This window comes from Piliocolobus tephrosceles, chromosome 4, assembly GCF_002776525.5.
Source record: "Piliocolobus tephrosceles isolate RC106 chromosome 4, ASM277652v3, whole genome shotgun sequence".
NCBI classification, from domain to species: domain Eukaryota; kingdom Metazoa; phylum Chordata; class Mammalia; order Primates; family Cercopithecidae; genus Piliocolobus; species Piliocolobus tephrosceles.
The window spans coordinates 32,404,868-32,476,956 of NC_045437.1; positions in this window are offsets into that span (position 1 = coordinate 32,404,868).

The window sequence follows — 72,089 nt, forward strand, 5'->3', positions numbered from 1 at the left end:
TCTCCAGCCATAGTAGTTATTATTAATTTTATTTTACATATGGTGTTCCACCGATGATTTCATTTTACAAAGGTATGTGCTGTTTAAAAATCTTGCAAACCATCAGAGAAGATGGTTTCTTAAGTCAATTCTGGTGTTATTCTTTTCAGATCTGGCAGAATTCCATCTTTATGCTGTGAGTAGCTCTGTTTAATGAAATTCTGGTACTCAGAAGGCCCAGAGGAACCACATGTGAAAGAACAGCAGTAAACATGATGGTTACTACCAAGTCTGTGACTTGGGCAGGGGAAAAAATTGATATGTGGAGAGACAGAAAATACAATATTTAAACCAGAAGAAAACAAAAAAATACTCGCAGCCTTGAGATGTAAGATATTGGAGTGTTTTCCAGGAGTGAATGTTGTTCACAGCATTGTAAAAGAGAAAAAAAAACCCTGGCCTCCGAGGGTCTTCTAAATGCTGACACTCCTCAAATCAGATTTTACTTTCAGTGGAGCATTAATTTTATGAGTTACTTGCCGAAAACCTGAGTCTCTTAGGAGAGGGAAGAAGGCTGACTTCATTTCTGAGCATTTTAAGACCTCTGGCATAATTCCAGACAAAGAGTGCACCCTTCTTTCGCCATCCTCTTCTATAGAAAGGCAGTTGATAATTTAGAAGTATTTTCCCAGACATGATCTCATTTTGTCTCTCAACAATGACCTGAGGGACACAAGGACATACAAAACATTTTTATCCTCATTTCCCACATGATAGAATTAAAAATCAGAAACATTAAGTGACCAGCCCAAATCATACTGCTACTAAGTAGAGGGGCCAGGATGAAATCTGCATCTTTTTCCTAAGTCTAAAGCTCTTCTGCAGTATCTTCAGCACATGATTGCTTCAACTTAAGAGCTCTGATAAGGCTCGGGGTTTCCTTAAACATTGTGTTCCTTTTTATAATTTATTTGTGTTTGACATACAACTAACTGCTATTCGACACAGCCTTAGACTTGAATATATATGTGAACAAAAGAAACCCCACTTGGATTTAAATAGTAACATCTCTATTAAAAATCAACAGTCCTCTAGAAATAAACAGATCTATTAAAAAAAAAAAAAAACCTTAATTCAGTGACTCAGCAAAATGTACTGTGATAGCTTTTAGTAATTATTTTTCATTTTTTTGTTTTTTTGAATGTCTATTGTAAGAGAAGTATGTAGGAAAACAGGCTTTGCATGCCTTTTAATTTTCATTACCTCTTCTACTTCTTGAGAATGTCTGGCCTTTGCCAGCCTGCTGAATGTCTGGCAGGTGAACTAGTCTTGGCAAAGCACTTGGAGTTTTATCAGATGAAAAACAAGTGTAAAGGGTCCAACTGGAAGCTAGATTCCCCCCAAGTGGTGCCCTTGAAGTAGATCCATTTTTCTTGACTTTTTAGTCAAGATTTTTTTTCTTTTGGTTTAAATGTTGACTTTCCTGTCTTTCTGCATATCAAACTCTGGTTTGAGTCTTCAAAGTACAGACTGTCAGGTTCTCGGGTGCAAGAATTCCTTACCAAAAAAAAAAAAAAAAAAAAATCCAGAATGGCAGTAAATAGGAGAATTTAATCCATCTATATTCAAGGTAATTATTGACAAATAAAGACTTAATATTGGCATTTTATTAGTTGTTTTCTGGCTGTTTTTCAGATTCTTTGCTCCTTTATTCCTGCCTTGCTGTCTTCCTTTGTGATATGATGATTTTCTGTTGTATCTTTTGAATCCTTTCTGTTTTCTTTTGTGTATCCACTATAGATTTTTACTTTGTAATTACCATGAGGCTTACGTAAAACATCTTGGCTTATAATAGTCTATTTTAAGTTGATAACAGCTTAACTTCAATAATGTATTGAATATTATGTATAAAACTCTACACTTTTACTCTCCTTTATATTTTTAATGTCTCAATTTATATCCTCTTATTTCTGTATCTACAAATGAATGATTGCAGCTGTACTTTTAATATTTTTTTGTTTTTTAACCTTTATACTAGAGTTATAAATAATTTACAAATCATCATTACAGCACAGGTTGTGTATTCCTAAACATCTGAATTCCAAAATGCTCAAACTCCAAAACTTTTGAGCACCAACTTGACCCCAGAAGTGGAAAATTCCACAGCTGACCTCATGTAATGTGTCACAAGCAAACTGCAGATGCACAACACACTTTATTTAGGGTCCCCAAGGCAGTTAACCTTTTAATTAAAACACAGCATTGTAGTGGAGAAAAAAAAAGCCTCCCATTGTTTGTTATTGCTATGTTGAACAGGTGATGTAGATATTCTGGTGATTATATTCTGTAGATATTCTGTGCTGCTTAACTACCCAGAACATACTATTATTTTTTTACTATATTAATTGTATGTCATTTTTTTTACTGTTAAGTACTGATGTGTGAATAAACACAAGAAAATGATTACTTATTGGTAGCATATAAATTCAGAGTCAGGAATGATGTTGACAACAAACAACTACAGATTCTCTACATGGGTGGCTGAGGTAGTGACACCTTTACTTTCTGATTGGTTCAATGTATACAAGCTTTGTTTCATGCACAAAATTATTTAAAATGTATAAAATTACCTTTAGGCTACATGTAAAGATATATGTGAAACATAAATGAATTTTGTGTTTAGACTTGGGTCCTATCGCTAAGTTATCTCATTCTGTATATACAAGTATTCCAAAATCTGAAATCTTCAGCACTTTGTTCCCAAGCATTTTGGATAAGGGATACTCAATCTGTATTAGAATATTCTATATTCGACTATATACTTACTTTTACCAGTGAGTTTTATACTCTTATATTGTAATTAGTATCCTTTTATTTCAGCTTGAAAACCTTCCTTTAGCATTTCTTGTTAGGTTTAGTGATGATGAACTCTCTCAGCTTTGTCTAGGAAAGTCTTTTTCTTTCCTTCATTTAAAAAAAAAAAAGATTCGCTGGGTAAAGTTTTCTTGGTTGACAGTTCATTTATTTTTTTTTTTCTTTCAGCACATAGGCTATATCATCTCATGCCCTCCAGACTTGCAAAGTTTCTACTGAGAAATCTGGTCATAGTCTTATGGTGGTTCTCTTGTGTGTGAGAAACCTCTTTTTTCTTGCTGCTTTCACAATTTTCTCTTTGTCTTTGATTTTGACTGTTTGGTTATAATATGTCTTGGTTAAGTCTTTCTTGGGTTGTATCTGATTGTAGACTTTTGAACTTCATATACCTAAATGTCTGTATTTCCCTCCAGATTTAGAAAGTTTTCAGCCATTGTTTCTTTAAATAAGCTTGTGCTCCTTTTTCTCTCTCCCTTCCTTCTGGTATATTATGATGCAAATATTAGCTCTCCTGATAATACCATCAATAAATCCCATAGATTTTCTTTATTCCTTTTCATTCTTTTTTCTCCCCTGATTGGATATTTTCAAATGATCTTTCTTTAATTTCACAGATTCTTTCTTCTGCTTGATGAAGTCTGCTGTTGACATACTCTATTGCCTTCTTTAATTCGTTCATTGTATTCTCAGCTTCAGAATTTTTTAAAAAAATAATTTCTCTGAATTGAACTTATAATTTTGTTCATGGTTTGTTTTTCAGATTTCATTGAGTTGTCTATCTGTGTTCTCTTGCTGTTTGTTGAACTTCCTCAAAATTATTATTTTAAATTTTTTGTCAGGCAATTCATAGTTGGTCATTTATTCAGGGTTGGTTACTAGCATATTATTGTGCTCCCTTGTTGGTTTCATGTTTACTTGATTTTTCAAATGTGTTCCTTGAAGTTTTGCATTGTTGTCTTTGATTTGAAGAAACAGTCATCTCCTTCAGTCTTTACTATCTTCAGGAGAGAAAGTTTTTCACCGAACAGCATGGCTAATGATTCTGAGGCTCTCTCTGACCTTTTCTGTGGCTGCATCTGTTCCACATCTCTTGTTCCCTCTAATGTAGACATTCTTGAGATATTTTGCCTTCTTTCAATCCTGCGAAGCCAGGCTGGATGCTAACAGCCTCCTGCTTGTTTTCCCTATGATAGTGCTCTGAAATGTTTAAGTTTGAGTGCCTTCTTCTGATCCTGCAGAGTCCAGATGGCTGTCTGCTCAAGATGCTTGAATTGCTATCTGTGAAGATGTGCTGGGGAGCTAGCCTGGTATGGATGGTGAGCCATGGAGTGTCTAGAGTGTCTGTGGATCAGTTGGGAGGTGTTTAAAAGTCAAACATTCCCAAGTGGCTCATGGGAAGGCTTCCTGATAGAGTCTGCAGAGTCATTAGTGGAATCTGTGGCCTCTTCTCTATGCTTCTGGTGTCTTCCAACCACTCAGTTGTGCCAGTCACTTCAGTATTCTGGGTGGAATGATAGTGGACCTCTTGGACAGTGTCCTGCATAGCTAGGGGAGCAGGACACTAATTCACTATGCTCTTATTTTCCTGTTGGAAAAATTGTGTGCTGAGGATGGTGTCTTTCAGCACTGAACTGTGCTGCCTTGGGGGAGGGGTGACATGGGTAAAGTAAAACTCTTCTTCTTATCCTCCTCAGTGTGACTATCCTCAGATATTTTTTCTCTAATGGTGTGCTGGAACATCTTCACTGTATTCCCTGACTCCCACAAATGTACACTCATTTGTGCTAGTTGTCAAAATCAATGCTTCCATGGGGGATGATGGTAGAAAGCTCCTATGCTGCCATCTTTCTGATATCACCCCTCATTTCCAGCTCTTCATGTTCCTTCTTATACTTTTTCTCTGAGCTCTGCTTGTCAGTCTTGTTCCCTGCACTCCAATGTATTCTGAGGGTACATTTCTGTTCTTCACCTTTGTAGTTAGTTTCACAAAAGCAAGAACTCAGATGGATCCTAGAGTTAGTAGTAGAGTCAAAAGTCAAAGTGTGGTTCTTGAAGATGAGTTTTATGAAATATTCTGGTATAAAGGGGTTCCATATTCAACCAAATCCTAAATCCCATCTGTGAAGAATCATAGTGCATATGGGATATCCTATGATTAAGAAATGAATTGTTCTTTGTTTAACCCAGCAATTCTCAAAGTTAGCCATGTGCTTATCCCTTGCTTACCTTCTCCCTTCTCTCCTCTGAATTGAAGACAGGAGTGGAAGGGAGGAGGCATCCTGGCAAGCTGCATTTTTCAGGCTTCCATGTCAACTAGCTTTCTGACCCTGATGTGAGACTCTGGTGAGAGATTGGAGGATAGAAAGCAAGAAAATGTCAGGGTATTCTTCCTGCCCTGATCCACCCAGGGCTTCAGTGGAGTCCTCTGCAACAGCAGTGCTTCTTCCATAGGAAGAACAGACAAACAGATTCTCAGTGGTTCCAAGTTCTCCTGGGTAGCTTCAGATCCATTTTGTTCTTTTGTACTAAGAGCAGTAAGGGTTTCCTGTTACTGCTAATCTAATCTATGAGTGAGTTGTTTTGCAAGTGGTAGGCCAGGTGGTTTTCTGAAAGTATTTAGCATTTTGCATGCCAGGACTCATGAAACATGCTCACTGTCTTTGTAGCACAGCACTATTTGCATAAATGTCAGTAGAGTGAGATTATTGGTTATTAGCTTCATGAAATCTGCCTCTGCATCATGCTTCTAGATTTTCAGAGATCTATTAATCCAGATAAGTACCGTGGCCAGTTTGTTGGTAAGCAGCATGTTCTATCCTAAGGCTTTTGAGCAACTGGGTTCCTAGATCTGGATCTGTCCCTACTGCCCGGTGAAAAGTTTTTGTATCACCACTGACACCTTCTCACATATGTGAGGTTGTTGATAAGTGTCCATATTCTCTACAGCGACAGAAAAATGATGAGTAGTCCATGCCAGATCCTGAGCTCTGCCCACAAGCATACCCCATTTGGAGATGAAGATGGGGTTCCTCCAAACAAGTCTGAGACAATATATTAAGTCACTGATTCCTGAGTAGCATTGATTGCTACACCTTTTCTGGCAAAGATCAGTATCAAGTATGGTATGTTAATATTGGTACCCAAAGATATTTATGTTCTAATCTCTAGAACCTGTGAATATGCCGCCTTACATGGCAAAAGGACTCTGCATATATGATTAAATTTAGGATTTTGAGATGTGAGATTACCTTGGACTATCAGGTGGACCTAACATAATCACAAGGGTTCCTGCACAGATGCAGGAGCATCTGAATCAGAAGAGATGTGACGACAGAAGCAAAGTCGGAATGATGCAGGCCATAAGCCAAGGAATGCAGGTAGTCTTTAGAAGCTGGAAAAGGCCAGGAAACAGATACTCCCTACTCCCCTAGAGTTGTCAGAAAGAACATGGTGCTACCATCCCATTTTATATTTCTTATCTCTAGATCTATATATATATATATTTCATTTTAAGCCATTAAGTTTGTGGTAATTCGTTATAGCAGTAATAGGAAACAAATATACCAAGAGTCTGCAGGGAAAACACAACTTGGGTAACTGAAAATTTGGAAGTTCCTTCAGCTTCTCATACAGTCTAAGTTTTTCTAAGTGGATTACATGGAGCCGGTCTCCTCATCCACTTGCTTAGTTGAGGCTGGTTTGTCATTCTCAATTCAATCACACCTTCTGTTCTTTGAAATAATAGTTTCTATAATAATAATACATGCTAGGTGATTTTTTTTCTCCTTCCTTACACATTGATATACGATTTGGTGGAAGGTTAAAATTTAACATCAATTCCAAATGATTCTCCACATTATCAAACTTGCATATCTTCCAAATGCAGTGCCACAGAGACTTTGAAGAGGCTCTAACATTATTAGCAACCTTCTGAATGCAAGGATACCCAACTAGAACAGCAGAGCGGAATTTTTTGGAAGGTTAACAAATATCTCACAGAACAGGAGCAAAGGCTTAAAAGTCAAGCCTTGGAAGGCAGGACTAGGGCAGGAATCAGAGCCAAAAATATAGTCAGGACAATCACATTAATACAATGTCAATGTCTCCCTCCCTCCAGCCTTCCTTTCTCTTTTTCTGTCTCTGATTTAGTCTTTTTCTCTTCTCAGTTTTCTCTCTCTTTTTCTGTCTCTTGCTCTGTCTCTATTTTCTCTCTCTTAACATACAGCCTTCTTTCTGAACATCAGTTTTGTGCTCCCCTTCAAAAACAGGAGATCTTCTATACAAGCAGACACAGCAGCTAGCAATAGCTCTTGCTCTTTCAGGTTCACAGAAGGAAGAAAGTTTTCCCCAGGGAAACACACTGATTGGCCAGGCTAGAGTCATGTGCCAGGGCCGTGGGAGTGTGCAAGAAAATGGAAGATACTGTTTGGACTCCATGTTACTTCAGTGAGAAAAGGAAAGGGGTGGTAGGCGGTGGTGGGGGCAATGTTCAAAAGAAGAATATGGAAGGCAGGATGTAGATAAATGTCCATTTGAGGCTTTCTGGTTTTGTTTTGGTTTTTTTTTTTTTTTTTTTTTTTTTTGATAAAGTCTTGCTCCATTGCCTAGGCTGGAGTACAGGGCATGATCATGGCTTACTGTGGCCTCAAACTCCAGGCCTTAAGCTATCCTCTCACTTCAGCCTTCTGAATAGCTGGGATTACAGGCATACACCACCAGGCCTGGCTAATTTTTAAATATATTTTTATAGAGATGGTGTCTTGCTATGTTGCCTAGGCTGGTCTCAAACTCCTGGCCTCATGTGATCCTCCCACCCTGGCCTCTCAAAGTGCTGGGATTACAGGCATGAGCCACGATGCTTGCTCACTGGGTATTTTTAAAGACTAGAGTGAACCTATGACCGATGACACAGAACATTTCCCGTCATATAGAAAATGCTTAAGTTTGGGCTCTCAGAAAACATCACACAGTAAGACCACACAAATTTAAAATTTAAATTGCATAGATGTTATAGAAATATTCTAGTGGCTTCTTCGTATCTTCTCAAATTTATAAACATATATGTTTGTGTATATATATGTACAGAGACTTTTACATTTTCATTTGTAATTCTCATTTGTAAAAGAGATTTATTCAGAACCATTCAAATTCAGCACTACAAAGAAAATTGCTTGTCTAATCTTCTAGGACTTTAATAACATGAGTTTACTAAACATGACATAGGTAGATAAACATATTGTAGAACTAAAATTAATAATTGTTGATTTATTCACCAGTTTTATAAATGCTCCTAGATTTAAAACTTCAGTACTACCTGTTTTCTTTGACACATATTCCTGAGACAACTGGTCTTAAAATATTTTAAAATCTGTAGTGGGAAGCAAATAGTGTCAGCCTATTAGGAAGTACCTCCTAGTAGAAATTCTCTGTGGACCTGGTTTAAGAAACAAATCTCATAACTATGTATAATCATTTATATTGTTAGTAAGAGTTAAAATTTAAAAATATATGTTCCCTTGAAACATTTAAATAAGCTTCCTTTAACATTGTTTATATTGTTATTTGCCTAGGAAGATTCCTTTTTAATAGACGGTACAGAGAGATGTTTGTATCAAGTCTTTATCCAAATAATGTGATTCTATGAGGGCAGTCTTGGTCTGAATTAACAAGCTTCCCATAATTTGATATCTCTGTGTAGGCAGTGATGAAGAAGCTTGCATCAAGGAAGAGCTAAAAATCAACAGCAAGATGAATGAGTGTTACAAAGATCTAATCTTACTTTATACAGATAGGGTTATATGCAGTTTCATTTCTTGAAATTACTGAAGGCTCACTGAGCATCACAGAAATACTACTCCGGTTTGGCTGCAGAAATTCTCTCTGGCTTAGAATTGCTTGTATTTTAAGGGAATAGTCCTCTTCTTAAGCCTGGATCTAGGAAAGGGTGCTGCAGAAATGGTAGTTTTGACGTACTGTGACACCTAAGGTGCTCAGTTTGAGCATGCCATGACTTTGGCAATGATAAATGGCAAACACTTATATAACAGTTACTACATGCCAAGCAGGCCGGCAAACAAATTAGACATCCCACAAGTAGTCAGCATAAGCCCAATCACTTAAAATATCTACAAAGTCAGTGATCACACGATCGGCCATTAGCTCAAAATCGTTTTTTTGTATGTGAAATATAGGATAGTGAAATATGAGCTATGCAGTCTGTTTGGTTCCATCATTTACTATCTGGATTCAGAAAAATATGAGCCTTTTAGAACCTCATTTTCCTTATCTTGAAACTGGAGAGAACATATGCTTACTCCCCTTCCCATGAATAGGGGCCAAGGAAAGTATGAATGGGATGACCAGAACAATGGTGCTAGAGCTGAAGTTCAGGTCTTCAGCAGACACTTTGGCAGAGAGTATCAGCCTTTAGATGGCTAGTACACCCAGAGGAGTGTAAGTCAGCATCCTTATCAAAGATAGTTACCAAGGTGAGATATACATCTGATGATATCACCTTGATGATATCCCAGGGCTCATCCAAACTTTGGGAAACTGAAACCATCAATTTAGCATTTGCTGATTTTCCTGATCACTATACTTGGGTAAGAAAATTGTAGGAATTCTAAAATTTGATATAAGCATTAGAGAAAGAGATTGAATTTCTTCATTAACTCAACATATTAGGTTACAAGGAAAAGGCTTACCGGATTTGCTAGCATGCACATTCTCTAAATCATCTTAGTTATCTAAGATGAATTTACACTAGAATGGGAGAATTTATAAATTGGGGAAATATCCTAGAAGGCCTTTGAAAAGGGGTATTACAGTTTGGTTTGGGGTTGACATTCACTGAGTAACAACAAAAATGATTTATTTGCATTTAGTTCTTGTTTTGAAACTATTGCAAATACATTTAAATACAAAAATTGCTCTCCTCCATGGAAACCTGTGTGTTCCTACAATAGTTTTTTAATGCATACAAATTCTGTTCATGGCCATTTTGTTTTTATTTGCATTCTAATTTTAATAGTGAGGACAGAGACAATTGTATAAATAAAATAAAATTAAAAACATTTTAAACTCATAACAGTGAGTACATTTTGATGAAAAATGAAGGAGGTTAGGTATCCTGAAAAAAACTTCCCAGTAAAAACAGAGTGCTGAATGAAATATTGTATATGCCTTTTAAAATGTAAAACTCTTTTATACTCACAAAGAAAGTAGAATGGAAAACTGCAGCTAATTCTTTAGCTACCTTCAGGGAATTTGACAATTTTTATGCCCAGAGTTTTGGGTATTAAAGGTATAAGTATTAAAAAGGGTAACAAGATGTGGAATTGGACGAGATTAAAGCTGAGTTCCCTAAAGATGCTTAACCTCAGGAAAAGTTTGCTGTATTATTCTTTACACATTTTTGTATATTTAAATATTATACAATAAGCTCTAAAAGGTGTTAAAAGAGTGGAAAACTATACTTTTGTTCTTGAGGGTCATCTAAACTAATTCCTATTCACTTAGCTAATATTAAAATGAATTTTTGCTTTAAAAATTTAAAAAGTTTTGTTCCAAAATTTTTTTTGAGTTGGGGTCTTGCTCTGTTGCCCAGGTTGGAGTGCATTGGTGTGATCATAGCTCACTGCAGCCTCAAACTCCTGGGCTCAAGCAATCCAATCCTCCCACCTCAGACTCCTGAATAGCTGGGACTACAGGTATTTGTCACCACCTTGCCTGGCTACTTTTTTTAGAGATCGTGTCTTGCTATGTTGTCCAGGTTGGTCTCAAACTCCTGGCCTCAACAAATGCTTCTGGCTCAGCCTTCCAAGTAACTACGATGACAAGTGCAAGCCACCATGCCCAGCTACAACCATTTTTAATTTAATAATGTTGACACATAGTGGTATAATCAACACTAGATAATTGGTTCTGAAGGATGAGAGGTATGACATGAATAAGCCCATACACTAGCTATCTAAAAGCAATTTCCATTTTTTGTCGGTTTTACAGTCTGCTTATTCAACCAAAATAAGTGGAGTACAGGGTCTTCTGAGTAATTGAATACATATAATGCGTGGGTTGAAGCCACTGCCTACATACCCCAGCTTCTCCAGTTTGTACTGCACTTCCTGGTGCTGATATTCAAGAAGATTCCTTTGGTTTTCCCTTCAATGAGATAAACCTCACACCAGTGCAGACAGCCCACCCAGGGAGCACACAGGCTCCTAAATGACTAGATTCTAGTTGTAAATGATCTTCCTTGGGTCTGTCATAGGTGGAGACTGGCCTTGGTAGTGAAACCACTTGGCAAAACTGGATGCATCTTTTCAGATTCAGTGTCTCAGAGCATAATCTGAAACAAGTAAAAGTGAGAATCAAAATGTTAGCATTCCTGATGAGATGGAATATAGATTTTTTTTCTTAATAAGAACAACAGCCTTCATTCTGTGCCAAAAATGTTCTAAAACCTTCTTTATCTTGTTTGATCCTCAAAACATTCCAGAAGAAAGATATAACAATTTCTCTTTTATAGGTGAGGAAATTGAGGCTCAGAGATATTAAATATGTTGCCAACATATTAAGATGTTGGCAGAGTTAGTTGTGGAGCCAGGATTTAGACCAAGGCAGTTCATTTCCCCAAATAGGGTTCTAGGCCTTTTATTTTTTTCAGCCATCAAGGAAGATGGCTTTGCCAGGCCAATAGGGGTATACTGGCTTTTTTAAATCTCAGCTAACCTTGGGGTAAGTGCTAGGGAAATACCTAGCTTATACAAAAAGAATCTTTTTGTCCTGGTTTTGATCTAGTTCCCTGGCAGGCTGGTTAAGACTTGTCTTAACACATACATTTCTCTTGCCAAAGCACACGTGGTATGTTTGGACATATGGTCTCATTTTTATGATCTTTTAACCTTTACATATTTTAAATATTTCATGGTGGGATTAATTATTTGTGGTGACCAAGACTAGCAGCTGGTCCAATGGGGCCATGTTTGGAATCCCTAAGGAATGAGAGGGTTGATACTCTGTGGAACATAACTTTTAAAGATAAATATATAAATATGAATATAAAGGAGAAATTTCTGACATACTCATTAATGATCAGAGCCTAGTGATGTCTTATGGTAAATTGGTACATTTACTCTGAGACCTATCACTATAAATGGTTTTGAAATTAGCCTTATTGTGCTTCTAGCCTTTAAAAAATGTATACCTATTGGGTAATCTGAATTGCTTAGAAAGTGACCATCTAACTCATCCTTGCTTTTTATGCTCCGAATGAATAGTTGAACTGGAAGCATTAAAATATTGAAAACAGTTAAGACTGGCTTAAGGACTTCAACTTTATTGAGCCTTAAAAATATGCCTCAGGTAAACTTGATGGTGAGATCTCTAACCTCATAGTATTCAAATAACTTTAATGCAATTTTAACTACAGAATGGGATGGTAAACCAAATTCTTATCCATGTTACCCAAAGTAGCCCTCGACAAGTTAGCTAAAATAAAATTAACAACGTTTGTGAAACACCAAGTAGAGTCCAAATCAGAAGAGGTGTGCTCTCCGAAGACCTTATATAATATAAAACTCATATGTAGACCATATGTTTACCATTGCTTCAACTGATTAACTTCCACAAACCATGTTGGTGGACTCATATGGGTTTGCTTGTAGAAGTAGTAAAGAGTCTAGACTCTGTGGCACAGTTTCCTTAGGTTTGATTCCACTGAATAAACTTGTGGGCCTAAATCCTGAATATTTGGAAAGCCTTTTTCCCTACCCTATAAACATGGGTCAATTTTGTCCTCCAGAGAACATTTGGCAACGTCTGGAGACACTTTTGTTTGTTAAACTGGGGAAGAGGATGTCACTGTTATCTAGGGGATAGAGGCCAAGGATGCTGTTAAACATTCAGCAATGCACAGGAGAGTGTCCCACAACAAAGAATTATTTGACCCAAAATACAGTAATTGTTGAGGTTGAGAAACCCTGCTATAAACCAAGATCACCTAAGTTAGTTTTTGTAGATCCCAGCTATTTTCTGATTAGATCTCAGAAAAGTTTCTTGCACTGTACAGTTCAATTAAAAAATGGAACTGAATAAAGCACCTGGGGAGAGTTTAATCTCCAGGTTGATTAATAATTGTTTTGAAATATAAGCTTTGAAATCTTTCTAGATTTGTTATTAACTGTTTTAGCAAGGTCCTCTTTGACTATATCTAATGTATATTTATTCCATACTCAAAAAGATGACTTTTTTGACAGCTTAATATAAACTTTACTGCCAAAAAGTACTCACTTACTGAATAGCAATTCTGGGTTTTTCAGACAAAGGGTCTTAATCCATTTTCTGTCATTTTAACAGAATATGTGAGACACAATAAATTATAATGAGCAAAAATTTACTTGTTACCGTTCTTGCAGGTTGCAAAGTCCAAGATCAAGGGAATGGGATCTTATGGGGGCCTTCTGCCATGAGGGTCACATGGCAAAAGGGCAAGAGAAGACAAGAGAGAATGCAAGAGGAGGCCAAACTCATCCTTTTATGATGGCATTAATTCCACTCATGAGGGTATAGCCCTTATGGCCTCATCACCTCTTAAAGGACTTACTTCTTTCTTCCATTACACTGACAAATTGCAACATGAGTTTTGGAGAGGACAAACATTCAAACCATAGAATTATGCTCCTGCCCACCCCCACCTAAATTCATGTCTTCACACACAAAATACATTCATTGCTTCCCAGTAGCCCCAAAAGTCTTAACTCATTCTAGCCCCAGCTCAGAAGTCTAAAGCCCAGAGTTTCAATTAAATCAAATATGGGTGAAGCCCAAGGCACAATTCATCTTGAGGGAAATTCTTCTCCAGCTGTGACTCTGTGAAATCAAAACAAATGATGGGCTTTCAAGATACAATGGTAGGACAGACATAGACTAGACATTCCCATATCAAAAGGGGTAAATAGTCAAGAAAAAAAAGGGGTAACTGGTCCCAAGCAAGTCCAAAATCCAACAGGGAAAACAACATTAAATCTTAAAGTTGGAGACTAATCTTTCTTGAGTTCGTGTCCCTGGGCACACTGGGGTGGGGTTGGTCCCCCAGCATCTTAGGCAACCCTGCTATATAGCTTTACTGGACTCAGCCCATGCAGGAGCTGTCACAGGTTGGAGTCTCATTCCTGCAGCTCTCCCACGCTGTCATTGCTCACTGGTAGCTCTACAGTTTTGGGGTCTTGGGGGTAGCCCCATCCCCATAGCTCTACTAGGCCTCATGGAGATTCTCCACAATGGCTTTTACCTCTTAAAACAGTTACAATGGCAATTAAATTTCAACATGAGTTTTGGAGTGGACAGACAGTCAAACCACAGCACCAATGTTTTACATGAGGAATGGGTAGACTGTAGGTAAGGCTATTTCAGCAAATATTATTTTTAGAGATTTTACTATTTCAATAAAAATGAAACCAGAGACTATATCATTCATGGCTTTATTACTTATCGTCAGAAATCCTTTATCAGCTCACTGGCACAAGCTGGACACAGAGTCCTACTTAAAACTGACATTTAGACAATGATGGCTGCATAAAAGAGTCAGGATTAGTAGTAATCCTCCTATTAAATTTTGTACTAGGTTAAAATGGAAAGGCTGGACACTGCCCTCCAGTCCATTTCTATCTCCACCCTTTCACTTGTTTCTCAATTATCTGATAGTTCTCTTAAAGGGTTGGATGCATTTATCCTTTCTCAGTGGATGAAAAAAAATCCTTTATGTGATTTAAAAAATGTTATTATTTGAAAGAAAAGTGGCTGAAATAAACAACTGGCCCTGTTAACCAAGTACATCAGATGGAATTCTTAATATTAATTACACTAAACCAAATCTATTTTTGGCTCTATCCTCTAACCCTACTTGTTTACTCTTAATTAATATATAATTTATCCTGTCAAGTATACCAGGAAGTAGTATTACTGAAATAAGGTGTATGGGAGATTTAATGAATGTTCTTTTCCTTTGCTGTTGTTGTTACTTAGGGGTTATATGTGTTTTAAGCTTTTTTCAGCCTAAAATCATTACAGTCATGCTGTATGGAACAAAGAGAGGGTAGACAGGTATATAGCTTTGCTGAGCAGTGATGTTTAAGCTGATACCTGAATGACAGCAAGGATACAGTCATATCAATGCAGGAAAGGTGTTTTAAGTACAGGACCAGGTTCACCGGCAGAGTTGACCTTAGGAGGAGATTTCTGTGTCTGTGCCGAAGTTGTTCTTTATTCATTCACTCCTTCCCAATGGAGCTCAAATACAGCCTCAGAAACTTGCTCTATGTAGACTTCAGGCAGCAATTATCAAAAAGTCAGACTTTTATTTGAGAAATAAAACCAACCCCTGCCCTAGTAATAATGGGATTTCAGGGGCAATGGAAAACACCTTTTGTTCCTACTTTTACTTTCTTCTGCCCTCTCCCAGTAAAGATTACACTATCCAATCTTGTCACTGGTATGTGATATTATTTTTGACTGACAACACTATCATCTCTTCAGCAATTAGAAAGTGGAAATTGATGCTTATACGTCCTTTCTAGCTTTCTTCTTATCTTTCTCTCTTCATGTCCCCTCTATGTCATCCTCTTATGATCTTACCTTATCTTACAGAAACTTACCTTAAGATAACTCCTTCCTAACATATCTTAATGTAATAAAAGCCATCTGTGACAAACCCATAGATAGCATAATACTGCATGAGGAAAAGTTGAAAGTATTACTTCTGAGAACTGGAACAAGACAAGGATGCCCACTCTCACCACTTCTATTCGACACAGTACTGGAAGTTCTAGACAGAGCAATCAGACAAGAGAAAGAAATAAAAGGCATCCAAATCAGTAAAGAGGAAGTCAAACTATTGCTGTCTGCTGATGATGTGATTGTATAACTAGAAAACTCTAAAGACTCCTTCAAAAAGCTCATAGAACTGATAAATGAATTCAGTAAAGTTTCAGGATACAAAATTAACGTACACAAATCAGTAGCTCTGTTATACACTAACAGTGACCAAGCTAAGAATCAAATCAAGAACTCAACCTGTTTTACAATAGCTGTAAAAAACTCCTTAGGAATATATCTAACCAAAGAGGTGAAAGACATCTACAAGAAAAACTACAAAACACTGCTGAAAGAAATCATAGACAACACAAACAAGTGGAAACCCATCCCATGTTTGTGGATGGGTAGAACCAGTATTGTGAAAATAGCGATACTGCCAAAAGTTATCTACAAATTTAATGCAATTCCCATCAAAATACCACCATCGTTCTTCACAGAACTAGAAAAAACAATTATAAAACTCATATGGAACCAAAAAAGAGCCCACATAGCCAAAGCAAGACTATGCAAAAATAACAAATCTGTAGGCATCACATTACCTGACTTCAAACTATTCTATAAGATCATAGTCACCAAAACAGCATGGTACTGGTATAAAAATAGGCATACAGTCCAATGGAACAAAATAGAGAACCCAGAAATAAAGCCAAATACTTAACAGCCAACTGATCCTTGACAAAGCAAACAAAAACATAAAGTGGAGACAGGAAACCCTATTCAACAAATGGTGCTGGGATAATTGACAAGCCACTGTAGAAGAATGAAACTGCATCCTCATCTCTCACTTTATACAGAAATCAACTCAAGATGGATGAAGAACTTAAATCTAAAACCTGAAACCATAAAAATTCTAGAAGATAATGTTGGAAAAACCCTTCTAGACATTGGCTTAGGCAAAGACTTTATGACCAAGAACCCAAAAGCAAATACAACAAATACAAAGATAAATAGATGGGACTTAATAAAACTACAAAGCTTCTGCACAGTAAAAGAAACAGCAGAGTAAACAAACAACCAACAGAGTGGGAGAAAACGTTTGTAATGTATATATCCGACAAAGGACTAATATCCAGAATCTACAAGGAACCCAAACAAATTAGCAAGAAAGAAACAATCTCATCAAAAAGTGGGCTAAGGACATGAATAGACAATTCTCAAAAGAAGAGGTACCAAATGGCCAACAAACATATGAAAAAGTACTCAGCATCACTAGTGATCATGGAAATGCAAATCAAAACCACAGTGTGATGCCACCTTACTCCTGCAGGAATGACCATAATAAAAAAATCAAAAAATAATAAATGTTGGTGGGGAGGTGGTAAAAAGGGAACACTTTTACACTACTGATCAGAATGTAAACTAGTACAACCACTATGGAAAACAGTGTGGAGATTCCTCAAAGAACTAAAAGTAGAACTACCATTTGATCCAGCAATGCCACTGCTCGGTATCTACCCAGAGGAAAAGAAATCATTATACGAGAAAGATACTTGGACGCATATGTTCACAGCAGCACAATTCGCAATTGCAAAAATATGAAACCAGCCCAAATGCCCATCAATCAATGAGCAGATAAAGAAATTGTGGTATATACATACCGTGGAATACTACTAAGGCATAAAAAAGGAATGAAATAATGGCATTCACAGCAACCTGGTTGAAACTGGAGACAATTATTCTAAGTGAAATAACTCAGGAATGGAAAACTAAACATCACATGTTCTCACTCATAAGTGGGAGCTATGCTATGAGGATGCAAAGGCATAAGAATGATACAGTGGATTCTGGGGACTCAAGGGAAAGGGTGGGAGGTGGTTGAGAGGTAAAAGACTACAAATTGGGTACAGTCTATACTGCTTGGGTAATGGGTGCACCAAAATCTCAGAAATCACCACTAAAGAACTTATTCACATAACCAAACACCACCTGCTCCCCCCAAACCTATAGAAATAAAAAATAAAAATAAATTTAAAAACAAACAAACAAAAACTCCTCCTAAAACTGTTACTTGTAAAATCTGCCCTTCTATCTTTCCGACCTATTAAGGCACGGCCTAGGCCTTGTGCATACATATTATGCATGCACATACTGACCATCTATTTGAATCTTAATCCTTAGCAGAGTGGCTTTCATCCGCTTTACATTCTATTGGTATTGCTGCTATTTTCCCTTAATTGAGGACTAGCAGTTGTCTAGAATTTGTGGCAAAATACATAATACATATGTATACATACCTCCGTAGGTGATTAAATGGATACATATATTCATCCAGTTTCTGTGCCAGAAACTAGGTATAAAGAGATTAATTAATTTATAGATGAACACAGAGATAATAAGTGGAAGAGCAAAGAATCAATCCTGATCTAATCTTAAAGCCAATGCCCTTTACTGCCTTGAAAGACTTCCTTCATGCTGACTTTTCTTCCAGCCCTTATGTTTCTCAATCCAACAGTGTCTAAAAGAACTTTCTGCACAGTAAAAGTTCTGCACAGTAAAAGTATAGCATGAAAAATTTGTTCTATAACTGCACGATTTTTTTTCTGGAAGCCACTTGCCATATAAGAGCAAGAGAACAGGTCCTGGGGGCAGGGCACAGTTGTGAGTTCGAGAGGCTGCAGGAGTATTGCAATGGCTACAGCACAGGGAGTGGTGGGAGATCACATCAAATCGTGAGCAAGGCCCTCACTGTAAGGCTGTGTGGGTGAAATTTGGATTTCATTCTAAGTGCCACAGTGAAGCAGTAACAAAACCCTTTTCCGAGGCGCCTCTTGACTTTCGCTCCTATTGAAACCATCATGCCCTTTATAGGTTCTTCAGCTTGTGAGAAAGGATATTGCCTGAATTAAAAAAACTGGCAACAAGTGAAAATTATTTACAGAGAACAGACAGATAAAAGAAAATTCTCAGAATCAGTTCAGTACTTCATGAACAGGGCAGCCAGTTACATATACAATTGTGAAAGACTGGCCATTCCCAAGGTTTTGACTCCAAATTATTTCAGGCCTGGTAGAACTTGGTTATATCAGTGGGATCTTTCAAAGAGGTTGTAAAAACTTGTCTCTGTTTTGGGGCTAGAATCTTTAGGTGTTCCACAGAGTGTTGATGGTGGAGTAAGTTGCTCAGGTTCAAATTTCAGCTTTTCATTTACTAGATAAATATATTGAACAGTTGTTTTATGCTTCAGTTTCCTCACTGATAAAGTAGGGATAATAGTATTTAATTTACAGGTTGATGGGGGATTAACTGAGTAAATATATGTCATTTAGGACAGGTTGCTAGAGCAGTGCTAGTAATAAATGTCAGCTATTGTTATTATTATCATTATTAATATTTCTCTCTCCTATTCTTCTCTCTGTTTAATAGGGTTTTGAACTTTTGGGTTCACTGTTTTTGACATAAACATTTATTTAGGAACTAAATATCAAACTTGCCTCTTTCCCTTAGCACACTAAGATAAATGGATCTTCCTGAGTCTGAGGGAAGTTAAGGACAGAGTTTGAACATAAGTTTTATTCTTATAATAGCAATTTTTTGGGAAGGAACCAGGGAGCAGTCTTTTCTTTCCAATGAGATGTCAAACTCTTGGATGATATGGAGCTTGTGTTGTAGAGAGATGATTAGTATTTTTGGAACCTCACCCTTTTGTCTAACACTTTGTACAGAGTGACAATAACGAAAGGAAGACTTAACATAGAGTTGGGATTACAGGGTTCAAATCTAAATTCTGTTCCCAACTAGCTCTGTGACCTTGGACAACGGAGCACAATTATAAAACTGGAGGTGGGATTAATTACATAATCTCCAAAGCACCTTCTGGTATTAACATTATATAGTTCAGAGTACATTTCCTACAAACCCTTGCTTTAGGCAAAGCTTCTACATAAGGAGAAGTCTCGGAGAAAGGGTAATAGAAAAAAAGAGCAATATAAGGGGAAACAAAAACAAAGGAGAACTAGATTATTAGGAAAGAAGTATAATGAGAAAAGGAAACTAAAGAAAAGCAGGTTTAGTCAGATAACTTGCTAACCTTTTAAATTGAACACTCTCCTTACACCATCCCTTGGGGATGTGACGGTGAACAGGCCCTTGTAGAATTTACAGAGTGTTGGGGAATATGCAAACAGATGGCCAGAAAGACAACATAAAACTCTACCATCACTTGTAGGATAAAGGGAGGCTTCCCTGAAAAGAATGGTGGAGTTTGAGGGCAAAGCATTATGGGTAGAGAAGGTATCTACAAAGGTCCTGGGATAGGAGAGAGCTGGTATTTTCAAAAACGGAGGGAATTTATGCATGGATGCAATCAGGAAAAAAAATGAAGCAAGAATAAATGAGCATATTCTCCAAGGACCAACTAACAGGGTTGAGATAACTATTATCCATTTTATCCCCTCCTGCATCTGCTATAATGTAGCATGGCCTGAAATGAAGCACCCATGTGGTTTGACCCTCCCCAGTTGCTATTGCTCATCCTATAATAAGCAATAACACAAATCCTAGCCCAGTAATTCCCCAGTGAATCCTTTCCTGGCCATCTTAAGGCAAAAAAAGAGCCTTGTGTTTTGACGGGGAAATTCTTTAGTAGAGAAAAGAAGTGAGGAGAGAAAGTTCAATATGCTTCCATCTGTTTCCCTCCTACTCTCATATCTGCATCCCATGCGAAACAGTCCCCTTTTTCTTAGATTCTATCTTCCTCCCTCAAGAACAGCTTTTACCTCCCCGTTTTTTTTTTTTCCTTTTTCTACTTTTGGCCCAAATCATGGTACTGAAAATGTAAAACCTGCAGTTTTGGGTATGTTACCAAAGGAAACAGTTTTACTTAAAATCTTGTTTTTGCCAAAATATTTTCAAAGTAGCTGGAGAGCTGTCAAACCACAGTGGCTCTCAGCTGCGTTTCCTTCTAGCATTTCCCCAGGTTCTCCCAGCACAGCACTCAGTAATTGGATATTATTTGAGGAGAAGGGAAAAAAAAAATGCTGCACGAGACAGTTTGTAGATTTAAGAATTATTCTCCGGGTGCTGAAGGCCAGAGATCCAGAGGTGCTCAGCTGCCAAACTCCAGGGCTGCGTGACTGTGTATCATTCCTAGATGTAGCTTTCAGTGGGGAGACCTGGAGGAAACATGCTGGTAACAGTCAATATTTGGACTGCCATTCCAAAGTCTTTAGATTTGTTTTCTGCCCCTCCTCATGTGACTTTGACCAAAAGAATTTATTCTGAGAAAAAAAATACTGAAAACTGTTTAAAATGGCATGCTTTTTGACATTGCAGGTACTGACAGCCCTCCCCTTCTCCTAATCATCTCTTCTAACCCTGGCTAGCATTAGTGGGTTGTAGGTACCAGGATTGTACCTTTAGACAAATTTAAAAGTAGGCAGTTAACCTTTGTGCTCCTCTAACAACTTCCTTCAAGGACCTGGGAGGAGGTTTAATATTTAAGGACTTGTTGTTTATTAAGAGGCAGTAATTACCATGCTCACTTATCCAGAAACTTAAGTTCAGGAAGTGATACGACTTTCCCAAGATCATACAACAAGCCTAAACTGCTTCTTCCTTACATCATGCTTCTAATACATGTTGTAAGATAGAACAAAATTAACTAAATTAAATAATAAAAATAATAATTTCAATAACCATATAGGAATCATGATAATTATCAGTTATCAAAATGATAATCACAAATCGACAATAGATTTGGCCTCAGGACTCAAGTGCCACTGCTTGCCAACTATTTTTTACCAGATCTGCTAATTTCGTTAGGGTCCTGGTAGGAAAAAGATGTTATACTCTGAAGCAGTAACTGAAGAGAGTTAAATGGAGTGGACAGGGTCAAGGGAGCCAATAAGAGATGATACAGCAGCCAGGCCTGGTAACAGTGAGAAGCAACTGACACTCCATCAGCCCTAGGCCTGGAGGGACTGGGAAGAAGCAGTAACCAGAAGCCAGTGAAACCTCTCACTACAGCAGAGGGGCTGCCTAACATGAGCTGATGGGGAAAAAACACAGACCTTGCTTTTCTCTTCTTTCTTCTCTCCTGAAAGGGCCACCCATTGACAAAATCCAACAACAAGCCAGAGGACAAAGAAGCCTGAGTAATGATGTCTGGAGGGCTTAGACTTCTTCTCTTAAATACCATCTATGTGCTGATGAGAGCCAGGTTTTTTAAATCTCCAGTCTTGAATTTCAATTCTCTACTAGGCATCTCCTAACTGAACTCCTGATTATTCATCAAAGTTCATTCCTCCAACAATCCTCTCCATCTCAATTGTTACCATCTCCTAACAAATGCGAGCCAAAACTCTTGGGGACACCCCTAAGTGCTCTTTTCCCCTCCTGACCACCATCCTATACTTTAGTAAATCTTGTTGACTTTCCTTCCACATACATCCAGAATCCCACCCCTTCTCCCTGCCACCACAATTCTAATAACCAATTGCCTGGAATGTTATACTAGATATGCTGCTTCCACCCCTGCCCTCTTATGGTTTAATCTCAGGATAGAAACTAAAGTGATCCTTTGAACAACCTAAGTTAGATCATGTCAGACTTCTATTCAGAATGTCTAATAGCCTCCCACTTCACTCTAACTAGAGTAAATCAAATTCTTACAATTGGTCTATAAGACCCCACAAGATCTCCCATCCATTCTCTCACCTCTATGGCTTCATTTCCCATTACTCCCCTCCTTCTCTTATCCTTTCTGCTAACACTAAACTCCTTTCTGTGCTTAAAATAAACTAGGTACACCCTTAATTGAAAAAGTGTTTGCACTTGCTATTCACTGTGCCTGGTACACTCTTCCCCCAAATATCTGAATGGCTCAGTCCTAAATCTCCTTTGAATTTTTGTCAACTGTCACCTCAATGAGGCCTTCCCTAACTACCTTAGATTAAAATGCAACTCTCCCCCAACCTTAGAATTCCCAACCTCATTTTACTTTTTTCCGTAATACTTAAGACCATCTGACACATTGTATATTTTACTTTTTGTTTGTTTATGATCTGCCTTTCCCTCCTTGCACTCTATCTCCACTGTGATAAAAGATCTGTAACCATGACATGCTCATGGGACCATAAGGAGACATGAGCAATTATCAAGGTTTCGTTGCATGAAATAAATCTATTTCCTCATAGCGCTTGATAGTACTTGCACAGGGTTGCGTAAATGCTTCCTGGGTTGAACCAGAAGTTTCAAATACACTTAGACTAGGGTTCAGGTATGATTTGGGCATTGTTTGAGTCCTTTCTTTCTTGATAAAATGAGAGAAGACTCCAAAGTGGTTGAGCTATGGAAGGATTCTAGATATTGTGCCTAGTCGTGGCAAATGTTCAGTCAAAGAAAGCCCTTGGACTTAAACATTAGTCCCAGCCGAATATTTAAGATTTTAGTGTATGAGACCTTAAAAGGTAGTAAGGTATTGTAAGGCCTCACATAACCTGAAGGTGAAAACTTTTAATAGATCAAATTGTTGAAAAATATTTCTAACCTTTTTCCCTTTGCTGTATTAAACAAATATCAATAAGTTGATATTTGCTGAATGAGTACAAAAAGCTTTGCTAACTTTCAGGAGAGTGGAGAACTCAAAAAGAAGTTAATAACCTCTGAGAGTTTTCCTTATGCAGAGAACAGAATAGGTACTAGCCATATAATGTGTATTCAGGGACCCAAGAGGCCCCAGAGTAAAAAGAAATCCTTCCTTATAAGCTTGCTGATACATAAAATTCCACATTCCACAATCCAACTCTTTTACTTAATCATTAAATCCTGATTAAATGCAAATATCCCCTGTGTGGGGTCCACCATCAGTTATTTATTCCTCACAGTAAAAACAATTGAGAACAGGTTTTGCCAAGGGGCATATGAATAGTTATGAGCAGCTCGAGGAAGCTGTGATCCAGGAAACAAAAGATTAAGTGGTTCAGAAGGCAAACTTCACCAACCTCATAGTTTTGCCTATATTTAATCTCACTATATTGGTTTTGAAGATTCTTTATCTCCAAGATTGATATGGTTTGGCTGTGTCCCCACTCAAATCTCATGTTAAACTATAATCCCCATGTGTTGAAGGAGGGCCTGGTGGGAGGTAATTGAGTCATGGGGGTGGACTTCGCTCTTGCTGTTCTCGTGATAGTGAATGAGTTCTCATGAGACCGATTTGTTTAAAAGTGTGTAGCGCTTCCCACTTTGCACTCTCTCTCTCCTGCTCCACTATGGTAAAGACATGCTTGCTTCCCCTTCACCTTCTGCCATGATTGTAAGTTTCCTGAGGCCTCCCAGCCATGCTTCCTGCTAAAACTGCAGAACTGTGAGTCAATTAAACCTCTTTTCTTCATAATCCAGTCTCAGGTAGTTCTTCATAGGATTGTGAGAATGGACTAATACAAAATGTAATGTCTTGTGGGATAAGTTGTCATTTCTGAGACACAGGTCAGCTTTCATATATCTGGACATGGGACTGGGGGGTGTAGAGGAGTGGTAACTATCAGACACGTGAATTATACAGTCCTTCTTTTATTTCCTACCTGACCCTTGTACTTCTCATTCTGTCTTTATAATTAATTTAGCAGAATCAATGAGACTAGTAGCAAATTTAGTCAGAGAAGAAGTTGATAGTAATGACTAAAATCCTTTCAGTACCCGTAATGCATGGATGGATTTCAATTACTCAGCCTCTTTTTCCCATTATCTAAATTCTTACTCTAGAAGATAAATCACATTGTGATGTGGGTTCATTAGGCTAATCTTCATAACAATTCTCCTCTAAGAAACACTGCGTCACTTGATCACCACCAAATATTGAATTATATTAAAGGGCTTACGAAGAAATATAGTAGAGTAAATATATAATTACAGAAATTTCCTTGTCTAAACCTAAACTAATGAAAGTAAGAAGTAAAATGAATGCAAAATTATAGAAATAATACTATTACAAGAAATGGGACAGACCATGAATCCTAAATTTTAAAAAGTATGTTTATATACTGAAGATTTTAAGAATAATGCAAGATTTCTCTACTGACCCCTCTGCCTCCCAAATGCACACACACACACACACAGACCACACATACACACACACCTCAAGCAGAAGCTGTACCATGAATAAAAAAGTGAGTGGATAAAATCCTGAAAAGTCTCTTGATGGCCCAGGAAAGACTACTGAAAGGCAGGTGAATGAAAGCCAGAAAAACTAAAGAGAGTCACAATTTTGTTTTTTCCTGGCTTAAAGGAACATGAGAGAAATACCTCAGGAAGATTTATCTGGAACTGACTGTCTCTAATAGAAAAAAGTTTGGCAGAAGAAAATATTATAATAAAAGGGAACTATCACTCCCCAAACCACTGGATACTTTTTCATAGTAGCTAAAAAGCATCACATTGTATAGAAAACCTCCAAATTTTGAGTTTATCTCCAACATTTCCTCAAATGAGAGGAGAAATGGCTGGAAAATGGTGAGTTAAGCAATCGTTGTTTTCATATATCCAAAGACTCAGTGCAGCGAAATTGGTGGACTCACCCTAAAATGGAGAAAATGATCCGAAGTTCCCCCACAATAGACAGTATAAAATCTAGTACAAAAGGTTTAGCAAACTTCCAAAGAAAGAGATTAAAGACAAAATCCTTGAATAGAACTGATGCGTAGCTCTAGTCTCTCTCTCCTCCATGCCACCACTTCCCTTCTCTAAGTAACTAAAAATCCAAACATAAAATCCAGCCAATAAGATCAAGGGGGGATTTACAAGAAGGACCAGAGATAAAGTGGAAAGGTTGAGAAGGAGAATCTACCCATATATTTGGGAAATGAGTAGGGGGAGTAGAAAAGGCAAAGCAGCTACAACAAAACAATACAGCAAAGGAAAACAAAATTTTGACAATAAAAAACAAATAATATGTAAGCATATATTCTGCAACCTACAAAAATTATCCAGTCTGGATGAAAGACATTGGTAATAAAAAGACTTTATTAATTAAATAAAATTAAAGAAAAGATAAAATGTTTGAAAGAAGAAATTCAAGGTGAAATGATGACAATACAATGAGGTAAAAATGTGACTGGAGAATGAACTGGGGACAAAATAAAACTAAGAACTTAATTATTTTTAAGTAACAACAAATAAGTGATTGTAGCAAAAGACCAAGTTGATGACAATCTCAAGAAAATACTAACAGAATGCCCAATGTAGATAAATGGTAAAAGGAAGTAAAGAGAAGCTATGGTGGGCCAGGCACGGTAGCTCACGCCTGTAATCCCAGTACTTTGGGAGGCTGAGGCGGGTGGATCACGAGGTCAGGAGATAGAGGCCATCCTGGCTAACATGGTGAAATTCCATCTCTACTAAAAATACAAAAAATTAGCTGGGCACGGTGGCGGGCGCCTGTAATCCCAGCTACTCGGGAGGCTGAGGCAGGAGAATGGTGTGAACCTTGGAGGCAGAGCTGGCAGTGAATCGAGACCACGCCACTGCACTCCAGCCTGGGTGAGGGAGCAAGATTCCGTCTCAAACAAAACAAACAAACAAACAAAAAAAGTGAAGCTATGGTGAACTAATAAAGGAGATGAGGTGACATATGGATAAATTGTTTCCCTAACTAAGTACGTAGAAATGATGGGGAAAAAAATGCAAAGATAAAAAGAAAAAAACCTAAATTTTCCAATTGCAAATGCACTGTATTGTTTGAGGATAATTTGAAGAAAACGATCACTACTGAGACATAGTCTATTGAAAATATTGGTTTTAAAGGATTTTTTTTTTTAAAAAAAGACACCAACTTCCAGTTTCAACTCCAATTCATAAAGAGCTTGGAAGTTGACACTCTTGTCCGTACGACAAGAAAAAAATTGAACAAAATGCAGGTCAATGACTCTTCTTGGATCTATCAATGAGGTTTCAAGGCAAACTGACATCCTACAATCTGAAGAGACAGACAAACACAGACAATTACAACTGAGATTAGTTTACCTGGAGTAGAAGTCACTGAAGCCTTAAACTAGTAGGAAAAACTAAATAGTGATTGGGCAAATTGCTGGAGGCTGAGTGTGGAAGAGAGAAACTCTTGGGGGTTACAGTGTCAAGGGGCCCCCTCACTTTCATGGCTTTTACCTCCAGAAACACTGCCAGGTTCCCACAGTGAGGAGTCCAGAAGGAAGGTAAAAATAACCATCTGAAACACACTCAGAACATTCTTCATCACAAAGTACTCATAGAAAAAGACTTTACCAGAGCCCCGTCCCACCTAGGGGAAGGGCAACTGCCCAACTTCAGTCCTCTCTAGACTTTCTGTCTCATCAAAGTAAGACAAAAGCTAAGAAACACCTGTGAAGTTTCCAGCCCAGGGACACAGACCCACAAAAAGACAGATTTGATAATAATATTATAGAACTCTTCTCCACCCCCTCCGCCACCCCACCTCATGAAAACGTTTCAAAAGAAATTAAGGCTGGAGAATGCCTACTTTACCTCTCTCCAATCACACACACACATACACACTCATCCTGGTGGTTCTGTTTCTCTGACTGAAACCTGAATGATACAGAATTTAGAACTATCACCAAAAAAAAAAAAAAAAAAAAAAAAAAAAGTGAAGTAATGCATATGTTAATTAGCTCAATTTAGGCATTCCACCATGTACACATATTCCAAAATGACACGTACACAATAAATACATATGCTTTTCATTTCTCAATTAAAAAATAAAAGTTTGAAATTAAAAAATAATATTGAAAGCAGTTTCTAAGAAACACAGGCTTAAATATTAGTTGCTAAACTGCCTCTGGGTTTTCTCAGTACTCTGATCTGCTCGGCTTTAAAGGCATTGATGACTGTTTCCAGTGGTATAGGCAGCATTAATAGTCTATTAAATGCAGTGGCAAAACAGTTACTCAAATTATCACCTGGAAATACCTATAATAATATGTCTATAGAAAGAGAAAGCAAAGATTGTGGGTGACAAAATATTTTCTGCTATAGAGCATTTAAATAAAAAGTGTGCTGGAGCATTTAGGAAAACAAAATTATGAATGAAGGGCTTTAAGTTCCCAGCTCACAGTACTACTTCAATGACTACTCCTAAGGAAACTTTTCTCCTGGAGCTGCAAGGCTGAGATTTCTGAAAACCAAATGCAAAGTCTAATACCATGTGTACCTCAATTACAGAATAAGTGTCTTTGGCAGTAGAAGCAGCCCTCCACTCCTGTCTGAAGAGCTGTCCCCCTTGCATGAAGAACTGGAGGAGGCTCTGATTCTCCTCAGAACATTTCCCTACCACCTATCATTGCTTCTGCTACTGTAACTAGATACAAGTCTCAGTGTCCCACAATCCTTTGCACGTCACTTCACCAACCTCTGTTGCCAGCAGTGCCTCTGCTTGAGTTTTGCTCCTGCCTGCTGGGCTTGTCCCGCCCACTCAACCTGTCAGATGTGCTTGGCTTGCGCTACAGACCTGGATCCCACACCCACTGAGGGCGAGGCAGGAGTGAAGAGGTGAGGGGTATGTGAGGGAGAAAGTGCAGGGTCCAGCCACTGCACACAGCCAGGTACACTGGCTGCTGCGGTGGGGCAGGCAGCTCCAGGCACTGGTTCTGTGTGAGGCTGTGGCTAGACCAGGCGTACCACAAGCAGCTTCTGCTGTGGACACTGCCATCTGGATGAGGAGAATGCAGTGGTGCCTGAAAACTTGGAGGCATCAGCAACAGTGGAACCCCAAGGGGTGGGGGTGGGCATGTTACAGCTCTCTTGTTCCCACCACCTGCAGCACGGTGAATGACGAGGTGGGTGTGTTTTAGCCAGTTTGTGTTACAGCTCGTTCAGTCCCACTGACTCACTCTGGCCCATGGTTCCTGGGCTGGGCCCGGTTTTGCTGCTGCTTCCCATCACATGGGGCAGCTTCCCAACACCAGTGAAAGGTGGGAGGGCTATAGTATTACAGCACTGGCTCAGGAAGTCCCAAGGTCTGGACCCCTAGAAGGGTCGCAACACTTCACTCCCACAGTCCCACAAATGGGAGCATGTTACTGCCTGCAGCTCAGCAAACCGGCCAGGAAAGTGTTACAGACATTTTAATGCCTGCCATTTGGCAGGTCCCGAGTTCTTGCCCCATGTTCAGGAAGAATGAGGTTACAGAGACAACTGGAGGGTGAGCAAGGCAGAGAAGTGCTTTACTGAGTGACAGAACAGCTCTCAGCAGAGAGGAGACCTGAAGTGAGTAGCTCCTATACACAGGCAGATAGGTAGTCCTACATGTGGCTGAGTCTGGGCTCAGAAAGGGCTCAGAATCGAGGAAGTGCATGCTCATTGGTCCATGGGTGGGCCCAGGAAAAGCACTATCTGACTGACCGAAAGGCATCAAGGAAGTTATCACACTGGGCCATGGAATCCACCCAGAATTGGCAGCCCAGCTCCCAGGCTTCAGGCCATCTCTGGCTTCAGGTTTGGGCCTCACCGGGGACCCACTCCTTCCTGCCTAGGAACCTGTCTGCCTCCTGCTACCTTTGTCAGCAAGTCTAAGGATGAGATACAGAGGATGATCTGAGAGGAGCCATAATATACACCAAAAAGTATTGCATGATTTTGCCAATTTCTATCAATAGAAACCTGGAGAATGTGTGTAGGAATGGATCTTAAGGTTATCCTAGTCACTTTGTGCTGCTACAACAGAATACCACAGAAATGATAATACATGAAGAAGTTTAGAGTCTGGCAGAAAGTATGGTGAGAAGTCAAGCAGGGAAGCTCCCTCATAGGCAGGTAAGCTAGGGACCTGGCACAGGCACAGCCTCTGCCCTGCAGACACCTGGAGCTCTCGCTGTGACACCTACTGGCCAAGCCCAGGCCTTGAAGCAGCTGCGAACCTCTCTCCACCCCACTTTGGTGATCTGATGGCGCCAGTGGCCTCTCTGAGCCTGGCCCCGCCAGTGGCCAGTGTCTCCTTGTCCAACCCTGCTGTGCTTGGACGCAGCACCTTTGGGTGGCAGCGAGTGTGGCAGGGTGGGAAGGTGCCCCACATGCGCTGAGGGCCATCATGGCGTGGGACAGAAGGAGGCAGGTGTTTGCACCAAGCTCGGCCACCTCCTCGGGCCTGGAGCCATGTAGTTTTGGGTCCTGGCATGACCGCTGTGTCCTAAGAGCAAATCCAACCTGGTCCTGACAATGAGGGACAAAGGGCTGAACACCTGAAAGGTAAATGGAGCCCTACATGACAATGAGTGGAACAGTTAACAGTTTGCAGTCATCCAGTGACTGCGGTTGGTCTTCATTCCACCAGATCTTAATGTGGGAAGTAAGAAATGGTAGGATGACATGCCACAGTTGGTCCATTGGAAAGGCCCACCACCCTTTGGGAAGATTGGCCATTCATAGACAGCCTGTGTATATAATATGAAAAAGATGCTCTCAACAATCCTGCCAACCATTTAAAAGAAAAATTTGGTACATCTAGCCTTTCTAGGTGAAAAGAGGTTGCTGACATATTACAGAGTTAGAAAATTACATATCCTGTAAAAGCCCACTTGTTTACAAAATCATAGAAATTAAATGTAGTCTGAAAGTGACTTTTTGAAATAGAGTTGTTAGACCACCTCTGGAAGGGACACAAGGAACCACACATGTCCATGTTGGTTCAGTGGGTTAGAGGATGTGGAGCAGAAGACTTCATGCCAGACTAGTCACATTTAGAAGATATTTTTGTATTATAACCATTGTTTTGTGTTTTACTCCCCACTACCATATGTATAATTGACAGTGATAAGAACTTTTTGAAGTATCTTCATAGATGTTCAGGAGTGCCTGATATATGTTAAAAGTAGAGGAGATAAAAGAACACATTTTATAAATATCTTTAAAAAATTCATATAAAATGCTTTTTGCCAGTGGGGGCAGGGATGGCCAAACCTTTTGAGTAATACACATTGTGTTTGTGCACTGGTTCAAGGGAGAAGGGAGGAAAAATGCAATGAGCTCTGTGCCAGTGCACCTGTAGCGAGGCACGATTAACCATTGTCTCTTATGTCTATGCATTTTGTTTTACTTATCTGTGTATGTAGTGTATATAAAGGACAAACAAGTCCTAATTTACAATATTTAGTCTTTCTAGATGTTAAAGAGGTTGCTAGTGTATAAAAAGAGTTAGTAAACTAATACATTGAATATATTTTGTCTTAAAATTTATAGAAAAGACTTCTCTTAAAAACACTTAGGAAATGAAATGTTAAAATCCCTCCTAAACATTACAGATGTTTATGACTGGCCACGGGGTTGAGAGAGGTGGAAGCGGGGGAGGGCTGTTGGCCAAATGTTCCTATTTAGAAGACACTTTCAAATTATATTCTTTGTTATGTATGTGCATCATTTATTTAATGCTGACTCAGCTTATAGTGGAAAACTGAAGTCCTGTTTGAAACATCCAGTGTTTATAGATGTTTTAAAGTGCGTTAAAAGTAAAGGGCTGAAGTCACATCCTTCACTAATTTTTTTGTCATTTCATAGGAATGGTTGCATGTGGGGAGTGGCTGCATTTAGAAATGGGATTGTTAAACTTGATGTTTTGGAAAGTGTGCTGACTGTTCACTGGGGGGTGGCAGGTGGAGGGAGGAGGAAGTATGAGGAGAGGATTATGTGCCCATGAGTTAGATTAGTCCAGAGGGTCGAACCATTGTTTTTGATGTGCATTTTAGTTAATACTGCTGTGTTTAAAGGAAAAACAAGTCCTAAGGCTCAAAGTATGTTATAAGTAGAGGTAGTAAAATAATGCCTTTATAAATGTATCTTTGTTAGTTTTTAGGAAGCACTGTCTTCTGGGAGTGACTTTTGTTAATCCATCTCTTAGAGCTAGGTGTAGCTCTTTACTTAGTCACTGGAATGCTGGAAGATAGAGAAGAGGAAGGGTGAATGGAAGGGATCTTTGCTAGTTATCTCCATATCTGGAATGTGGTTTTAGATTATAACCGTAGGTCTATATGTACATATTTAGTAAGTGCCTGTGTTTACTGGGAACAAAGTTCATTATCATTTTACAACATCTAGACTTTATAGATGTCTTGAGGTGACAGTACATGACAAAAAGTAGAGTTAGAGAATTAGCCAGTTTGTAAACATCTTTTTGTTATAATTGGTAGAAAAGATGCATCTTGGACATGGGATTGTTAAACCACTTCTGAGCAGTGTATGCCAGAACTTGTGGATTAGGTTGGCAGTAGAGGGGCAAAAGGAAGCACACAGGGAGAGAAGTATGAGATATGTTCTTATTTACATTCTGACAAAAGCTTAATACATTAAGTAATCAATGAAAGAATACCTTCTTGCTAATATTTTAAGGGTAAGGTCTCATAATAAATTTTCTTAAAAACATTATATGTAGTGTATCCTGTTGCTTTGTGTTTCATTTTAAATTGAGCTTTAAGGGAATGCAGTATTTTAATCAGAACTCTGCCAATGCTTTTATCTAGAGGCCTGTTGCCATTTTGTCTTCTATGAAGTCTTTGTTTCAAGAAAGGTAGGATTACATTTTTTTTCTAACAGATTGAGTTAGTGTAGTATATTCTTGATTATCAAAATGCACATGTAGCTTTGGGATTTTGAATTGGTAAGTATTTATGACGTATGAAAAAAACATGATAGATTTTGTATTATGTTAATCCCAAAAAACTGGATGTTTTGTCTAAACACATACAGGACCTAGAAGGACATTTGAAAACTGTAAACACCTTCTGATTGTGGATGAGTTTGTTCTTTGCTTCTTGTGTTTTTCAGTTTTCTATAGTGCATGCGTTAACGTTAAAAAGTAAATATTAAGTTTTAAAAACCAAAAAAGGAAGTTTACACGGTTCTAGAGGCTGGGAAGTTCAAGAGCATGGCACTGGTATCTGACGAGAATCTTCATGCTGTGTTATCCCTTCTTTTCTCTTCTTTATCCTTCTCTTGTAGAAGGACAAGAGAGGGTAAAAGTGAGAGATAATGAGGGCTGGGCGCACTTTTATAACAACCCACTTTTGTGAAAACAAACCCACTCCTGTGATAAAAACATTAACCCATTGATGAGGGTGGAATCTTCATGGCCTTATCATCTCTTAATGGTCCCACTTATTAATACAACCACAATGGTGATTAGATTTCAACTTTAGTTTGGAGAGGACATTTAAATCATGGAATCAAGGTGGAAGAAATGTAGAATTGCATAAAGACAATTCTACTGATATGGGTTCATTGGGAGAGATTCCAGTTTCAAGGTGTTAGTTCAAAGGGCTGTAAATGGCTCTACAAGTTTGCTTGTTTGCTTGAATAAAACATGGCCACAAAGTAACCTAGAATAATGAAGTTGGAATGCCAAAACAAGTAGTGCAAGTAGAGAGAAGAGACTGATAAATGGTAGAGAAAAGAGATTGGAGTGCTAGAGTGGATTATTGCAAGTCCTGCCCACCTACCCCTTCCTGTGTCCTCCAAGAGAGTCAACAGAATGTGCCCTTTATCAAAGATGTGCAAATAAATTCATGAAGGAAGCACTCAGCATCCTTGAAGCATTCCATGGTGGTTCTTTATTGCTCAACAGTTAGGGTGAAAACTGCTATCATCAAATTGGGATTCCTCAATTCAATGCAGATGTGGCACTCTGGGATGGTAGTGGTGGCATTTGTTTGCCAGAGACAGGGTGAATTTGGTTACTGTAATGAAGTAAAGCCAAAGCAGTAATCAGAACAGTCTGACTTGCAGAGATCTTTAGCATTGGCTAGTTGATAATGGCATTCCTAAAACTGAATAGATAGATACACTACTAAACTCTTACTTACCCTGTATAAGCAGAAAAGTTCTATGTCTAGTGAAGAGAGGTCTGATTTGAATCATTTAAACAGAAAGTTAGGTCTCAATCAATTCCAAGTTATGAACCTTTCACAGACTTAGAGCCACTTTAATGTTGGTGAGCCTTAGTTCCCTTGAAGAACTTGCAAGGTTCTTTTGAAGGGCTCTTCCATACTGCCAAAAATCTATATGGTTAATCTTCCTCCCAGCCTTCCCTGCAGCTGTGCACTGAGGAAGTTAAAATAATCAGAATTACTGGAGGATCACTGGACATTGGCTCTGAACTGATACTAATTCCCAGAGACCCGAGCATCACTGTGGCCTACCAGTCAGAGCAGGGGCTTATGGAGAATCAGGGGACCAGTGAAATTTTGGCTCAGGTCTATTGCAGTGTGCCCAGTGGTCCCTGAATTGATCTTGTGGTTATTTCCCAAGTTCTGGAATGAATAATAGGAAAGCATTACTCCACAGTTGGTAGAATCCTTATATTAGTTCCCTGACTCATGAAGTGAGGGCCATTATTACAGAAAAGGTCAAATGCAGGCCACCAGGACTGCCTCTATCTCCAGAAATAGTAAGCCAAAAGCAATACTGCTTCCTGAAAGATTGCAGAGATTAGTACCCACCACATCTCTATTGAACTTAACTAGCTGACATGTCCAGAATACAGATGGATCTTAATAATGAAAGAGAATATATAATTACCTTAAACTTAATCAGACAATGACTCGAATTGCAGCAAAGAAAATTGCCATTAGGTAACCCAGTATTATCAAAATTCAGATATCATCTGGTTGGCAGCTGCTCTAGCTCCCTCTCAAGACCCCATTCTCAAATGACTAAAAGTTCTTATCTTCTCAGGTCAAGGGACATGGAGTGGAAGGATAAACATGTGTATGGCAGAAAGCCCTATCTAAAGATACAGAGAAAGCAAAGTGAGTTCCTATGTCCTAATATTTCTCCTGGGCCAATATTCTCAGATCTGGCTAATAAAACAGGTACCAAATAAGAGATTTAGAATCACTGCTGCTATGCTGTAAGTTCCAACCAGCCGCCAGGTCCAAAATGGTCCCCATTGATATGTAAATGAGAATGGTTGGCATGAAGACTTGGGATACATTTGGATTTTACAAGTGGACATTAGAACTCCTATATATAGACTTGGGCCAGATAGTTCATTAACCTTTCAATAATATAATCCCACATTGTATGGAGTTAAAATTTTTGAAACCATTTATCATGTTGTGGCAGAGTTTAACTATAATACTATAATTCAGGAAAATTTGTCATTTATAAAATTAATCCAAAATTAATAGTTCTGTATTTTAACACTAACAGAAAATATACTGGAAATACACCCTTCACAATCGCAACTATAAGAGACAAAATACCCAGTAATAAATTTCTTCTATCAGAAGAAAACTTTATAACACTTCTGTTTTCTTCCTCAATGAATAAAAGCGTTTCCACCACGGAATGCTTCAAGGATGCTGGGTGCTTCCTTCATGAATTTATTTCTGACATCTTTGATAAAAGGCTCATTCTGTTGACCCTCCTGGAGGACACAGGAAGGGAGTAGGTTGGGAGGACTTGCAATATCCTTCACAATATTTCTTCACAATGTTTCTTCACAATACTAAGAAAGAAAAGTCTTAATATTGTGAAGATGTCAATTCATATAAAATCATCTATCAGTTGAATGTATCTAGTTAAATACTGCTAAATAACTTTAGTTTTATATTTTGTACATGGTAAGGGGTGGAATTTGACTAAATGATTTGAAACCTAGATATCAGTTGTAGCTTTCTATACCTTTTGGCTATGTTTAGAATTGCCTCAATCTTTAATTTTATAATCTAAGAAAACACTAAACCCTTTCCAAGATTTCTGTAAATTCCTTGGGTCTATACTCCCATGACATTATTGTTTTTGGGCCTTATATGTTTCATTAATGTCTTCTTTTTCTACAGCACATTGATCTCACTTTGATACTCAGCTCCTCTTTAGTTTCTACAACTAAAATCAGTCACATGAAGAATTTGTATGGATATTCTTAAAAAAATAAAAATAGAACTATTATAAGATACAACAATCTCACTGGTGGGTATATATCTAAAAGAAATAAAATCAGTATATCCAAGAGATATCTGCACTCCAATATATTTACAGCATTATTCACAATAGCCAAGATATGGAGCACATCTAAGTGTCCACCCACATAAAGAAAATGTGGTGTGTGTGGGCATATAGATATATACACACAATGGAATACTGTTTAGACATTAACAAATGAGATTCTGCCATTTGCAGCAGCATAGATAGAACTGGATGACATTTTGCTTAGTGAAATAAGCTAGGCACACAAAGACAAAGATTGTACGTTCTCACTCACATGTGGGAACTAAAAAAGTGGATCTCACAGAGGTAGAGAGTAGGATTGTGGTTACCAGAGGCTGGGAAGGCAGAGCGGGGGATGAAGGCAAGTTGGTTAATGTAGCGGTCCCCAACCTTTTTGGCACCAGGGACCAGTTTCATGGAAGACAATTTTTCCATGGATGGGGTGGTGAGGGGAAGGGGGATGGTTTCGGGATGACACTGTTCCACCTCAGATTATCAGGCGTTAGTTCGATTCTCATAAAGAGTGCTCAACCTAGATCCCTCATATGTGCAGTTCACAATAGGGTTCATGATCCTATGAGAATCTAATGCCACCACTGATCTGACAGGAGGTGAGGCTCAGGCAGTGATGCTTGCTCACCAGGTGCTCACCTCCTGCTGTGCAGCCCAGTTTCTAACAGGCCACGGACCAGTACCAGACTGCAACCTGGAGGGTGGGGTCCCCTGGGTTAATGGGTACAAAAATGCAGTCAGATAAAAGGAATAAGTTCTAGTATTTGATAGTACAGCAGGAAAATTATAATTAATAGTAATTTATTATATATTTCAAAATAGTCAAGAAGAAAAGAATTGTAATGTTTCTGACACAAAAAAAGATAAAAGTTTGAGGTGACAGATATTCCAAATACCCTGATTTGATTTTTACACATTGTGTACATGGATCAGAATGACACATGTACCTCAAAAATATGTACAATTATGATGTCTCAATAAAAAGACAGCAACAACAACAACAATTTGTATATTCAGCTGACTTTAAAAATCAGAATAGCATGCAGAAGGGCTTTTATCACATCAATGTAATGCTTCTTATTCAATCCCTTCAGATTGCTTCCCCATTCCAAAGTCCCAAATTGGAGACGCAAAGTCAACAAGATGGCTGTTTAGACCCTCCTAGTGTCCCTTCCTTACCACAAAAAGCCCCAAACAATGAATATACAACCACATTGTGACAAAAAAATAAATAAATAAAGGAGAGCACTGGAGAACAACAAAGAAACAGCCAAAATCGGGCAAAGCACAGAAACTCAGGATGATCACATAGAGAAAGGAAGGAGACACCTCGCCTCTGCCACACCCCTGCCGCCCACAATCAAACCCCACAATCCCCTAGGAGCTAGGAGGGACTTCTTCCTGTGAAGAAACGCAAGGAGGAGGACCCAGAAGCCCCTTCATGGCTGTGGACAACTTCAGTCTTCACTGCTGGACACTGCTGTCATCCTCGCAGGTTCTGAGCCCAATTGAGGGAGCTCCTTGGAGTCTAAATCCTGGGCTACACCCAGAGAAAAAGCAGACACCATGCCCCACCCCTCTGTGGCCTGTGCTGCTACTACTCTGTGCCCTCTCAGAACCTGAGCCACTGCTAGAGTGTGGCTTGCTCTGGGAGTGAGTAGCCACTGAATCTGTCCATCCTGGAGGTTTAGCCAGCACTGTACCACACTAAGGAGCGAGCCATCATGGGGGCAAAGCTGCTGCCATAACCTGACCACTAGGGCCAAGCTACCACAGAACCACTTTGTCCCCTATCCTAGTCACTGGTTTACCCTCTCCTTAGGGTTAAGCAGAAGTGGTGTCCCACCTCCGGTGACTTGAAGCCTAGAAATATCAGAGCATTCGTACCCCTGGTGCCACAGCTGAGGCAGCATCCCACCCCCAGGACAATCCAGCCTCCTTCACGTTGGAGCAGTCACACCCCCTTGGTGCCACAGCTGAGGCAGCACTTTGCTCCTAGGTACCCCAGGTCTCCTGCACACCACAGCAGTTGTGCCCCTTAGCACCACAGCTAAGGCAGTGACCCACTCCCTGTGATCCAGGGACTCCACTGACTCATGTAGCCAGGCTTTCCAGGGCCAAGCAGACATGGTGACTCACGTCCTAGGAAATCAGAGCCTTGGCTGAACTGTGGCACTCCACAGTCCAGGACAAACAGTCATAGTCTCCTGCCCACCTGGAGCTGGACCCATAGCCTGAACTGCTGAACACCCTGCCTCTACGGGAAGTGGAGTCATTGCTGCACTGCTCCCCATCACCCCCCTTCCCCCTTGGGCACAGCCACAGTGACATCTTCACATTCCTGGGTACTTACTGCTGTTGCACTTGACCTTACAGAGCCTGGGCTACTGTCGGGTCCCATCATCTTAGGGCCCAGAGTCACCACAGCATGGTACTTTATCACCCAGAGTCTGAGCTGACACTGCTCTCTTGGGTCCTCAGTACCGAACTGCAGCTGTGCCTTGCTACTGGGGATCAAATCCTGCTACAGTGTGTACTGCTCTGAGAGTGAGTAGCCACTGCACCTCTCTGTCCTGGAGGTTTAGCCAGTACTGTACCACAGTAGCGAGCCATCTTGGGGCCCTCCAGAGCACCCATTCTTTCCCAGAGCTATGCCAGTATTGTGCCCCTCCCCACCAGGCTCAGAACCACAGAACCACAGCTAAATCACAGCCCCTTGAGCCCAAGCTCCTGGGGTATGCCTCAGAGCAGCAGACCCCAGGTTAGTGGGAGAACAGCATTCACTCATGCTTTGGAGGGTAAACTGGCACCTCAAGTCCCTGGTGCTACATTAGTTTTATAAGACGTCAAGCCCAGGAAACCAGCTTTGCAGCTGCTCTGAACATCTATGACCTGGATTCTAGTGCCACTGTCATCCGTATGGCTACAATAGCTGCCTGTGACCCATGTCAGTCCCAATACTAAGAGAGATCCTCTTATGGCTGTGATTCCCCACTGAGAAAGATAAGAATAGGAGGATCCCTAAAGCCCTTGCCCTAATAACCTAAGCAGCCACCATCACTGCCATAATCCCTGCAGCCTAGACCACTGAGACACCTACAGTCATCACTAACATTGATGACAAATGAAGAAGCTGCATGGTAATTATACCACTGCACCCATATGGAATCAGAACCATTGCACTCTGTTGAGCTGGCACCCTCAGGCCCATATGCTGGTGAAAGTCTTTTATAAAAGCCACTCTGTAAAGTTTGGAAGAAATGACTATACCACCAGATGCAGAACATCAATGCTGGTACAGAAGAAACAGACAAAGGCAATGTGACACCACCTGGGGAACACAATAATTCTCCAGTAACTGACCCTAAAGAAACAAAAATTTACATCAAGTAGAAGAAAGAATTTATAAACTTGAAGATAGTTCTTTTGAAATGACTCTTAGAGAAAAAAATGAAAACAGAATGAAAAGAGTGAAGACAGTCTTCAGGACTTATGGGACATCATTAAGTGAACAAATTTTCACATTATGGGAGTTCCAGAAAGAGAAAAGAAAGAGAAAGGGATAAAAAGCATATTTAATGACATAATTGCTGAAAAATCTTCAAATCTTAGGATAAATATGGACATTCAGATCCAGAAAACTCAAAAGTTTCCAAATAGATTCAACCCAAAGAGGTTCTCTCTGAGGCACAATATAATCAAACTGTCGAGAGTCAAAGACAAAGAAAGCAGCAAGAGAAAAGCATCCAATCACATATAAGGAAATTCCCATTAGACTATCAGTCGATTTCTCAACAGAAATCTTGCAGGCCAGGAGAGAATGGGATAATATATTCACAGTGCCAAAAGAAAAATATTTCAAGCCTAGAACACTGTACGCAAAGAAATTGTCCCCCAGAAATGAAGGAGGAATAAAGTCCTTCACAGATAAGCAAAAGCTGAGAGAATTCATTATTCCTAGACCTGTCTTACAAGAAATGCTTAACAGAGTTCTTTAAATGCAAATGAAAGGATGATAATTGCTACAATGAATAGCTATAAAAGTGTAAAACTCACTGGTGAAGGCAAATACATAGTCCAGAATACTCTAATACTGTAATGGTAGTGTGTAAATTATTTGTATCTTTAGTATAAAGGTTAAAAGTCAAAATAATAAAAAATAACTAAAACTAAAATAAGTTGTTAAGTGATATTCAATATAAAAAGATGTAAATTGTGACATCAAAAACATTAATTTCGGCAGAGGATAACAGTTGAAAGTTTTTCTTTGCAACAGACAGTACGTTGTTATCAGCTTTAAAAAGTAGATTCTAAATATAAGATGTTTGATGTAAGTCTCATGGTAAACACAAAATGCAAAACTACACCAGTTATACAAGTGATAAAGAGAAAGGAATGAAAGCTTTACACTACAGAAAATTATCAAATCACAAAGTTAGACAACAAGAGAGGAAGAAATGAACAAAGGAGCTACAAGAAAACAAGTAAAATGGCAGTAGTAAGTCCTTAGCTCTCAAGAATAATCATAAATGTAAACAGATTAAATTCTAAAATAAAAAATACATGCTGTGGCTGAATGGCTAAAAAAAAAACCCCAATATCCAACTATGTCTTACCCACAAGAGACCCATTTAAACTTTAAGATACACATAGGTTGAAAGTGAAGGAATTAAAGAAGATAGTCCACACAAATTTCAACCAAAAAAGAACAGGGGTGCCTATACTCACAACCTGTCACAAGAGAAAAGGAAGGTCTCTATTTAATGATAAAGGGGTCAATTAATTAAGAGGATATAGCCATTATAAACATATATGCACCCAATATTGGAAGACTTAAATAAATAAACAAATATTAATAGATCTGAAGGAAGAGATAGATACCAATACAATAATAGTAGGAGATATCAACAACCCATGTTCAACACTGGATATATCAACCAGGCAGAAAATTAATAAGGAAATATTGGATTTCAATTGCAGTTTTGAACAAAATGACCTAACAGATATACACAGAACTCTCCATCCAACAGCAGGAGGACACACATTTTTGTCCTGCATGCATGGAACATACTCCAGGATAGATCATATACTAGGCCACAAAACAAGTCTTAACAAATTTAAGAAGATCGGAATCATATCTAGTGTAATTTTTGGACCACAATGGTATAAAACTAGAAATCAATAACAAGAGGAATCTAAGAAAATTTAAAAATATGTGGAAATTTAACAATATGCTCCTGAACAACTAGTGAATCAAAGAAAACAAAAGGGATATTAAAAATATCCTGAGACAAATGACAATGAAAATATAACATAGGAAAACTTATGAGATTCAGAAAAGCAGTTATAACAGGGAAATTTCTAGCAATAAATGCTTTATGCTAAAAAAGAAAAAAAAAGGTCTCAAATAAACAGTCTAACAATATGCCTAAAGGATCTAGAAAAAGAAGAACAAACTCAACCTAATATTAACAGAAGGAAGGAAATAACAAAAATTGGAGCATAATTAAATCAAATAGAAAACAGAAAAGCCATAAAAAAGAATCAATAAAACTAACAGTTGGTTTAAAAAAGCAAACAAAATTGGTAAACCTTTAGCTTCTCTAACTAAGGAAAAAGAGAGAAGACATGACATAAATAAATACAATCAAAACTTAAAAGTGAAGAAATGACAACAGATGTCTCAGAAATAAAAAGAATCATAAGGGACTATCATGTACAATTATGTGCCAACAAATTGGACAACCTAAAGGAAAGGGATAAATTCCTAGAAAAATACAACTTACCAAGATAAGAAAGGACTACAAAGTTTAAAGAGAAAAATAACAAATAAAGATATTGAAGAAATAATAAAAAACCTCCCAACAAAGAATAGCCCAGGACCAGATGGCTTCACAGCTGAATTCTACCAAATGTTCAAAGAAGAAAAACAATACTTTTTTAACTCTTCCAAAAATAGAACTGGAGGGAGTACTTCCAAACACATTTTATGAGGCCAGCATCACCTTGATACCTAACCCAGACAGAGAGATCACAAGAAAAAAAAAAAAAAAAGCCAATCTCTGATGAACATTAATGCAAAAATCCTCAATAAAACATTATTAGACTGAATCTGACAACACATAAAAAAGATTACACATCATGACCAAGTAAGATTTATCCCTGGCATGCAAGGCTGGTTTAACATATGCAAATTAATCAATATGATACATCACATTAACAGAATGAAGGACAAAAGCTACATGATCATCTCAATTGACAAGAGAAAAGCATTTGATAAAGTCCAACATCCTTTCTTGTTAAAAATCCTCAACAGTTTAGGCATAGAAGAAAACTTTCTCAATGTAACAAAGACTGTGTATGAAAAACGCACAGCTAACATAATTAACTGGAAAAAACTGAAAGCTTTTCCAGTAAGATCAAGGCAAAGATTTCTACTCTCAACACTTCTGTTAAACATAGTACTGGATGTACCAACAAAAGCAATCAGAAAAGAAAAAGAAATAAAAGACATAGAAATCAGAAAGGAAAAAATAAAATTATCTTGATTTTCAGGTGACATGATTCTGTATGTAAAAAAAAATAACACAGGTTCCACAAAAATCTGTTAAAACTAATAAATGAATTCAGTAAAGTTGCAGGATATGAAATCAACACACAAAACTCAATATCATCATCACACACAAAACAATAGCCTATCTGAAAAAGAAGTCAAGAAAACAATCTCACTTATGGTACCATAAAAATAACTAGGAATAAATTTAACCACAGAAGTGAAAGATCTGCACATTGAAAATCATAAAAACATTGATGAAAAAATTTGATGAAGACTCAAATAAATGAAAAGCTATCCTGTGCTCAAGAATTATAAAAATTAATTTTGCTAAAATGTCTGTACTATCCAAAGCAATATACATATTCAATGCACCCCTATCAAAATTCCCAATTAGCCAAAACAAGTCTATAAAAGAAAAACAAAGTTGGAGGCTTTACACATCTTGATATTAAATTATATTACAAAGCTATAGTAATCAAAACAGTATGTTACTGGCATAAAAACAGACCAGTGGAAAATAATTGAGTCTAGAAATAAATCAAAACATATATGATCCCCTAATTTTTGACAAGGGCATGAAGAGGACACAATGAGGAAAGGGTAATCTCTTCAATAAATGGTGTCGGGAAAACTAGATTTCCACATGCAAAATAATAAAATTGGTTCCATTCTGTGAAAAAGGCCTTCCCTATGTCAACTCTCAGGCACTTCTGGCTCTCTATGCTTGTGGCTTAGGAACAAAGTGGCTCTTCTTGAGGGCAGTCCTTCAAGAAAGAATCAGAGGAACAGACTCTTGCAAGCAAAAGCACTCCAACACTGAGGAGGGGCAGTATGGTATTTTTAAAACATCTCTATAAATTCTTCAATGCTTTTCCCACAAAAGGTGACCTAATTCTCTTTCCCTTAAATATGGACATGTCTTAGTGATCACTTCTAATGAATACAATGCAGCAGAAGAGACACTGCATGAATTCCAAAGGCTCAAAAAGTATCCTACTGCCTAATTCTGACTCTCTCTCAGACAGTTCTTGCCCTTAGAACTCAGGTACCATGTAATGAGGAAGCCTTATCCACATGCAGATGTCTAGCTAGCAACTCCAACTAAGGTCTCTAAGCCCATAGCCAGTATCAACTACAGACATGGGAACGAGTTAGTCTTCCAATGATACCATCTCTCAGCTTCCTGGATGATGCCCCAGAAATCATAGGCTAGGGCCATTCTGCCCATGCTGTTCCTGGTCCAAACTCTACCTACAAAATCCATAAGCATAATGAATGGTTGTTTCACGCCACTGAGTTGTGAGATACTTTTTTACAAGCCATAGAATCTAGAACAGGCACTGAAATTATAAGAATTTCTTTGGCAAGTTTCTGAAGGAATATTGGGGAAGCACTGGCATTTGTGACAGTCCCTAATGATATCTGTTGGCCAAGGGATTGTGAATACCATTCCTGCCCCAGAGATGACTGGATAGACTTACGAGATATAATAATTTATTAGAAAGAACACTGGCCATGGAGTCATGACCTGGGTTCAAATTCTAGCGTGGCTATAAATCCTTTAATCTCTTGTAATCAAAATTTTCCTGGACATCCAAAGATAACTACACCTATCTGATAGGGCTGTTTTTGAGGACCGAATAAGATAATATATCCAAAAGTATCTGAGACTGTGTGGAGTTTCAACGAGGGCTCTACTTTCTCCATTAAGTGTGTGTCCACTTCACATAGACCAATGTCATTTCATACAATTGTTGGTCAAGTAAACACTTCTCTTTGTTAATAGGGGAGAGATTCAGACTTTTTCTTTCAAATTAGAGCATTTTCTCTGTTAGAAAACCTTTTTCTACCCTGTTAATCTCAGAGGACACTTGTATGAACTTAAAGGATTTTTCCAATACTAAATAGATGGTCTGTGCAGTTAAAGTCTTAAAGTGCACTTACGGTTCTTTGTTAGGGTGCCATTATTACTAAATAATGTGGCTTTCTCCATTATAGAAACCATCTTGACTATTGGAAATACTGTGAAAACCATATTTGGTAAACCAGGAATGAAATGCATCCTTATTAAGTTATTCAACAATTTTGTAGTTCGCATTTGGAACCATTCACAAAGTTCTTTTTAAGTTATTAATTTCACATGAGGGAAGGAAGAGATGTCTGGACAAATATTCCTTAAAAGAAGTATTTTGAAATAAAACCATTTCTGAAATGAATATACAGTATTGTACCCTAACATTTTACTTTGAACTTACTGTGATATTTGCTTTCTTGAAAACAAGAAAATGTTCTGTGAGTTAACCAGACTTGAAAGTTTTGAGTTTTACAAAGAATATATTTTTAGGAATATGAAAAAACTAGTTTTGTTCACAGAAAGGCTTTAATTTTTTTTTTACAAAACATTTTAATGAAGACCTTTTTTCAGTGGGATTTATGAGCCTATAGACATAAAAATAACAAGGAGACCATATTCTGGTCTTAAGAAGAGTTCAATATGAATACATTGAAAAGCTCAAATAAGAACCCCTGTGATTTGTAGTGCCATATCATTTGATTATCGGCAAAATGACCTATCAAAACCATGGAATTTTAAAATCTTACTTGGCTCTTCCACCTACTGACCTTGTCGATGAGCTGTGTTTGGCCATGTCAGTATGATACAATGAATTGTTGATGACAATTAGCAATTAATTAATTCAGTTGAATTCAAGATGATTGTGAATCTTATGTATGACTACTTTTTCTCACCTGAGAAGGGTTTTCTAGGCAAAAGCACTGGGGTCAGATTCAGGTCTACATTCTGCCGATTCTTCCATCTTTCCCAGCACCATCTCCAGAGAAGAAACTGGGAGAACTGCCTTAATAAATCACTGCCACACAAATTCTCATATTATAATCTGAAAGATGACTTGAGAATATGCCTCACTGCTGTTATCCCACAGGTGAGATGAAGGATAGTAACATTCAGGAATTTTGGAGAAATGAAGAGTTATTCACTTCCTTATAACTTTTCTGACTCTCATTCATTTATTCAACAAATGTTTACTGAGGGCCTACTATGTGCCAGGCACAATTCTAAGCACCGAGAATATAGTGAACAATGCAGATAAAGATCCCTGTGTGTGTTTATAGAACACATGTGCAAGAATGGAGAGGCAGATGATAAGGAAAATAAAATCCATAATATACGCAATTGTGTTAAGTAGTGTAAAGAAACGTGAAGTAAGAAAATGAGCATGGAGGTAGAAATTACTATTTTACATGAGGCGATCTGGGAAATTCTCACCTGTAAGTCCATGCTTGACAAAGACTTGAAGGAGACAAGAAAACAAGCCATTCAAATACTTCGGGAAGAACAGTCTGAGCACAGAGGGCATCCATTGGAAAAGTTCTGAAGTGAGAGTAGACTTGGCAAATACAAGGAATGGCAAAAGGACCAGTGTGGCTAAATCAGAGGGCGCAAGGGAGCAGAGAGTGGGGATGGAGATCACAAGAGGTAGTGGACTAAATCTTAGAGTTAACTTCATACAATGAACGCAAGAACAAGAGTCCTTTGAAGAGAAAGAAAACGAGATGTCAAGAACAGAATCTATGGAAGTACCTTCATTTAGGTAGTGGAAAAGGATAAAGAGAAAAAGGATATTAAAGGAAGATGACAAGGAGAACCCAATTAGAGGAGAGCCTCCATAAGAAAAGATAATAAAAGAGGGGCTGTTCAACAGGCTTAACTACTGCCTAGTGTCAACTGTTTTGTATTTTGCATGAAAATAAGGACTGAGTAAAAGCCATTCAATCTGGTAATTAGAATTACAGGAGATCCTTCAGAGGAGTTTCCCTTGAGTAGTAGGGGTGGATGTCAAGTAAGAGGGGTAGGTAGTACATGTAGACTGCCCTGGTTTTTTGTTTGTGTTTTGGATCAATTTGGCCAAAAAAGAAAAAGAGCAGGTAAAAGGATACTCTGAACGTGTAAGAATTATTTGTGAGAACAGCTATTGGCTTTTCCTCTTTGTGAATACATGACCAGTGAATCACTGCAGAACTCAAAATCAACTGGATGCTCACAGTAGGTTTCAGCTAGGGAACGTATAGTAACCTGCAATTACTCATGCCAAAGGACTTATTGGGATGAGACATAATCTTTCCTTCAGTTAGATCTTAAGATAAAATTTGGTTTTGCTGCCTTAGAACCAACCCAAATGCCCATCAATGATAGACTAGATAAAGAAAATGTGGCACATATATACCATGGAATACTGTGCAGCCATAAAAAAGAATTAGTTCATGTCCTTTGCAGAGACATGGATGAAGCTAGAAGCCATCATTCTTAGCAAGTTAACACAGGAACAGAAAACCAAACACCACCTGTTCTCACTCATAAGTGGGAGTTGAACAATGAGAACACATAGACACAGGGAGGGGAACATGACACACTGGGGCCTGTTGGGGGATGGGGGAAATGGGAGGGAGAGCATTAGGACAAATACTTAATGTATGTAGGGCTTAAAATCTAGATGACAGGTTGAGAGTTGCAGCAAACCACCATGGCACATGTATCTCTATGTAACAAACCTGCACGTTCTGCACATGTATCCCAGAACTTAAAGTAAAAAAAAAAAAAAAAAAATTGGTTTTGCTAAGGTTATTTATCCAGCTCCCCGCAAATTTCCCATTGCTAATTTGACAGGAAGATTGAATTATTCCAGTATATGTTGACACACTTGTGAAGACAGTGTAAATAGTATTTTCAAAAAGATACAAGTAAAACAGATCAATGATAAGGGATTTGGGGGAAAGGGATCGACCAAATGTTTTAGTTAGGTTTTATTCTGCAGTGGTTATAAAGGCACATTCTGCTTTTTTTTTTTTAAATAACAGATTAAAAATTTGGCTGATGTGTGCTAAGCTAACTGGCAGGCACTAATTTTGTGCTTTGTTCAATTCCTTGGGCTGTGCTGACATTCAATAAATGTTATATATTGATATTAATATTTTCCATGTTGCCTTCATTAAGTTTTTAATACCTTAATTAAATGATTATACTGGAAGCAAACCAGGTGATCTGATGATTGTAAAATATCTCAACCCCCAAAGTCAAAGACCAACATGTTAAAATCCAATGCACACTCTTCATAATTGACCAAAGAAAGCACATTTATGGCATCACATATAAGGTGTGATTTGCTTTTCTCTCTTTAAACTAGGGAACAAAATGAACATCCAATGATGTTTTTGGCTGGCTGGCCTTCCCAGGATGTGCTATTAGAATACTTTGGGTCAGACACATTTTGCCCTCACACAAACAGTAAGAGGCTAAGCATGAAACCCCCAATAGAAAAAGAAATTTTACAGTGGAAAGTAGGATCTGGCTCACGGGCGCTACAGTTCTCTCAGGCACTGCTCCATCATAACCTAGATCACAGAACAGAAAAAGGGAAGATTAATGCCAAATGAATCAATCATGTTAGTAAAGTTCTTGGCAGGGGATGCTGAGAACCATATAGTATCTCTTACCGATTAAGATGGGAGTCCAGTGAAACTTCTGTAGTAGAAAGATCTGTTTAGAGATACCGGAGAATTTCCATTTCAAGTCATCAAAACCAATGCCAAGTGTGAGGGAACGTGTGGGTGAGTGGAGGAAGGAGTTTACAAAATATACACTATAAAAACTAGAGGAAGACCAAAGGCCAATCTTAAACACCAGCCATTAAAAATATTCTCCCAAGTTTCCAACTCTTTTAGAGAAAATGATGTCTTTACTGGCTTGCATTTTGCTTTGTGACTCATCAGTCATAGCATTAATTGTGTTTTGTCAAAAACTATGGTTTTCAAAATATTGCTTGTATTAAAATGTTAAGCTGGGTATTCTTAACTTAAACCTACTTAGAATAACCCTCTCAGATTCAGGTGTTTTCCCATTTCACGGGGATAAAACAGGATCTTTTTGATCCAACAGAGTTTCATTACAAAATGTATAATACTTTTAATGTAAATGGATTAATGCTCCAGGATTTGATTGACTACAGAAAATTAGAAGTAGCCAAGAATAGAGAAGATGTATGTATTCAAAACTCTAAAGTTAAGGTGAGAGAAAAGAATAGGAGAGATTTGTTCTGAGAATACAAATATGTTTGCACATTAGGAATGTCTGACTGATGACAATTGTGAAGAAGAAGAAATGGGTCTTTACAGAGGTACTGATGTCAGAGGTGAGAAATAGTAGTGTTCATTGATTTTCCTTCTTTATTTAATAGGTTCTTCTGTCCTCAGGTGAGATCATACACCAGTAACTGTTGATTGAAGAATAATTCTGGATTTCAAATACATCCAAATTCAAAGTATTGATTGGTATCTGTGATGTGGAAGCTTCAGATTCCTTTATTCCTTTTTCAATATCCCCCACTCTGTAAACTACTTCAAAATTAATGATATTTGTGGATAATCAGTATTACTTTCAGATCTAAAGGATTTATGTTCCTTAAATTAGCTTTAAGATTCAGAATTAAATGTACTTTTCTCCCATTTAAAAATTAACAGTTTAACCTAGCTATATGGGAAAATACTCATATATACTCAGGGTTGATATGGATTAGGGCTCAGATCTCTCTGGCATTGAAAAAGCATCTTCAGCACTGCTTCTATACCCAGTCACATTGCTCAGTTAGGCATAATTTTAATAAAATTAATAATATACATAGGAAGAAAGTTAGTCATTCCCTCTATAGGAAACCAACATGTAGAAAAGGAGAAAGCTGCCATCTATATCCTACTACTTTTCTGCTTCCACCTACTATTTTACATAGCTTTGTTTTCGTGAGTTTTGTGGAAGTTGTGGTGATTGATTAAGATATTATATTTGTTAAGATAATTGACTCAATAAAATGATGTAAACCCATCTATAGTCCCTTTGTTAGTTCATTTTCACACTGCTCTAAAGATGTACCTGAGACTGGGTAATTTATAAAGAAAGATGTTTAATTGACTCTCAGTTTTGCATGGCTAGGGAGGCCTCAGGAAACTTATAATCATGGCATAAGTGGAAGAGGCATGTCTTATATGGCGTCAGGCAAGAGAGAGTGAGTGTGCCAGTGCAGAAAAAACTGCCATTTGTAAAACCTTCGAATCTCATGAGAATTCACTCACTATCACGAGAACAGCATGGGGGAAACAATCATAATCTAATCATTTCCCACCAGGTCTCTCTCTAAATACCTGGGAGTTACAATTCAAGATGAGATTTGGGTGGGGACACAAAGCCTAACCATATCAATCCCTAATCTCAGCTAGCCATTTGTATAGGTTCTACATGACCATAAATTTAGTAGAGCAAGGCAAAGCTACATACTTTATTCTATTTCATTACTTCTTTAGAAAACACATTATCTGCTTTCAAAGACGATTTGCAGAAACCCTTTCTACCCTTAGCTCAGGTTTTCCCCTATTAGTTTAGGATGCTTGAGGGATTCAGCTCTGTGGAGGCTTCAGCTACAAGTGAAATCTAGGGCAGTTTGGTTAGTATAGTCAATTGATAGTTAAAAGGACTATATCCTTTTAATTAACTAGTTTCCGCCTCAAATTATTGATAAAAATAGGGGCTAAAGTAAAAAGCAATCAGGTCAGAAGTTTCAGTGGGCAAGAATGGTTGCCATGAGGTTAAAACCCTTCCTTCTCTAAGTTGTCTTCTGTAAGCACACTGTGGATAGCAAATGTTCTTCTGATCAATCACCTCTCAAAGGAAAGTCCACATATTTAGGTTCCCAATTCCAGACATTCTTTCTTCAATGTCTTCAGAAGTTGATTCTGGTACCAAACCAAAAAGATTGTGGGTTCAAACTACTAGGAAGTAATTAGGCGTTGATGGACTGTACCGTCTGCTGGCTTTATGGAGGATGAAGGCCTTGGAGCTGAGATCTTAGATCCAAAATTCAGTATGGCAGACCACCCACAAAATCAGTCTTCTGACAACCCTCAGGAAAATGCCTACTGCAAGAGACCATGAGCCAAGGAGCATAGTTTTCTTTAACAGAAACTCTTTTTTCTCTCTCTCCAAACACATCCACACACACAGACAAATACACACACCCCACATGTATATATAATTTATAATCCCTGTCTTTAATAATCTCCCAAATATAACCAAACAAATACAACACAATTTGTTTATAACATTGGCTTCAGGAAAAATAAGCCGCATCATGGAGAAAAAGGCACCAGTCTAAGAGAAAGATACCAGAGAGAGTAAGAAAGATCTTCTGTTCTCAAGAAGCTTACTGTGCACTGATGAAGGTAATACTTTTCATGCAGTGATAAAGGTAATATGTATACAGTCCAAGATGAAATTAAAATAATCACCCTAAAGGAAGTACAAAGTGTTAAAAAGACTCAAAGGATGAGATATGTCTATTTGGCTTTGTCATCTTTAGAAATACAACATATATAATTTAACCCTCAAGCACATCAAGGCACTTAAAATACAATTTTATTAAGTTAATAACAACATTTATTTTCTATATCTATATAATGTCATTCATAAATTCTTTTATTAACATACAATATTACTATACTTTCTATGTATTGCATGTCCTGGGGTATGTGGCATATGTTAGGCATTTTGTTTTTTATTAGGTGTTAAACTATATTTGAACAAATGAATGAAGTGCTGAAAATAGAATGGACAACCCAAGAATTGGCTGATTCCACAGCCCTTGCTCTTTTTATCGGAACATTTTACCTTTCTAAATTAGTAGTTTCAACCCTGGCTGCACACTGGAATTATCGACGGAGCTAGAACAAGTACGAATCCTTGGGTACCATATTCTAAAATTCCGATTTAAGTGATCTGGTGTATGGCCTGGGCATTAGAATTTTTAAAAATTTCTCAAGTGATTTTAATGTGCAGTCAAAGTTGAAATACCATTGATCTAAATATATTCTCTCTCTCTCTTTTTTTTTTTTTTTTTTTTTTTTTGAGACAGGGTCTCACTCTGTTGCTCAGGCTGGAGTGCAATGTGCAGTGGTGTGATCACAGCTCATTGCAGCCTTATCCTCCCTGGGCTCAGACAATCCTCCCACCTCAGTCTCCTGAGTAGAAGGGACCAGAGGTGAGCTCCACCACACCCAGCTATTTTTTAATTTTTTTGTAGAGACAGGCTTTTACCATGTTGTCAGACTGGTCTCAAACTCCTGACCTCAAGTGATCTGCCCACCTCAGCCTCCCAAAGTGCTGGGACTACAGGTGTGAGCCAGCATGCCTGGTCTAAATATATTCTTTCGAGATAAAAATACAGAAGCTCTTGTTTTCTAGATAAGAGCTTTAACAACTGGTTGAGCACAGTGGCTCAAGCCTATAATCCTAGCATTTTGGGAGGCCGAGGTGAGCAAATCACTTGAGGTCAGGGGTTTGAAACCAACCTGGCCAACATGGTGAAACCCCGAGTCTACTAAAAATACAAAAACTAGCCAGGTGTGGTGACACGTGCCTGTAATCCCAGCTACTTGGGAGTCTGAGGTAGGAGAATTGCTTGAACCCAGGAGGAGGAGGTTGCAGCGAGCTGAGATGGTACCACTGCACTACAGTATGGGTGACAGAGAGACTCCATCTCAAAAGAAAAAAAAATGAGCTTTAACAATTGAAACAAGAAACACACATTTTTAGCAGTGTTTTATGATGAATCTATACCACCCATGTATAATTAAACAATTTTAAGCATCAGGGCTTTGTAAAACAAGGGGTAAGTGGTACAGCTAGAATGTTAAGAAGGTAATGCTTCACCCAAGGTAGAGATATATTCTGGTGAATAGAATCTGCATTCATTAATTACAATTATATGGCTTTCTGTATGAAAATGCATGTGGTAATTAGGCACAAGGAGGACTTTCTATTATTTGTTTTAAGAACCTTCCAAATTATCTTAAACACTGCATTTGTTGGATTGGAAAAAGTCTCATCTATATTTAAGGGTCCTCTGTGCATGCCTGAGTCTGATCTAGAAGTTTCTGGTAGACCTATCCATAGTTACTCTCTTTTATCCACTGCAGCACATTCGGATAAAATGTGTAGTAGAAGATTTATTGTCCAGCCTACAAAAAAGCCACATGAAAGGAGAGAAAATCTGAGATCTGTAATGTGGTTACTGCCAACTCAGCCAAAACTAACTCTTTGATATCTTTATGTTCTTAACATCTGCATTTTGCTCAGTCTCCAGTGTAGTAGGAGAGGTAATAGGGGAGACAGATGAGGAAAAATGGAGGAAAAACAGCCCTCCAAAAACACTATTATAAATTATTATAATGTATCTTCATTAATCATGTTCAGCTATGGTTTCAATTATTTATTTTTCAGTGGAGGTTTCAGTGTGAGTGAGTGGGGCTTTCTTTCAAGCTGCTTTATGATTCTTTAAAAATCTGGGGTGGAAAAAATTCTTAGACCTTAGTACTGAGATCCTAATTGAAGCCTGATTCCTACTGAAGCCAAGAAAAGGAGGAAGCATAGAGGGAATCTCATCTTGGAACCTACACATTCCTTTTAACTGATAAATAGAAACAGGTCATTGGATTCCCTCAACAAACTAACTCAGCTCTGTTTTTTTTCTCACATTTTAGAAATGACAATTATTCTATTATATACAAATGGCTTAAAACAAACTCTTCAGTAGAATTCTACTTCAGTGATAGAAATATCATCTTCCTAGATTGTCTAAACCAGAGTTCTTATACAGTAAGCTGCTTATTCTAGCATCAGTGCAAATGATCTCTTCAGTTTTCATGATTTTGCACCAGACTTCAACTTCTAGTCACAACATGACTTAAATAGTTTGAAAATGAGCCCTCTCTCCTATGCCAGCTGAGGGTGGCCTTTTCTGGAAGCCCACAAAAGATGGAATGTCTGAGATCCTGAAGGTTTCTCTCTGGAGTTTTAAGACAGTCCACACTCCTCAAAGATGGTGCCAAATTCACCAAACTTTTCATAAGTCTGACTCAAATTATATACCCTGCACAGGGCCAATCACCAAGCCAAACTCATCTGGTTCAAAAGTATAATTTCATTTGCAAAGCTGGCTGCATCTGGCAGAGGAAACAGTGGAACTGGGCACTGATGCTCAGCATGTGAGAACAGAAGCTGGGACAGGCACAAGATTTGCAGGAAAGGAGCTTGAACTGGGCCTGGAGGTCTAGAAAGGCTAACAGGAGGGAGGCCAAGTAATACGCGGTGAAGGTGACACAAGTTTTTAATAAAATTGTTTGTTTTCTTCAAGTTTGAGAAAGCCGAACAGTCAAATAATAACTAATGCTATGAGCACCCAAATACCTCACCATTATTGTAAAATGAAGTTCTATTTTAAGCAGTGAGCCTAAAAAAGAAAAAAAACATGGCCATGACTCGGGAGACATGGCCTTGGAAATGAGGTGTGTGTGTGAATGTGTGTGTGAGTGTGTGTACGTGTGTGTGTGTGTGTGTGTGTGTTGGGGGGATGGTCTCTGTTCAATCTCTGGGTGGTAGCATTTAAAAGAGACCTAGTGGGTTTGGGACAGTGGGGTCCTGACATTCTATCACATCTGGTGACCATATGTTCCTTTCATATCTTGGGATATGAATAAGAGCGACAGTTTTTTCTATCTCTACTTATTGAATATGCTGTATTTATACAATTCACATGGCTTATAACATTGTCCACATATATATACACACACAGACATACACACACACAGACACACACACACCTCAAACCCTTGTACCTTGAGGCATGCTAGCATTTAGGCTAACGCCTCCTTTTCTTTTTTCTTCTCGTCATCATAATCTTAGCCATTGGCTTAGTGCAGAGGAAGGCGATGGAATTGGGAAGTTAAAAAGCAAGGGCTACATTTTTTTAAAGGCCATCAATCATGAAGGCAGAAAATCAGGAATCAGTGGAAAATAATAACATAGGAAATGGTCAGAATAAGCAAAAATACCCATAAAACTTGGACAAGACTAAAATCATGTATGTTAAATAAGGATATCATTACATTGTCATACTAGGTGTGAGAAAAAAATGAAAAAAATCACAATAGTCCTGATCAATGATGGAAGGGGTAATAAAAGCATTTATTCAACAAATACTTTTGAGACTGTAGTCCCTATTCTTGAGGCATTTGAATTAGTCATATAATGAGATCTGCATAAGTTAAAATTTCACCAATATTAGAGATAATTAGCCATAAACAAAAAAATAATGCTGAACACAGCGATCAGTCAAGTGCTGTGATAGCTGGGTGAAAGTGATTTATACTGAGAGAATGGTCAGTGGAAATTTTATGGAGGTTTAGATTTAGATTTAACCATGAAGGATTACTGAGATAGTGAGATGGTACAAGATAGAAAGGAGAAAGATCATTTGACCCTAGGATAATTTGAACATTAAAAAGGAAGTGAAATTCACATGGAGGATTTGAAGAATACAAAATAGATCACCCTGGTTAACAGGTAAAAGATGTTTATGGAAAAACCAAGAGTGATGTTGGGAAGATATATGAGGAAACAGGTTGTAAGGAACTCAAGCACCATGTCAAGGAGTTTGAACATTACCCTACAGGTGAGGAGAGTCCCTTGAAAAGTTGAAAATGGAAAATAACTCTACATAATTACAGCATTATTTTAGGAAAGCTAATTTAATGGTATAAAATAGAATAAAGGAAGAAGAAGAGGGACCAGACATAAGAACATCATTCAATGAACATGTTTTTGGATGCCTTCTCAGTGCAAATAATTGTGAAAGATATTATGGATATGTAGATGAATAAAAGATCACCAATCCCAGGAAAGCCTTGTAGTGCCATGGAGGAAATATACACATAAATTTTAAAAATGTACACATAAAAAAATCTATGGAGCACTTTGGGAGGCTGATGCGGATTACCTGAGGTCAGGAGTTCAAGATAAGCCTGGCCAACATGGCAAAACCCCATCTCTACTAAAAATACAAAAATTAGTCGGTGGTGGCATGCACCTGGAGTCCCAGCTACTCGGAAGGCTGAGGCAGAAGAATCACTTGAACCTGGGAGGTGGAGGTTGCACTGAGCTGAGATTGTGCCACTGTACTTCAGCCTGGGGCGACAGAGCAAGACTTCGTCTCAAAAAAAAAAAAAAAGAAACCATGGTGGGGAAATCACTTGATCTGAGTTTGAAAGATCAACGGATATTCCCTAGGATGAAGAAGATCAATGCAATAGCATGAACAATCATTCACAGATAGAAAGAAAAGGAATATTGAGGCAATTCAACTTTAAAGACTATAGCATGTAATCTATGTTGAAGGGCCAAAGGTAATAAATAAGGCTAGAGAAACAAATAAAATGTAAGATGTAGTGAAAAGTTCAAACTGTATTGAAGGCAATGAAGATCCAGCAAATAAAGTAAGGGAGTAATATAAGATAAGCAATTTAAAAACTCTCTCAAGCAGTGTGAAGTGGTTTAATTACAAACATGTAATTTGATAGAGTCCAGTCAGCAGATTATTGAAATAGTTCAGAAATTATAAGGAATAAAATTAAGACTGTCACATGGGAATGGAAATACAGGAATGGACTCAATTGGTATTTAGGAGATAGAAACAACAGAATTTAGTGACTGATTAGGTGTGGTTAGAAGAGGGAAAGCAAAAGGAGATGACTTAAAGATTCCTGGCCTAAGCAACTGGGTGGATGATGGAGAGGAAGGACAGCCTTGGGAAATGGGGTGGGGAGCTGAAAAGGGAGTTCAATTTGGGACATGTTATGTTTCAGGTATCTGTGAGTCAACCAAGAAGAAGAAGGCAGTTGTAAATATTGTCTGGAGCCCAGGAGAGAGGGTTGGACAGGCTCTGTGAGTCATCAGCATATAGGTGATCATTGAAGCTAGGGAGTAAATGAGATCATCTATGGAAAGAATAAAGTATGAGAATAAAATAACAGCTTAATCATAGGGACATTGGACATAAAGACCTAAAGTTAGAAAGAAATCAGAAGAATAATTTTTTTAAAAAGAAAAGAAAAATAAGTAAGAGGAAAAGAAAAATAAGTAAGAGGAAAACCAAAAGAGGGAGTATTAGAAAAACAACAGAAATTCCGCTAGAGGTAGGTGGGGGTAGGGGTGCATTAACAGTAACAGATATTGAAGAAAATTCACGTATGGTCACGCCTAGGACTGCTCAAAAGCATTGGAAATTTGACCTTCTCTGGGGACCTTGGCAAGAGCAGCTTCAGTGATGTTGTAGAGAGAGTACCTGTTCTTCAGTGAATAGACAAGTAGATTGGAAATGAAACAGTAGAAATATCTATTCTTTGACTTGCTCTCTTAAGAATACTACTTGGGAAGAAATGGGAAGCAATTACTGAAGGAGAATAAAGGGTAGAGGGAGGGAAAACAACAACAACAACAAAAACACTTTGGGAGGCCAAGCTGATCACCTAAGCCAGGCGTTTGAGACCAGCCTGACCAATGTGGTGAAACCCCATCTCTACTAAAAATACAAAAAAAGTAGCTGGGCGTGGTGGTGGGTGCCTATAATTCCAGCTGCTCTGGAGGGTGAGACAGGAGAATCACTTGAACCCAGGAGGTAGAGGTTGCAGTGAGCCAAGATCGCACCACTGCATTCCAGCCTGGGCAACAAGAGCGAAACTCCGTCTCAAAACAAACAAAAAGAATGTATTTACCAGGTTGTTTAAGGACTTCTCTGCATTGGTTATTCTAGTTAGCCATTCGCCAAATCTTTCTTCAAGGGTTTTAGTTTCTTTGCGCTGGGTTCGTAATTCCTCCTTTACCTCAGAGAAGTTTGATTGTCTGAAGTCCTCTTCTCTCAACTCGTCAAAGTCATTCTCCGTCCAGCTTTGTTCTGTTGCTGGCGAGGAGCTGCGTTCCTTTGGAGGGGGAGAGGCGCTCTGATTTACAGAATTTCCAGTTTCTGTACTGCTTTTTCCCTATCTTTGTGGTTTTATCTACCTTTGGTCTTTGATGATGGTGATGTACAGATGGGGTTTTGGTGAGGATGTCCTTTCTGTTTGCTAGTTTTCCTTCTAACAGTCAGGACCATCAGCTGCAGGTCTATGGGAGTTTGCTCGAGGTCCACTCCAGACCTTGCTTGCCTGGGTATCAGCAGCGGAGGCTACAGAAGTGTGAATATTGCTTATGCACAGCAAAAGAAACGACCATCAGAGTGAACAGGAAACCTACAGAATGGGAGAAAATTTTGCAATCTACTCCTCTGACAAAGGGCTAATATCCAGAACCTACAAAGAACACAAACAAATTTACAAGAAAAAAACAAACAACCCCATCAAAAAATGGGCAAAGGATATGAACAGACATTTTCTCAAAAGAAGACATGTATGCAGCCAACAGACACATGAAAAAATGCTCATCATCACTAGCCATCTGAGAAATGCCAATCAAAACCACAATGAGTTACCATCTCACACCAGTTAGAATGGTGATCATTAAAAAATCAGGAAACAACAGGTGCTGGAGAGGATGTGGAGAAATAGGAACACTTTTACACTTTTGGTGGGACTGTAAACTAGTTCAACCATTGTGGAAGACTGTGGTGATTCCTCAAGGATCTAGAATTAGAAATACCATTTGACCCAGCCATCCCATTACTGGGTATATACGCAAAGGATTATAAATCATGCTGCTATAAAGACACACGCACACGTATGTTTATTGCAGTACTATTCACAATAGCAAAGACTTGGAACCAACCCAAATGTCCATCAATGACAGACTGGATTAAGAAAATGTGGCACATATACACCATGGAATATTATGCAGCCATAAAAAAGGATGAGTTCATGTCCTTTGTAGGGACATGGATGCAGCTGGAAACCATCATTCTCAGCAAACTATTGCAAGAACAGAAAATCAAACACTACATGTTCTCACTCATAGGTGGGAATTGAACAATGAGAACACTTGGACACAGGAAGGGGAACATCACACACCGGGGCCTGTTATGGGGTGGGGGGAGGGGGGAGGGATAGCATTAGGAGATATCTAATGTAAATGATGAGTTAATGGGTGCAGCACACCAACATGGCACATGTATACATATGTAACAAACCTGCACGTTGTGCACATGTACCCTAGAACTTAAAGGACAATAAAAAAGAAAACAAAAGATTTAAAAAAAGAATGTATTTACTGGCTGGGGTAATAAATAAGTAGAGAGGCAGCAGGAATAAGCGGTATATGGTAGGGTTACACATGAATAGTAAAAGGGGGCTCCTGATTCGAGATCATCTGAGAATTTTATGTACGAACTTTGAAGGTAAAAATAAACTAAAAATTGAGGGAATCATTATGTAATGAGATCTTTCTCTAAGAGGTAGGAAAGCAAGTCACTTCCTGAGAGTGAGAGTGGTGAGAGGAGGAAGGGAAGTTTGTGAATACGGCTCAGCCAGTGGAATGGCCAGTGTTGGAAATGGGGGCACAGTGAGTTGTAAGTAAAAGGATTTCTGAGTAGTATAGATTTGTATTTCAGAAAATATAAATTTGTAATAGGGCCAGGATACATGCGTTTCCCCACCAATACTTGGCAGTCTAGGTATAGCAATGAAGAAGGCAGGTGTTTTGTTTGATCCAGATTTGAGGGTTGATGAAGCAAGCAGGCTAAAAAGATGAAGGGATTCAGAGTACTGGGAAGAAACTGGAAATGAGATGTACTGTAGTGTCTGAATAGTCTCAGCTAATGAATCCATTTGACAGAGGCAGGAATATGAGAGACACAGAGCTAAGCTAAGGTATACAACCTCTAATCATTTCTGAACTTTTACTCAATAAATACCTTTTCACCTCTGCCCCATCTTTAACATAGCAATTCTGCTTCCAGCAATTTACCCAGCAATTTAAATATTCCCATACATATGCAAAGCATATTCCCTGCAGCATTGTCTATATTGGCAAAATATTGGAAACGACATGAATTTTCATCAACAGAAATCCGGTAAATAAATTACAGCACAATGAAATAATTGAATACTAAGAAGCAATGAAATGAAATGAGGCAGATTTACGTAAACAAATAAGCAGTAACTCCAAGATACGTTAGGTGAAAAAGCAAGATGCAAAGGGGTGTATATTGTGTGCCACCATTTGTATAAAATTAAAGTACATATATATCATATACATATATATATATGCATACTATCTCTGGAAGGATAGATCAAGTTTGGGTATGGTAATTGCCTCTGGAGAAGGGGCTAGATGGCTGGAGGTAGTGGTGAAGAAGAAAAATTTACTTTTACCTTTATATATATATATATCTCAATAAAATTTACTTTTACCTTTATATATATACACACACACACATATATATACATAAATATATATTTATTTCAGTTTTTTACTATGGAAACGTGATTACCTGGACAAAAAAGAGAAAAGAAATGTATCTGCTATCATTATATGACGTACCCAATGGTGGTGGGTGCCAGTGAGGCAGCCTCAATCAATGACACACATAAATGCACTTGTGCTTGCTTTTATCTGAGTCCTGAACTAGTTAATTTTTAGTTATATTAGATAAAATGAGGCATTTTAGTATATGCAATATTTTTTATGTCCTGAACCAGCAAAACCTTTAGCTAGGTTTCAGAAAAACATGGGACTGCTTCTGATAACAATGGCATGTAGAAAAGACATTCAAGTTGTAAGCTGAAAGAGCTTTCTTGAGAAACACACATCCACCTTCTTCAGAGCTTAAGGAATAGAATGAGTTTATAAATGTTTGGGAGTAATTCTACTGAAACTTAAATACAATGTTTTAAGTGATTTCTTGTTTATTAGGATTTCATATGGCTTAAGAAAAAACTTTTGATTTAAACATTTTTGAGAGTATACTTAGCTATGGGGAAATGCACCTTGTAAGCAGCAGAAACTATTAGTACTTTTCTCTATTTACAGCCAGCCAGAGACAGTCTTTGGCTGCTCTGGGTATAGATAGCACCTAGGTGTCAACCTTATTTCTGAAGAGACATATGCAAGACTCTGTAACCTATGTGTTGTCGAAGCAGTCTGTACAAAATCTGGAGTCATATTAGTTGGTGGGATGACACAAAAAGTCTGTGCAAAGCTGTATGATACAGGCCATAAGATCGAGACAACATAATTATACTTGATGATATCCTGAGAAAAAGTGTAACGTACCACACAAGCAGCTTTTGTAATGCAAATGTCTGGTATGTAGTCAGCACTCAAAACTAACAGTAATTACTGCCAAAGCCCACATTGTATTTTGGGCTGATTTATATTGTGGTTGGGGTGGGGGCGCAAGGAGGAGAAAGAGAGAGAAAAAACTAGAGAGCAAGAGAGAGGATAAATTTTTATACCAAATATTGGTCTCCAGCGTTCTCTTCTCTGGCTTATTGGAAATGAGATCATTTTGAACTATTTCAGCAGGATCTATAGCCAAGCTTGCCATGAGTGCACCTGTGCTTGGGTTGCCAGCTCAGAAGGTGAGTCGTGGGTTCAAAGAGAAACACAAACGGCACTACTTTTCCTGTTTACAGTTAGTACTCCTATGAGTCTATCACTACACCTAAGATTCCTACTGACTAAGATGTCATGTCCCCCACCTTTATTACCTGGAGAGCCATACATCCTTCCAAGTTTTGTTTACAGTGATTCTCCTGATTGCCCAGCCTTCATTCTTTGTGTTGCTTCAACTCTTTGTTCACATAGCTATGATAGCACTTCTTGCAGAATGCTATAGTGATCATTCTATGACTATGTGTATAAGATGACGACCACCTGCTTTGCCACTGTACTATTGAATTTTATGAGGGCAGGCATCTGGTCTTTCCATCTTTGAATCCCCAACAGATGACAGTGACTCGGGGGCTCACAATCTCTCCCAGCCTTAGTTTCCTCATGTGTATTGCAGAAGGAATAATTTCAGTCTTTAAGGATTGTCATAAGGATTAAAAATAATACACACACAATGTCAAGAAGAGATGAAAACCAACAGGGACTCAAGACCAAGAAAACACTGAGTAGCCATATTCTAATTGGAATTGTTATATGTTGTCAGCCAGGTTTTGGAGCAGAGACAGAAGTTCTGCAGAGAGAAGAATGAATCAGACATGCAGTAAGAAGCAGAGATGGGAGATGGAGTGAGGTCATGTGTGGGTCTCCCTACAGCTTTGCAATTCCAAGTTCCAGCTTTCCTGAGGCCCAGCTGCATTCTTTGGCTTTAAAATACATGGGCTTAAAGTATACAATGCTCAAGAAAGAACAGCTTTGGAAGAGGAGAATGGAGAAGTAGCAAACTGGGAAGAACTGATATCAGTAATATTTATGTTGCACCTTTTGGATGCTTTGGGATGATTTGCTATGAGATCCCCAAAGTTTCCTTGAAACATTTCCAGGAGCATAAAACATGCTGATCCTGTCCACAGTCTATATGGTACTTGGTATATAAATATATGCAGCCTTGCCAACCAGATTGCAGGCTCTTGCAGAGGAGAAATTATATTCTCTTCCTTTCCATTTGCCATAGAGCCTAGTCTACTGTTAAGCACATAATTGATACCCAGTAACTAATCAATATTTGTTAAATGAATGAATCCAACTTTTTTGAGACAGGGTATTGCTCTGTTGCCCAGGCTGGAATGCAGTGGTGTGATCTTGGCTCACTACATTTTCTTTCTGCCTCCCGGTCTCAAGCAATCCTCCCACCTTAGCTTCCCTAATAGCTGAGACTATAGGTACATGCCACCACACTCAGCTAGGCTTTTTGTTTGTTTGTTTGTTTGTTTGTTTTTAGATATGAGTTCTCCCTGTATTGCCAAGGCTGCTTTCAGACTCTTGGACTCAAGTGGTCCTCCTACTTCGGTCTCCCAAAGTGCTGGGATAACTGGCGTGAGCCACTGTGCCTGGCTAGATTCGTTTATAAGGTACACAAAAAGGGATCCAGAAAGCAATAAATCAATAATAGATGCTTAAGCCTCTTCTCAATCTATATACTCTTTTGGTATGATTCAGTAATACTCAGAGTTTCAGCCACTAGGTAGGTACTGATGGTGTTCACATCCTCATTTCCAGCCCAGGCCTATACTATGGACTCTGGACTCTCATTCCCAACCGCCTGCAGTAGCTGGATATAATGACCTATAGGCATTTCTGTCTCAGGGTCATCAAAGACTGACCTTCAGACACCTCCAAATATCATGTTCTCCAAACCTACCCCTCTGCCTACATTCTTAGTCTCAGAATATGGGCACCAGCACTTGCCATGCAGTCTGCCTAGCTGGAAAACTGTGGGTCATTCTTCTTTCCTTCATTTCCTTCCCTCTGCAGACTGAGGACAGCAACGTGGTGCATATGAAAAGCATAGGCTTAAAAGTCTCACAGGCCTGGAATTTGGCTCAGTCACTTAGTTTTGACCTTGAAAACATTACTGCCTTGTGGCTCATTATCTTTGTTTGTAAAATGAGATTATTAATGCCTATCTTAGAGGGATGTTTAATAACTAGACATAATGTATATAGCACTGCAGACTCCAACTGTCATTTAGTGTCCTGGATATGACTTTACTGTTTCCCAGAATGCACAATGGTTGGTTTATTTTTAAGTCCACACCAATCTCTAAGCAAGTTGAAGAGACGGTATTACTTTTATCTAATACTTTGAATTTAACGAAATGGCATTGTTTATCCTAAAAGCTCTGAATCTACATGTCAAAGAAATAGAATAAAAGACATAAGAAACAGTGGCATGGATAAATAAGAATCTATCTTATTAGATTTCATCTATATAGTTTATATATATTTTGGATGCTTATTTTTCAAAAGCATTTGCAAAAAGGTAAAAGATATTATAAGAAGAGAAGAATATGCTACACTTCTTGGAGTAGAAGAAGACTATAAAATACCGTGATGAACAATCTAAAAGAAATCCTTTAGACAATCAAAAACACAGTTAATATGGAATGTTTGGTCTGGCTAGCTGGGGGGACAGGATGGTGGGGCAAGGCACAGCCAAGAATTGCATTTCAGTGACTCACTGCTCCTACAAAAACGGTGGCTTCTGAGAAATACAATTTAGAAGAAAATATCTACAATAAAATGTGAGGTGCCATACCAAAAATAACATAACATTCACTTAGAGTGGGAAACCCTCAATTAATTGCCCTTAGAAAACAGAACCTTCTCAGAAATCACTGAGAATCTACCTGAAGATCTCAGGAAGTTTATGTGAGCTCATTTGTTCATTATTGGTTCATTCATTCACTCATTCAACAAGTATTTTTTAAGTGTCTGCTATAAGCCAAGGTTGGGATATGTATGGTGGGGAACAAAGCAGGCACAGTTCCTGTACTCGGGGTGGGGCGGGGCGGGGGGGATGGGGAGGTTACAGTGTAACAGGAAAGGCAGGCAATTAACTAAGCAAAAACAATAAAATGTGATGTATTCTCTACTGAGCATTATTCTAGTGCTGTGGGAACAGGAAGAATACTTAACCAATCTGGGGTTATAAGTGAAGAAGAAGTAAAAAGATGATCAGGTAATAGGAACATTATATCCCAAAACTTGAAGGTAAGAAATGGAGAAACATCCCAAAAAGGAAAACCTTAAAGTTCAAGTTGAAACACCTATAGATTTGGCTGCCGAGAAGGGTGGAAGTCAGGTTATGAAAGATTTAATTTTTTAAAAATGGACTGAATTGAGGTGTAATTTATGTTCAATAATGCACACCCTTAAGGTCAAATAAATTTTGAAAAATGTTTCCATATGTAACTTACAACCCAATCAAAGTATGGAACATTTCCACCTCCTGATGAAATTTGTTAGTGCCTCTTTGTGGTCATCTCCCCTCCATCCCCCGCACCCCCTGAGACAGGTAGAAATTGCTCTGCTTCCTTTCACTATAGATTGGTTTTACTTGTTCTAGAATTTAATATAAACAGATTCTTCTAAGTATAACATCTATGTGATTCCTCCATGCTGTTGTGTATCTCAGTAGCTTATTCTTTTTATTGCTGAGTAGGATTTGATTATATGATATACTCTAATTTGTTTATCCAATCATTCATTTACTAGAACCCACCCTTATTTGGGTTGATTTTAGCTGCTATCAATAAAGCTCCTACAAACATTCATGTACAAGCCTTTTTTATAGACATAAGTTGTTAGTTCTCTGGAGTAAACACCTAAGAGTGGAATCACTGGGTCACATGATAAGTACGTTTAACTTTATAAGGAACTGGCAAACTGTTTTTGAAATGTGGTCACTATATTTTACACCTTACTATAAATGTATGAGAGCTCCTGTTTCTCCACATTCTTGTCAACATTTTATATTTCTGGTCATTTTAATTTTAGTCATTCCAGTAGGTGTGTGGTGGTATTTCATTATGATCTTAATTTGTCCTTTTGTGATGATCAGTGATGTTGAACATCATTTTTACATGATTATTGGCCATTTCTATTTTGCCTTTTGTAAAATGTGTTTACATTGTTTGCCATTAATTGTGAAAGAGTTCTTTATATATTGTTGATTCAAGTACTTTGTCAGTTACATTGTGGTAAATATTTCCTTCTAGTACATAGCCTGCCCTTTTATTTTCTTAAGTGTCTTCTTTGAAAAGTGATTATTTTAATTTTTGTAGAAGCCCAATTTATCAATATTTTCTTTTCTGGTTACTGATTTTTTTCCTACTTTTGCTTATAGAAGCTTTATAGTCATAATCTTTGCATTTAGATCTATAATCCATTTAAATTTGATTTTTGTTTATGGTGTAAAGTAATGGTTGAAGCTAATTGTTTTGTATATGGAGATTAGATTCCAATTGCTTTAGCACCATATATGGAAAAGACTATCATTTCTCTTTGCATTATCTTACAGAAAATCAATTCCATTTTTACAGGTACTGACTTTTTTTCTTTGCTGGAGTATGTATAGGAGGAGCATCCTTACTCCAAATATCAAAAATCTAAAATGCTCCAAATTCTAAAAGTTTTTGTGTACCAACATGACCTCACAAAGGGAAAATTCCACACCTGACCTCATGTGACAGGTTACAGTGAAAACTTTGTTTTATGCCCCAAATTATAAAAACTGTTGTATAAAATTATGTTTAGACTAAGTGCATAAAGTGTATATGAAACATAAATGAATTTCATGTTTAGACTTGGGTCCCATCTCCAAGATACCTTGTTATCTATATGCAAATATTCTAGAGTCTGGCAGAAATACAAAATCTAAAACACTTCTGGTCCCAAGCATTTTGGATGAGGGATATATATTACATTTCTGTTTCTCTTGTGATTGAATACTAGATGCTTTGGATACTATATTTTAGAGAATTAGGATTCTATCTTCCTTGCTTCCTATTTAGCAACAAATTCAATTTCTGGCTGCCCCCTAGAATTTGTCTAGGATTGATTTTGTGCTTCATTAATTAGTGATATGGTTTGGCTGTGTCCCTACCCAAATCTCACCTTGAATTGTAATAATCCTCCTGTGTCAGGGGTTTGGCCAGGTGGAGATCATGGAATCATGGGGGTGGTTTCCCCCATACTGTTCTCATGGTAGTGAGTAAGTCACACAAGACCTGATGGTTTTATAAATGGGAGTTCCCCTGCACAAGCTCTCCTGCCTGCACCATGTAAGACATGCCTTTGCTTCTCGTTTGCCTTCTGCCACGATTGTGAGGCCTCCCCAACCATGTGGAACTGTGAGCCCATTAAAACTCTCTCCTTTACAAATTACCCGGTCTTGGGTATGTCTTTATTAGCAGCGTGAAAACGAACTAAAACAGTTAGGAACTGTGAAAAGCCAAAAGTATTTTGCAAGCCCCTCTAAGTTGGTAAGACTCAGCCTCCAAACTGTCTCTCTATGGATCTTGGTAGAGGTTGGTTTTAGGCTTTCTTCAGATAATCCTACATTAGATTTTTCTCTAGGGCATGATCTTTACTCTTAAGACATGGTCTTTCTGCCATCTCAAGTGAATTCCAGAGGTGTTAAAGAGGCTTGAAGGGCATTTCTCCACTCTGGCAAGGCTGGAACTCCAGTATCTGCAGGTACTGCTTAACCTCCAATATGTTTGTTCACCTTTCAGCCCTATAGTAATTGCTACCTGTTAAGCCTTGGGTAATTTGCCCTGAACCTATACAACCCCCTCTCAGTCATGAACCTGAAGTGTTCCATCACACAAATTTCTGAGACACTTCCTTCTTCTATGATGTTTTACCTATTATATTTCTGCTGCTTCAGCTACCCAGAACTCTGATCTCTGCTCCTATGCTCAGTGGGACCTCCGTACTCTGCTTAACTCCACCTTTCTATTCTGCAATCAGAAAAGTGTTCTCAGGCAGAGAACTGGCAATTGTGGACCCCACTTAATGAGTTTCCCTCCTTTCTAATATCGCAAGCTTAAAACCGTCAGTTGCTTGAGATGTTTATGCAAGAAGTCTAGTTTGGCACCATTTCATTCATGAATGCCGAAAGCTGAAATTCCCTTCTATTAGTTTTTAAGCAGAGAAGTAAAATAATCTATTTGTACTTTAGAAGGGTCACTCAAGTTTCAATGGAAAGTGAATTGGTAGGGGACAAGACTGGTGCACACAGACAACACATGGCAATAGGAGTAATCCTGGAAAAAATTACCTATTTAATAAATACATATTTAGTGATCATTCTATTCAAGGTACTGTTCTCATTCTAGTATTAACTCACTTAACCATCACCAATTCCATGGTATAATAGTAGTATTATCTCCATTTTTTTTTTTTTTTTGAGACAGAGTCTCGCTCTGTCGCCCGGGCTGGAGTGCAGTGGCCAGATCTAAGCTCACTGCAAGCTCCGCCTCCCGGGTTTACGCCATTCTCCTGCCTCAGCCTCCCGAGTAGCTGGGACTACAGGCGCCAGCCACCTCGCCCGGCTAGCTTTTTGTATTTTTTAGTAGAGACGGGGTTTCACCGTGTTAGCCGGGATGGTCTCGAACTCCTGACCTCGTGATCCGCCCATCTCGGCCTCCCAAAGTGCTGGGATTACAGGCTTGAGCCACAGCGCCCAGCCTATTATCTCCATTTTATAGGTTGGAAAACTGAGGCACAGATAGGCCAAGTAATCTGACCAAAAAGTAGAGTTGGCATTGAAAACAGGTGGCCTGAGTTTGGAGTCCATTATCTTTAAAACCATGCAGTGCTGTGGTAATGGTAGCCTAATGTAGTGGAAATGAGCAAGCTTTGCTTCCTGTTCCCTGGGAGATAATTCTCAGCCTATAATCAACATAAAGACTCTAAAAAAACATAAAATCATGAAGAAAGTAATTATTAAACAACTTAATATACTCAGAGCAATTGCTAGAATGCTAAGCAGATGCTAGGGGGTGTGACAATTGCAAGAATAAAAAAGACTATCACACCTGTAATCCTAGCACTTTGGGAGGTCAAGGCAGGCAGATCACCTAAGGTCAGGAGTTCAAGACCAACCTGGCTAACAAGGCGAAACCCTGTCTCTACTAAAAATACAAAAATTAGCTGGGCACAGTAGTAGGCACCTGTAATCTCAGCTACTCGGGAGGCTGAGGCAGGAGAATCACTTGAACCCGGGAGATGGAGGTTGCAGTGAGCTGAGATTGTGCCATTGTACTCTAGCCCGGGTGACAGAGGGGGACTCCATCTCAACAACAAAAAAAAAAGTTTAGAGTATATTTTTATACGGGTTATATTCAACAAGAGAAAGTCAACAATGGTCCTCAGAGCAATGGCCAGGAAATCTCTGAGAATGTGCCTTTAACTTATGAAGTCATTTGCCTCTCAACCCACTTCCCTAGCTATAAAATTGGACTAAAGTAATATCAGTCAAAAGCATACATCACTGAATTAATTTTCATCTTTTACAAAAGTCCTGATGTTTTTTGTTACAATGCAATTTGGTGCAGTTGCTCAGGTAAAGAACTGAAATGAACTAGAGAGGAGAAAATAAACCCAGAATACAAAAAAAAAGATGAAATTTTGCCATTCTTGGAACAATAAATGAAACAAAATATCTGGTATTATGAAAGAACCCCATTAGAGAGGTCAGGGAAAATGGCAGCTGAGGCTAAAATCAGAATACTTAGATAGGTTGTGTGCTGACATCCGGGTCTAGGTCAACATGTCATATGTACCAAGTTAAGAGTGTCTTCTGAATTTTAGTGATAAACAACTACTCAGATTAAAACATGCCATAAAAATTATGTTTTTAAAAAAGCACTGTTTACATTTATCTGTGGAAATTTCTGTCCTGCTGATAACCCAAATGCATGAGTTAAACCATCTGCCTGTTTTTCTGATGTGAAAGAGAATGATGTAAATGCTGTTTACAGCAGTGAGCTGGTTTGCTGGGAGGCTGCTGTTCTTTATCAGCATTTTAACATTGGATAACTGAGATAACTGTACTTCAGGCATATTCCCAAGAAGAGTCCATAGGCATCTCTCCTGGTGAGGGTAGGTTTATCACGTTTACAAATTTCCAACTCTACTCAAGACATACATGCAATCCAGAGAGTGTCACATAAGAGACAGTGTGATAGAAATGGCACACATTTTGATGGGAGATTAATCCAGATTCAAATTCTGCCTTTCTAATTTTGGCCAAATTATGGAAATTTTCTAGATCTTGGTTTCCTCAGCCATAAAATAAGCTTACCATAGGGGGTTCAGTGGTGGACCCCATTTGTCCATGTCATAACCCCCAAAACCTATGAATGTGACCTTATTTGGAAAAAAAAGTCTTTGCAGGTATAATTTTGAGAAGTGATCATTCTGGATTTCCTGGTGGGTCCTAAGTCCAATGACAAGTGGCCTTCTGAAAGATGCACAGGGTTGAGTTGCATGGGAAGAAGCGGAGAAGAAGGCCATGTGAAGACGAAGGAAGAGATTGGACTTATTTAGTCACAAGCCAAGGAATACTTGGAGCCACAAGAAGCTGGAAGAGGAAAGGAAAAATCCTCTTCTAGAGCCTTTACAGATAATGCTGCCCTTAGAATACCTCAATTTCTGACCTCTGACCTCCAGAACTGTGAGAAAATATATTTTTGTTGTTTTAAACCACCCAGTTTGTGGTAATTTTTAACAGGAGACCCAAGAAGTGAATACAATGACATTATAGGGTTTTTGTGGGGAATATAGACAGATCTGTGCATAGCCAAAGTAAACATTTATTTAGTGTTAGCTCCTATGGTAATAGTACATGATACTTCAAACACACGGCCACAAGACACTCATGGAATCAAGGACCAAGTGTCTTCTACTTCAATATAAAATGTATAAGGTCAGGTAGTCCCAGTTACCTCTAAGGATATTTGAAAGAAGCTAAGAAATCTGAAAAAAAAAAAAATTATTGGCTACTAATAGGAAGCTCACTTGTAAGCAGAGGGCTCACTTTTCTTGAAGATAAGATATCTAAAGCCTGTTTCAGAGGAGAGGCTGAGCCTCTAGGTCCTAGATATGAATAAATGTACTTCATATAAGACAAGAGGAAAAATGTATTGGCGACTCCAGGAAAATGAAGGAGGAAACAAAGGCAGAAAAGGCTCCACGCTCTAAGCTATAACCTGCTCACTATGACCATCTTCAAGAAAGCCACACCATCACAAAACATGACTTGAGGTGAATGATTCTCTCCCTCCCTGCCTCCCTTCCTTTCTTCCTTCCTTGCTTTTTTCATTGAAAGTGTAGAGAAACGAGGTTTCAAACCCAAAATAATATAGAAAACTGAGAATGAATGGAAAGGCAAAATGATACAGGTGTTATTAGTCTTTGCTTAGATCCAGGCACCACCTCAAAGTCAAGTTAGGATACAAGGGGACTATGTATGCAAAGAATGACCAAAGATTAGGCTGAAATCTTGATGTTCATTCTCCTTTAGAAAAACTTCACTCACCAAACACATAGTTCAACTGAAGATATTTTATTCATAAATGGCAAGAATTCTGGAATGGAAATATTTTTCTGAGATGGAAAATTAACTTCCAGGATGTAAATGTTTTTTACTTTCAAAAATCTGTCGCAGCATGTATCTTTTAGAGAAACATATATGATTTGAAGTCAAGTATTCTTACCTAAGATTACTCCAAATGCAGTTACAACTGGTACAATCATTTGCAATAAAACTAATTCATCTAATTTATATGTCTAATGAAGAACTGAATTACCAGCCAAATTACATTCTCTATGTAATATGCCATCTTTGAAAACTGTTTTTCATAATCTAGGGGGATTGATCACATCAAATACATGTCATATTATTAGAGAAAAAATACAAGCTAAAGTATCTGAACTTGTAAGTAAAATACAAATTCAGATGATGTGATATCAAATATAGACAAGAATAATTGGGAAAAGTTTCATGGCAGAACAGTGGACCTGAATTAAACACCGAGGAAGAATCAGAAGGTGATCACCAGAATAAAATTTCATAAAGGCAAGCCAGCTAAACTCCCAGGATTCCAGGGATGAAGGTAGAGGGAGAATGGGATACTATCACTCTTTGACTTCACTGAAGAGGAAATATGAATGAGAACTAAAGTGTCTGAAAATGAAAATTATATTTGGCATCCATTTATCACATGGGGAAAATAGTAAATGGGAACAAAATAATAAGAGGTATAGTCTCTGATGCACTTAGGCTCATGAGCCTAACTATAGAGCTAAACTGAAAATTACAAAACATTTTGAAATTAAAATACAGTCTCCTCTTAGGTCAAAATGTTCGCCTGAGTGGGTAGATCGGTTACTCTGGACCCTTTGGACACTTTTAAGCATTCCAGAATGCCTCCAATGAATTTAGAATGCCAAGAATGTGCACAAATTTGCTATTTAAAATTCTAGAATTGCATTTGCTAATCCAATTAAGTCTAACTTTGCCAGACACAGGGGCTGAACTCCACTTCAAATCATGTAGTTGAAATATACTCAAAAAATTTATGTGAAGAGAAACCCATTCTAAGTCCACAATACCTGTTTCTAAAATGACTGCAAATACTCAAGTTATTAACATTTCCTTGGAAATGATTATTGCTATACCTTCAATCCCTCCTTTACACACACACACACACACCCCCACACACACACAAAAGATGACATGAAATGAACAAAATAGGTAAGAAATTGTTAGTGTTGCAAACGTATTTTATTTACCAAACCATTTTAGGTATAAACTTGTATTCATACCTTGACTCGTACATTCTCATTCATAAGCACATACCTTATCTATTTAATTTCATTAAATCATCTGATTTTCTGTTTAAGTCCATGTCTAATATTTTGTATGCTTCTGATGAAGTCTTTCACTCTCTCACATGAATAGTGGGTACATTTTATCATCCCAAGAAGTTGGCAAGCTCCTTGAAAAGACAGACGGTATCATATGTTTATTTTATATCCCCTTGATGCCAACTACTGTCATGGTAAACCCTCAATGTGTTGATTCGATTTTCATTAATACAATTCCAATCTAGCACCTTTTTTTTTGAGACAGAGTTTCACTCTTGTTGCCCAGGCTGGAATGCAATGGTGCAATCTTGGCTCACTGCAACTTTCGCCTCCCGGGTTCAAGGATTTCTCCTGCCTCAGCCTCTGGAGTAGCTGGGATTAAAGGCACCCGCAACCATGCTCAGCTAATTTTTGGTATCATTAGTAGAGATGGGGTTTCACCATTTTGGTCAGGGTGGTCTTGAACTCCTGACCTCAGGTGATCCACCCACCTCGGCTTCCCAAAGTGCTGAGATTACAGGCTTGAGCCACCACACCCTGCCCAATCTAGCATTTTTATATTAGCAAATGTTACTTTGTACTGTTATAGAATTACATACAAAAATTGGGACTGTTTACCCTGTTTGCAGATGACGTGATTCTATATTTAGAAAACCCCATCGTCTCAGCCCAAATCCTC